General features: G+C 33.8%; 2 long non-coding RNA genes and 1 other non-coding gene across 6 annotated transcripts; 2 read left to right on the top strand and 1 right to left on the bottom strand.

Moving 5' to 3' along the window:
- The first annotated feature begins 8928 nt into the window (after nucleotides 1-8928).
- On the top strand, nucleotides 8929-56252 carry LOC143249963 (uncharacterized). Of its 4 annotated transcripts, none has more exons than XR_013028060.1 (2): nucleotides 8929-9463; nucleotides 56170-56252. It is a non-coding gene; the product is annotated as an uncharacterized LOC143249963 (long non-coding RNA). The 4 variants fall into 4 exon arrangements; XR_013028059.1 differs by lacking the exon at nucleotides 56170-56252 and adding an exon at nucleotides 43484-43719; XR_013028061.1 differs by lacking the exon at nucleotides 56170-56252 and adding an exon at nucleotides 35111-35364.
- LOC143249965 (uncharacterized) lies at nucleotides 18456-22284 on the top strand. Its single transcript, XR_013028062.1, has 2 exons — nucleotides 18456-18585; nucleotides 21956-22284. It is a non-coding gene; the product is annotated as an uncharacterized LOC143249965 (long non-coding RNA).
- On the bottom strand, nucleotides 21632-21703 carry TRNAA-UGC (transfer RNA alanine (anticodon UGC)). Its single transcript has one exon. It is a non-coding gene; the product is annotated as a tRNA-Ala (tRNA).
- Nucleotides 56253-72089: the final 15837 nt, after the last annotated feature.

Here is a 72089-nt window from a genome sequence, read left to right on the forward strand (position 1 = left end):
ACAGCGACGCAGTACCAGGTAATTCCGGTGTTTCTTATAGTGAATCTTAGTACAACCACAAAGCTACGTGCTGAGGCTGAAATTACTGAAACTTGACACAACATCTCCGGACGACCATGATAGCTGTCTTATGATAGCTAAATGTATTGATAATCCTAAATGAATATTCTTATAATGATTTATTTATATAATGTATTGATAATCCTAAATGAATATTCTTATAATGATTTATTTATATTGCATTATGTTTGTATCTTTTGCCCCCTAGTAGCATAATGTCTGCGGACTTACACACTAAAAACCGGGTTTCGATACCCGTGGTGGGCAGAGCATAGATAGCCCATTGTGTAGCTTTGTGCTTAATTCTAAACAAACACTTTGTACCTTTTATATTCATCAAATATTTCTGTAAAAATATCGTTTGTAATTAAAATTGATGAGCAATTTGGAATTCTCTGTTTTCTCTCACGTTATTATGAAGAAACTTATGACATATCAAAATATAACTCACTGCTATTCGAATGCACATTTGTTGTCTTATTAAAACATTTAATGTGATTAATAAAAATTTACACGATGATATTTTTTAATATATTTCATGTGTATGGAAGTACATTATGCTAACATCACAGTAAACGGACAGAAAAGGGTTTGTAATGGAAATTAAGTGTTTTTATTGTTTGGGAACATACTACATGTGTCAGCAGAAGTTTGGTCTGTTTTATTCTTGCTTGTAGAAAACAGGTCAATCTTCTGTTGAAACATTTAGCATAATAAAATAAAATAAAAATAATTTTAAAAATAACTGTTCTTAAATAATATTACTCTCAACAGCGTTTCAGCTCATAATTATCAATGTTTATTTTTTTGCGTGGAAAAAATTATTCCAATAGCTTGGAATTTCTCTCTATATAGGTTATTTTATGCATAAATTATTTCCAGGAAACAGCATGATATGCAAAATAACATTGAGAGAAAAACCTGTGTTCTAATACTAATTAATATACGGCCCGGCATGGCCAGGTGGATTAAGGCGTGTGACACGTAATCTGAGGGTCGCGAATTCGCATCCCCGCCGCACTAAACCTGCTCGCCCTTTCAGCCGTGGGAGCGTTATAATGTGACGGTCAATCCCACTATTCGTTGGTAAAAGAATAGCCCAAGAGTTGGCGGTCAGTGGTGATGACCAGCTGCCTTCCCTCTATTCTTACAATACTAAATTAGGGACAGCTAGCGCAGATAGTCCTCAAGCAGCTTTGCGCGAAATTAAAAAACAAACAATGAAAAAACTAATTAATATAGAGCACGTGGCAGCTAATACCAAATATTTCTTGTTCCGCTTCCAGACCGTGTTTTATTTACGTGTAAATAACAGGTAAATGCACATTACCTGTGTTTGTAATGCACAGGTGAAATCTGTTTAATGCATTTGAATGTATTTTCACTTGAACATGAAACTATTGTAACTTATTTAATTGACTTTCTTGTATATTATTCTCATTGATTCCCTTCAGTTTTATTTTTTCACGAACAGGAAGTTTTATTTCTGAAAATGGTAATTACCTCATTAAATAAGGATGAAACTTTATATTAATAGATATAACAAATGTGACCTATAAAATAGTCATCCATTCTTGTATTGGATAAGTACTTTAATCGCAGGGCTATTTTAAAAACTAGACACTTAACGGACATTTTGAATCGGTGGTGACATATACCGACACGGACCCCACCCAAAGAAAGATGCTTCATAAGTTGTGCATACACTAAACGTACGCATGCACAAACACATAATGGAAATCTTAATAAGCAGGTTATTTTCTGAATTAAAACATTTCGATCGAATAAGGATCATCTTTGTATGCCTTAATATAATAATAATATTATACAAATATAATTGTACCTGTTTATATATATAAACACACACACACCTATAAATGTGCACTTTCCTTCCGCCTTGGAGTCAGACATGGTTTTATTTTTATCGAACTTTGACTGCAAAACCGTTTTTATTTTCTTTTGTTCTTCCTTCGTTGCTGCTAAAATAAAGCGCTATAGACTTAAGAGCTGTGGGTACGCTGTAAAAGTGACAGTTAAATTTCAATATTCGGTCAAACAATAGTCTCCCAGGAATTGATCATTCATGTTGTTAATCAGCTGGCTTCCCTTTAGTCTATCAGGTCAAACTTAGGAGCGGCTACGCAGAGATGGCTTTTGAAATAACCAATAAAACTTTCGTATAATACTGTATGACTCTATATTCGCAGACAGTATATAAATATACATAAACGTTTGACACTCCGTGTTTCAAGAACTTCTCAGTTAAATGAATAAAGGTATGGTTTCATTGGAATTTCGTGCAAAGTTACACGAAGGCTGTCTGCACTAGCTGTCCCTACTTTAACAATGAAACACCACAGCTAGTCTTCACTATCCCCACCGCCAACTGTTGGGGCATCCTTTTACCAATGAATAGTGAGATTTACCATTATATTATAACGCTCTCAAAGCTGAAAAGGATTCGAACCAGCAAGTGATAAGTCAAGCGCCCTAACCACTGAGCTGTGTCAATAAATAAAGATGGTATAACTGATTTAGAACTAAATGATGTTTTACAAATAATAAAATGAGCTTTAAGTTGAAGTTAAATAGAATTAAATGTAATTTCAAAAGTTAAAAATTAATGAACATACCGTTACTGGATTATTCTGTATTCCATGTTTAGTTAAAACGATTAAGTACACTGTCATTAAGTTTCTGTGTTGTTTTTGTATTTAGTTCAAACCGATAAACATAATAATCAGCAACAGAATTTATGTTTTTCTCTGTAGTGGATCAGTAGTAAGTTTAAAAATTTACACACCTAAAATCCAGCATTCGACTTCCCACGGTGGATAAAACGCAGATAGTCTGTTTGTTTTTGAATTTCGCACAAAGCTACTCGAGGGCTCTGTGCTAGCCGTCCCTAATTTAGCAGTGTAAGACTAGACTAGAGGGAAGGCAGCAAGTCATCACCACCCACTGCTGACTCTTGGGCTACTCTTTCACCAACGAATAGTGGGATTGACAGTCACATATAACGCTCCCACAGCTGAAAGGGCGAGCATGTTTGGCTCGACGGGGATGCGAACCCGTGACCCTCAGTTTACGAGTCTAGCTTTGAATTACAACAAACAGATATAGTGATTTCCTCTTCTATATTTAGTTAAATTTTATAAATATTCTTTTAATGATTTAAAGTTTTTTAACGTATTCAGTTGATGAATTTCCATGATCGGAATATGCCTGAAAAATATTCCCTTTCTTTAGATCCTAAATGGGATATATTAACGTATTTACAGAAATCAAACTTATCACAGGTTACTGACGATTTATTTGGCGTTTTCTTCATATTACACTTACAAACATTTTTGGAAAAGGAAATACTTTTTTATGAATGACTGATTTGTCTTTTATAAGTGATACACAAGCCAATTCCAGGTGGGAATTCTCGTGTTTCTGAACAGTCGCATTAAGATGGAAGCCCCGCCTTCCTAAACAGTTGCGTTAGGAGGAAAGACTACATACTTGGGCAATCACGCCGGGACAAAAACCCCACACCCCTTTACAATCGCGTTACGATGGAAAATTCACATTTCTAAACAAATCTGTTAAGACAGAAATCCCATATTCCTGGACGATCGTGTTAGTTTAGATATTCCTAATTTCATAGGCTTAAAAATTAATTCAGACATGTACATCTGATTGTTTGTTTGTTTTTTAATTTCGCGCAAAGCTACACGAGGGCTATCTGCGCTAGCCGTCCCTAATTTTGCAGTGGAAGACTAGAAGGAAGACAGCTAGTCATCAATACCCACCGCCAACTCTTGGGCTACTCTTTTTCCAATGAATAGTAGGAGTGACCGTCACCTTATAACACCCCCACGGCTGAAAGGTGAACATGTTTGGTGCAACGGGGATTCGAACCCGCGGCTCTGAGATTACGATCCGAACGCCTTAATCCATCTGGCCAGGCCAGGCCCTTGTACAACTGAAAAAAAATGTAGTTTACAAGTATGTGTTGAATTACTCTGCGTGGAACCTAATAACTGTTAAAAGTTCGTACAGTAATTTTAAATTTGATAATTATATCGGTGGTGTTTCAAACTTTAATGATCGGACGTTTAGTGACAACTTAGTTGAATTAATCACGGTAAATGTTACGCTCCACCTCCACGAGTGGCACAACGCTAATTAAATATTTGGACGAATAACGCAAGAAGTCGGGTTTCGATTCGATACCCATGGTGGATACAGCACAAATAACTCATTGTGTAGCCTTGGACTTAATCACAAAAAAATCTAAAAATTAAATATAAGTAAATGATTATATTTACACTTCAGTGCAAATATTATTCGAGGGCTTATTCTCAAGTTACGGTATGTGTATTAGATCAAAAAACGAATTTTAAAATGAAAAGTACAATAAACTTAACTACAATGGGCTGAGGCGAAAGAGTTTGGGACTTTGGCCATGTCCTTAGAGAATGATCCTTCTCTTCATCCGGTGAACGCACACAGACATTATTTATTGTGTAAATACCGTTGTAATCCTTAACCCCATTGGATACTCTCGTTTGAAAGAACACTTTACTTACAAGGAAGGAAATGGAGTTTCAGTAACTTGTTTAAAAATACACTTTATTTGAATGGCACATATATTTCCACATTTATACGTAAACGTTCAACCTATGTTTCTTTACCAGACGCATAACTAAAATCTATTACCCGTATATCAACTTATGATTTTTTTTTTATATTGGAAAATAGTCTCTGTGGCATAGACAAAAGTAATAATTTATGCTTTTCTTGAGCAGAAATATACGGTAGCCTAAAAATCTATTGCTATAGCTGCCAAATAGTTAAATAGTGTAAACTGATTCAAGCATTCTATATTTTAATAATTTCGTTTTGAATTTACTTTTTGATCAATCATGTAACGTTAAAATTACAGCTTTTACAAAAAGTAAGATTTGTTATTAGGAAAAGTACAACGTTTTGATTACTGGTTCGATCATTCTCAAATACACAAGTTTTAACGGCAAGAAAACATCAATAATATCATTAGTCCACAAAAAACTTTGGTCGTAAGTAGTTTAGTAAAATGTTATTATAAAATTGATGGAATTATACCCGATCAGTAATTCAATAGTTAGATAATATAGTATATTCATAAATATGTGGATGCTTTATAATAATATTTGTAAAATACAGGTTACAACAACACTTAATGCTTAAATTTTACACCGATACTAAGTGGACCCTCAGGGTGTGCGCGTAGGTATTATTACTTATCTACGTGCTTACGTGCATGAGCGTGCGCATCTTTTTATGTGAAAAAAAAAACATATAGAAAGGAAATGTGATTGCCGTAGCTTTAAGAAGGAAGAATCTAGAAACCTGAAATTTTGCATCCATACATGAAGTAGAGCTAATTACATTTCACCTGGTGAAACAGGGATTGTACAAACTAGTGTAATTTACTACCCATCTTATCAAAAAACTTTACCATTAAAACTTGTGTATTTTAGAATTATCATATCAGTGATCGAAACGTCATATCTATTCTGAAAACAACTGTAAAAGTTGTAACTGTAAACAGTATTCTGGATTCTACTTCCTGTTTCTAGCGGCTCATAGAATAAATTTGAGGTTGTTTTGTTGTTTTTTTCAAGTACAAACTTTTAGCTCATATTTCCATCTCTTGACCGATTTGATATCTAATTACAGTCGCTACTATTGAGAATTCTCTCTTGTTAGATTTACGAATACTAAGAGCTATTAAAACATAATCACAGGCTATTTCTCTATTGTCTATTAGTTCTTTCCCTGTTAGTTAAGTTTCAAATCCGTTAGGTGTGTGTGTTCCTAACTGCATGTCTGGTTAGAAATCCTAATAATTCTTAATCTTATTTCGCATTTTAAATAATCGTTTACGCGTACTCTGGATAAATTACAGAATCGTTTCGCTGCCATATGTTGTTAAGTAACACTGTAATGCATATTTTCTCGAATATTATTTTGAAGCATATACAAAATTATGAACATAATATTTTAACTAACCACTGAATTATTGATGGGGTCACATTTTGCTAAATTATTTGTGACCAAATTGTTTGTAATCCAATGATATTACTGGGACCCTAATAACAAAAGTAACACTAAAGAAAAGGAAATCATAATATCACACGTAATGCAATATTATGATATTGGTATAAGTAGTTTACCCTTTCATAACGAGGATAGAATATATCTTTATTTATATATACACATTTTTGTGCAAGTGTTCTGTCTGTAGGTAGCATTTTTCTGGTAAATCGGATGTATGAAGGTCATAAGCATACGCTAATATTCTACTTAAGTGAACATTACTTAGTACAATGGCGACTTCATAGAAATGAGTTCCTGCTTCAGCGGTTTTGGGTCTGTTTTGTGAAGTAGAGCTAATTACGTTTCACTTGGTCAAACAGAGACTGTACAAACTAGTATAAGCAAGGTTTCCTTACATGTTTATTTGCAAATGACTATCGACACAAGAAAACTAAGGATTATAGAATGCCCCATTAAGATCCTGGTTTAACTTTAAAATACGTCGTTATTCTTGCTTTAATCTTTGCACCATGTAGTTGTGCAAGAACCAGTTTTCTCTTCACCCCAGCAGCCAGCTATAGTCTTATTTCAAGATGTCCTGTTAACTAAAGATATATTGCGTTGTACAAATAGTTTTTATTAATTTGTAAATCTGCATAATTCTACTCCCTTTGTTGTTCTTGTTTGAAATATCACTCTGTACATTATTTCTGGAATGTAGATTTTGCAGATGTTCAAAGACAGTAGATCCCCTTGTTACCACAAAGGTCAATACTACTGTGTGAAATCTTTATTTTTATATGCTTTACATAGAATAACGAGTGGTCTCACACCGGTTGTAACTGATTTACTGTTATGCATTTATGTTAATGTTTATGTTTGTTTCAGTTTGATGCATGTGAATTATATTGTTGTTCTCTAAATTTGTAGAAGATTCTCGAGAGCAAGAATTAACGATATAAGGTTCCCGAAAACACTAGCATGTCATTGGACATTCGATAATAGGTCATCTAAGAACGTCGAAATGTTGTTCTCTGCTTTATTAGTAAAAGTGTTAATACCCATACCAGCCGTCCTGAGATATTTAGATATTGCGAAAGTAAGCACAACTGTATTTGTGAGAAAATGTAATACTCAACAAGCTCTGGTTCGCCTTTTCTCTTTATGATTATCATCAGAAATGGTCCAGTGTGGAAAGTAATCAGAGAATACTGACATAGATGAATAATGTTATGTTATGCACCATCGGATGCAAAGAGCAAGACGAAGATGATAAAATTCTTCAAATTTTGCTGATTGCAATATTTATTTTTTTCTTTTAGAATTTCGCTCTCTGTCATATTTTTACTTTAAATATGGCTCGGCATGGCCAGGTGGGTTAAGGCGTTCGAATCATAATAAGAGGGTCTGATTTTGTTATTTTTTTTCTTCAAATTATGCTGTTTGTGTTATTTTATTTTCATCAAATGTATAAGTATTGTAAAATCGTAAGTTGAGTTTTGGTGTTTAGTTAATAAGCACAAAGCTACACAGAGGGCTATCTGTGCTCTGTCCATCTCGGGTATCGAAACTTGCTTTTTTGCAGTACGAGCCCTCAAATATACCACTGTGCCACTGGAGGATCGTAAATAGAAAGTTACAATGAATTTGAATATTATATATCATATTATATATGTATATATATTATATATGTTTTAATTAATTTTAATTTAAACTTTCAAATGTGTTATGGTTTGATCTTCGAAAAATGGCAAATAAATGTTACAAAATAACTACTTTCTACATATATATCTTTCACGTTCAGTTCTGGACAAATAATATTGTTTACACGACGTTCAAACTTCAATCAAGACGTTCAATCATACTTACACTTCACGTATTTTTTATTACTACATACACATTGGAACGAATTAAGAGAAACATGTCAAAAAAACAACAACAAAAACTTTGAGTTTAATACAGTTGTTGATCTGTAGAATTATAGATAAGTTATAGCTTCAAATTGTTTACAGGTTGTGATGTCATATTTTCGAACTACTTCGTCCAGGGTATATATATACATGTGTACATGCGAGTAATTTAAAATAACTGTGCGAAAGGGCTTTATTTTTTCTTACTTTTACAACTTTATTCTATATTAAGCGAAAAAAGAAATAATCCCTGACGAAGAGAAAAAAAAGGAAATATTTGTACAAGACTGAATGGAAGAATGACCGTTTTTAATATAAAAAATATATAAACAGTTGTGAACTTTGTGACCTTCCTAAATTGATACACACTTCAAATGTTGCTTAATACAACTAAGAACACAAGTACATGATACAAGTATAAAGTTGTATAAAATGACAAAACCAGATTTATTCTATTCCAACCTTTCTCTTCAAGCTATCTTGAAGGTTATCATCCCTTGTTCACTTGAGCGTTCTGATACTTATTCAGCAAAGGGGCAGAATGAACATTCATATTCATCTAACATACTCCATCTTTGTTATTTTGTAAAAATGACATCACAACTGGCCGATTACGATGAATTCGGTACTGTAGGTTAAACCGCTTTCACACAAAGCAGGTTGAGACCTTTTTGAAATCATAGTCAATGCAACACAAGTGATTAAAAATATAAGTTAATGTCATACACTGCAGGGAGGAGCCATGACACAGTGTTCAGATTCAACAGTTAGCGCGTGCTGTTTTATTAAAAGTATGACACAACCCAGAAGTTGTGTCAGGTTTTACCCTTTGATAATTTATAAACACCCAAACTATACTCTTGTCTGTCAATGCCAAGCGTATCAGCGAGGATCAAAAGCAAGGCCGTTGCTATAGAAACACTCCCTGAACCAATGAGGAAGCACAGTTGAATCAGCGTCCGTCAACTGGAAATTTTATCGGCATGCAGCGTAAAGTTTACAACATTTGAGAGTAACGCTCGTAGTGGGGTGTGGGTAAGGGACAATAAAAGGTGAGGTGTTGAATGTACGTCCATAATATTGGTGAAGTTTGTGTATCGGAACCAGAGCGTTTTGCTAAGGTCTGCTTGAAACATCATTTGCATGGTGTTCTCTTTCCACGTGGTTTTTAACTAGTCATTGATCAATACGAACATTTTGTAGACTAAAAGCTCTTTGGCGTTTCACATGTGAGGATGCTAAAGCACGTGCATTTCTCCAGTTCAAGTTTGGTGCCTTATCGTTGTAAGACGCCAACAAGGGACAATGTTAGCCTTAGTTCAGTATTGCGTTTTGGCAGCAGCTTGGGTCCTGAGCTGACGTCGTCTTGGTCTTCAAGCACCTCAAGCCTCCAGGAAATGAGTTTTCCACCAGAACCACCCAAGGTACGATATTAATCGTTTATTAATCAATGTACATACCGCTGACCCATTCCCTTGAGAACGTACAATAAAACTAAAAATATATATATAATTTATCGTGTGTGAAAATAGACAACAAACTTATAACTCCCATCTTATCTAATAAATATCTATGTAATAACCTGATGAAATACTGTAAAAGAGTTACTGTAATCAGTGTAGAGAACTGGTGAATACGGACACTATAGTACATGTTACTTTCAGAATGCTTTGTGCGTTGTTAACACTGATAGCTACCAGGAGATGATTTCAAAATTAACCACTTGTTAAGAATATTAAAGGTCTTGAATGGGTAAGGAAGATAACATTATTACATATTTATGATAATAACAAATATACAGTGTTTCGACAGTAATTTGTTGCCACTGGGTGCTTCGACTATGTTCTAGAAGCGTTGTTCGTTTGTTACCAGTTAGACGTGTAATGAAGTTTTCTTATAATTTATTCAAAGACTCAAGCAGTTTTCAAACTTTATTAGTCTTAACGCGCGGTTCTTTATCTTTAAATTTATTAACATGTTTTGTTTGTTTGTAGTCAACTTTAAGTGTTTAAAAGTTTTACTTTTAGTGTTATAAGCTTGGTACTAAACTACGGTGGGTAGAGGGATAAAACGTAGTTCTTAAAACGTCTGGTAGGTTAGAAATAAATTGAGTCATAATTCAAAAGTTCTATTAAATATATTGGTTATTAACATTAACTTCCTTTGTCTTGCCGTCTGCAGTCTTAAATTAATACTTATATCAGCGTGTTAAACTGATATAAGTATTAAGTTGAGACTGCAGATGGCAATATAAAGGAAGTTAACGAGGTCATCCTGTTTTCTGGAACTTTATCTCACTGCTAAAGTACCTCCTAAACATTTCGTTACAAGCTCATCTTCCTGTTTACTGGAACTTTATCTCACTGCTAAAGTACCTCCTAAACATTTCGTTACAAGCTCATCTTCCTGTTTACTGGAACTTTATCTTACTGCTAAAGTACCTCCTAAACATTTCGTTACAAGCTCATCTTCCTGTTTTCTGGAACTTTATCTCACTGCTAAAGTACCTCCTAAACATTTCGTTACAAGCTCATCTTCCTGTTTTCTGGAACTTTATCTCACTGCTAAAGTACCTCCTAAACATTTCGTTACAAGCTCATCTTCCTGTTTTCTGAACTTTATCTCACTGCTAAAGTACCTCCTAAACATTTCGTTACAAGCTCATCTTCCTGTTTTCTTGAACTTTATCTCACTGCTAAAGTACCTCCTAAACATTTCGTTACAAGCTCATCTTCCTGTTTACTGGAACTTTATCTCACTGCTAAAGTACCTCCTAAACATTTCGTTACAAGCTCATCTTCCTGTTTTCTGGAACTTTATCTCACTGCTAAAGTACCTCCTAAACATTTCGTTACAAGCTCATCTTCCTGTTTTCTGGAACTTTATCTCACTGCTAAAGTACCTCCTAAACATTTCGTTACAAGCTCATCTTCCTGTTTTCTGGAACTTTATCTCACTGCTAAAGTACCTCCTAAACATTTCGTTACAAGCTCATCTTCCTGTTTACTGGAACTTTATCTCACTGCTAAAGTACCTCCTAAACATTTCGTTACAAGCTCATCTTCCTGTTTCTCTGAACTTTATCTCACTGCTAAAGTACCTCCTAAACATTTCGTTACAAGCTCATCTTCCTGTTTTCTGAACTTTATCTCACTGCTAAAGTACCTCCTAAACATTTCGTTACAAGCTCATCTTCCTGTTTACTGGAACTTTATCTCACTGCTAAAGTACCTCCTAAACATTTCGTTACAAGCTCATCTTCCTATTTTCTGGAACTTTATCTCACTGCTAAAGTACCTCCTAAACATTTCGTTACAAGCTCATCTTCCTGTTTTCTTGAACTTTATCTCACTGCTAAAGTACCTCCTAAACATTTCGTTACAAGCTCATCTTCCTGTTTTTTTGGAACTTTATCACACTGATGTATATACCTTCTAGACCTGTAGCTATAAAATCATAGTTCGTTTTAAAAATAATTTATTACAATCTTCTCGATAAAAACTTTCTCAAAGTCTAACCATAAGGTTTGCAAAATGACACAAAATTTGAGGCCTCTTTCTTTCACTGGTCTTCTGATACCGAACTTTGAAGACAGGCTACAAAATATACAATTAACACATATATAACACATGACCATAGTCTTGGGTCTGATGTATCTGCATAAGGTTTATGTAATTGGGAGTGTATTTCTTGAAGATAAAATCCTTACAATTATCAAAATATATAAGTAGTTCCTGTTGCTGCATTTTGGAATAGAACGTGTATTTGTTATGAAGAACACTTGTGACATAAGAACGTTATTTTATCTTCTTTCGTATGTAAATTGATACGACTAGACAATTTTCCAATATTAAACTTAACACGTTCATATAGCTGGAGTAAAACAAATAAACAGTGCTGGGAGAGAAACTGGTTTTAATCAGTGAGTCAGTTTTCTGAACAGTAAGTCGAACTTATGAATTAGTGCACAGGCTTGTGGTATAGGTTTAAAAAACATGGGCCGCCGTAGTGGAGAAGGGAGACAAGTAACGTGGTTGTGCATCTATATGTGAACTTTTGGAAAGCAACCTATTAAAACGACAGTACAGAAACCACTACACTTGGATTGGCTTATAATTTCATGTCGGCCATTGGTTGAAACGTGTGGCTTGTGAGATATGTTAATTTCATTGTTTCACTAGATCAGCGGTTCCAATCCCTTTTAGTCTAAGATCCTCTTGATAGAAAAAAAAGAAAATTTGAGGCCTCCCAACTTATAACTACAGCATGAAGATTAAAAAATAACAATGCTGTGGTAGAAACAACAACATCTCATTTCGACACGCTGTGTCATACAATTAATTTAACGTAATTTTCATGGGCTTTTTGTTTGTCTAAAAGTAAAATTAATTCAGCGTTTTTTATTTCACAGACATCCTTTTACTTTTCTAGCACACTTTGAAAACAAAACATTATATAAATTGTTGGATTATAATCAGATATTTGCTGTCAACAAAAATGTTAACTTCATGTTTGATTTCATGGCTAAGTTCAGTCAATCGTGTTAAAAAGTACGATTTTGATAGCAGTGAAAAAATTATTTACTGAAAAAAGTGACTCATTATCCATTAAACAACAGGAATGTTGAAGATGATCGCTGTTTAAGGGTTAAAAGAAAACAGAGATTCGGTAACATCAGTTCAACATTGAAATTCTTTATTTGAATTAATTATACATCACCAATTTATATAACATTTAAATATTTACTTGTTTTAATTACTAAATTTTGAAATACGAACAAAAATAATCAGTTAAATACTTATAATTAATGTAAATAAAAATGTTGACACAAAAACAAACAAACATGGTATTATGGTTGGAGGTTATATGTTAAAGTAGACCTCCTTGCTGTTTTTAGGGGTACAAGGATTGCCCAGTGGAATCTTCTTTGGTTCTTCTATCAGATACCTACCTTCACCCTTTATCGTCATGAGGTAAGAAACGTATGTCACTACAGAAATGACACACACGAATCCAATTACTGCTTTTATAATCAGAACAAAAAGTTTTTTACGCTTCTAAGCTATCGAAAATGAAGATTCATCTTCGTATTGGTCCGTAATAATGGTTTCATTCTCAAACTCCATATCAGTAGGAATGACTGGATTCACAAATGTTTCTTCTTTAAAAGGTAGCAGATTGTTTATATCTGGTTCTTTACTAACTGACGAAATAACATGTGGGATTCCATTTTCCTTCTTTAAAGAAAAACGACCGTACTGTTTGTTGTGGCCTGAAGATGATGAGTTGGATAATTTACTGGAGGACTTGGTCTTGCTGGTTGATATTTTATTGGAAGAAGTCTTGACTCCTGGATCTTCTGATACAGTTTTTATGACTGAGCGAAAAGTAGTCTCATCATCCCTTCCTCTTTGAGCTGCATAACCGTCATTATAAATCGGATCTTTTATTGTCGCATAATCTGTATAAGTATTCCATCTTTGATTCAGAAGATGTTTCCCAGTATAAAAAACAACTTGTCCAGGCTTACGAATACTAAGAGCATTAACAACTTCAACTAGCGACAACATTGCTTGTGTTATCACAAGTACAGATATGGCTGATGATAGCATACCATTTATCTTTAATAAAATTGACATGTCGTATCGAAAACTTAATAAAACGTAATCACGTATCGTTATTTATGTTCAAGGCGCTGTGTTACTAAGTCTAATGCGTGGTCTCTAAGAATTTTTTAACAATATCGGTTTCTAGGACAATACTGTTTGTTGCATGGTTTCTAAGCGTTTTTAACAATATAACAGTGAATATTCACTTATTTAAAATTCAAAGAAAAATCACCATTGGACGTATAACGTCTGTGATTAAAAATCTGAAATTATGAGAAATTTTCTCTTACAATAAAAAATTTCCAAAAATATATATATATTTTTTTATTTCGCACACAGACACACATGCGCCTTCTACGCTGGCCGTCCCTAATTTAACAGTGTAAGACTAAAAAGAAGACAGTTTGTCATCAACACCATCCGCCAACACTTAGGCTTCTTTTTCACTAGCAAATAGTGGGAGTGTTCGTAATGTTATATCGCTTACCGGAGTTTAATGGCGAGTGTGTTTGGTGTAAAAAGCATTCGAACCCGTGCCCCTCAAATTGCTAGTCAAGCGCTTGAACCCCTTCGCCATACTGTGACATTTATCGTACCAAGCACTTCTTTTTTTAAATATTAAAGTTTTTTTTTTTACTTTTCAAATGTAGTAAGACTTTTATTATATAAGTCACACTTATTAAAGTCAATGAAATGACTTCAAATAAAAAAGAATCATTGAAAATATTGTCAGTCTATTGAATTGAACCAGAATTTGGGTTGAATATGCACATTGCTACATGACAGAAAAGAACTGTCACTTAAACCTATCATACTGTACATTATGTAATGGAAAAACTATTTTTTGTCCTCTTCTAACACGTATACCGAATCTAAAATTGCTCTGTTTTATGATGTCAATGGTTACAAATGGTTTCTACTGGTTGCTATACGTTTGGTTGACATCGTAATAGCGTTTGAGATATGAAATTGGACATGTTTAGATCCTAATTTATAGCTTTAATATAAATGTACGAACTATCTCTATGAAAATATCATTATGAGGAGAGGATAATACAGATGTTTGTTCAGTCTGTAAAATAATTTTCCTCTTGACACCATTGGGGTAAAACATGTTGACTACTAAAAGGTCTTTGATAAAGATAAACTTTACATAAAACACCCATATCTTGAAGGAAGGTTAAAAACTTCTCCCGTTGTCCTTAGAATTTGTTTGTTGTTGTTGAACATCAGGTTGTCCTACTTTTTTTTATCTAAAATATCAAATAATATGAATTATTTTTATTTGTTTATTAAACTTAACTTATGCAGTTGAGCAGAAACAAAATAGACATTTGCTTGATAGAATACAAGGATATATAGTTACAGAAAGTACTGTTTATTTCAGTTGTAGATATTGTAAGCAAAGTGTATAACTTTGCATTTTATACGTTTTGCTTAGTTTGTACACATATTAACTGCTATACGAAGTTTTTCTCCATGTACATATGTTGTTACTTCAATAGAATTTTTTTAAAAATATAATAAGATATACACTTTAGTAGTGAAGGAATTTTTATGAAAATATATACATTAGTACTGAAGTTAGATTGTGAATAAAACATATTAGAAACTCCACATTTGTTCTCAAGGTTGGTTAGGAAGGTCGACTCGCAATCAGAATCTCACGACGTTCGACTCCCCGTTCTACCAAATATGTTTGTTGTTTGTTTTGGAATTTCGCACAAAGCTACTCGAGGGCTATCTGTGCTAGCCGTCCCTAATTTTGCAGTGTAAGACTAGAGGGAAGGTAGCTAGTCATCACCACCCACCGCCAACTCTTGGGCTACTCTTTTACCAACGAATAGTGGGATTGACCGTCACATTATAACGCCCCCACGGCTGAAAGAGCGAGCATGTTTGGCGTGACCGGGATGCGGACCCGCGACCAAATATGCTCGCCCTTTCAGTCGTGAGGGCATTATAACTAACGATCAATTTCACTATTCGTTTGTAAACAATAGCCTAATAGTTGGCGGTAGGTAGTGATGACTAAGTGCTTTTACTGTTTATTTGTGTGAATATATCTAATATTTGTTGTGTTTTTAATCATCATAGTTTTGGAGACGCTTTTTCCGAACGCTCTTTTTCCTTCCGACTAACACCTACGATTGTACATACATATACGTATATATAATAAGGTGTAGATACTGATACGTGATGTTTGATGATGTTTGGATTTTCAAAAGCCAGATTTATTGTTCTTGGTGTATACTTTCATCATATTCTGTTATTTGAAGAACGTCACATGCAACGCTTTGAACACCGTCTGCGTAAGTGTAATGTGTCGTTTAAAACTGTTAATTAGCTCTAAAAATGCTTTTCTGATGATACTAATGTCACTCAGTTCAACTATATAATACATAGACCAGTCTGCTACAGTAAACTGTATAATTAGTATAATTTTACTTTTTAAAAGAAACCTTCTTTTTCAGGCCGAGTTACTACAATTTTTTGATAATTTCTAATTTTTAGTTACGTCGAGTAATATTTGCGTTACTTTGTAATATTTGTAAATCTACATTTCTTTTTGAAATTTAAAATGATGCAAAGAAATGGGTGTAGGAATGTTAAAAAGTTCATGTACACACGTCCTGCTTACTTTGAATCACTAGGCCAGTATGGTGATAACAGCTTTGGTCTAGTCTCGCTACCAGCTGAAAACTGCATATCCTGTTTACGTCACATTATACAGAAGGGAGTATGTCCATGGTTAACTAACAAACATAACTGTTCTTATCATTACAAACAGTTCTAAAAATTCTGTCATTGATTTCCAGTTTTTCAACCTGGTTTAAAATTTTTTTTGACCTTTATTTGTCTTGGTTTAAAGGAACTGTCATCACGAATTGCCTCAACCTTCTCTATAAGAACGTCATAACTGATTACAGATGAATATAATAATTACAATAAGTAATAATTAATCTTGATTATAACTAACAGTCAAACTACAGAACCTTTCTATGACTACTCTGGTGATCAGTTAGTTAACCACACTGTTAATACTATTTCTGGCGTTTGATAGATTGAAAAATTCGTCTGCCAGACTCATGTAATGACATTCTTAGATAACAATCTAGACGGACAAATATAAGTTTGAAATGGTAGGCAGATGGATATAATGATGTTATGTATGATAATATTTCTGTTAGACAAATCTACTCTTGCCATATTAAATATATGATATAACGAATTTCTCTTTCGTAAACGTTCCAGTAGATAATGCTAAGTTTGTTGTGGTGGTCAGGTGGATATAATGATACTGTATATGGTAAGACTTCTGTGGAACAAACCTGCAATTGTATTGTCATTTTCTGACAAATACGAAGGTGTACACATTGACCTTTCTTAGAATATAAATCAGCGTTGAAGCTGTTTATGAAATGATCCACATAAGTAAGTAGCACAAGAATCCACAATAACATTGCCTGAATGAGTTACCCAGATCAGAAGGGTGCTGATGACGTAGACGATTTGTATCTTTCAAAACGAGGGTTTCCTTTAAAAATGTATGATGAAGTCTTATGTTGATGTTGTCTCCCTTTAAAGATGTATAATCTCTAATACTTACATCATCAGTTTTATGTGTGTGTGAATATGAGTAAGTTATTTATAAAACTTTCAGTTTGTAAAGAAAAGTGATTAACTGACACAATTGTCATTTAAAATGAATAACAAGATAAACCATGTTTTGACACTTAATGTACTAAAGTAACATAGAATCATTCCGAAAGGCAGATTAAGTTTACTCTAGTTTTTTTGCATGAAAAAATAAAATAATAGATTCTTGTCCAGATGAAACAAATGTTGGTCTGCATACTTGTCCGTAGAATGAGTATGAAGAACACTACCATAGAGCATGTTTATACATACACGCCCCTTGTTATGTAACTGTTAACAAGTAATTCGTCCACATTCCTGAGACACTAAGTTAGTAACTACTTGAGTTACCAGTCTGGTTGGTGCCTTATCGCTGTCTACTTGAGTAGCGTATAAACTGGTTTACAAAACAAGTTTCGTGTAAAAGTGAATCTACTCGACGACCTTTACAATGAAAATGTGTACGTGCTGAGCCGTGCTGGGATTTCTTTTTATCACGATACCAAACGATTTATGCCGGAGTTTCTTAACAATGTTTCTTGACTCTTTATAATCAGGTATTATTATAATTATTTAAGCACTCTTAACACAAGTTTGGTTTGGTTTGAATTAAGCACAAAGCTACAAGAGAGCTGTCTGCGCCAGTCGTCCCTAATTTAGGAGTGTAAGACTATAGGAAAGGCAGCTAGTCATCACCACCCACCGCCAATGTTGGGCTACTCTTTTACCAACGAATAGTGGGATTGACCATCACATTATAACGCTCTCACGGCTGAAATGACGAGCATGTTTGGTGCGATGGGGGATCGAACCCGTGATATTCGGATTATGAGACAAGTGCTTTAGCCAACTAGCTAAGCCGGGTCATGTTAGGCTAAACACATTGTGAATTGGATGGAAATAAATATTATTATTATTACTATACTTAAGTCAATCTTGACACAAGTCTATTCTTTAACATCTATTAAAATATTTTGTTCAAATAAAATGTTTTCAGTGAAATTTTATTTATTTATCAATTCATTTCGCTGTAAAATAAGCTCACCTTTTACTGAAATATCTAAGTGTTTTACACTGACAGCGAGTAATAGATGGTTTTAGGACATGTAGGTTATAAGTTTTATCATTCGAAATCTAACCTGTATTTGATACTCATTACCAGCTGACTCTTTTGTGATCCCTTTTTGGATTGTGTCTAAGTAACAGGATATCTCCAACACTTTCAAGAGCTGTTTTCACAGATACGATATTTTAACAATTATACGAGCATGTTTGGTGTGACAAGGAAAAAGCAAAAGGTATAGCAATATGAAAACTGTAATTTTTTTTTATATAAACTAATATTGAATATATCAGTTTATATTTTTTTACATGACCTATTTATGAAACCCACTTGTTGAGAAATTTATATGCAAAACGCTCGTTTGGGTTGAGAAAATATTTTACAAAGAAGAGCGAACAACGTTTCGATCTTCTTCGGTCATCGTCAGGTTCACAAAGAAAGAGGTAACTGACCGGAAGCTGACCACATGTTTAAAAGGGTTGTGTAACTGAAAGTTGGAATGTAGAGGGCGGTGGTAGATGTTTGAATATATAATTTTATTTATTTTATTATATTAATATAGGTATAAAGGCGTTCCTTTATATTGGTTTATTTTGGGTTTTAGTTGTTGTATAAGTAAGGCTTCTTTAATTTTGCGTTTGTTTATGTTTGTTTCTTTATTTAGTATTTGAGAGTTTTCTATCGTTATGTTGTGTTTATTTGATTTGCAGTGTTCGAAAACGTGTGAAGGTGACTTTTTATGTTCTTTGAATCTGGTTTCCATTTTTCTACTTGTTTCTCCAATATAGAAGTTGTGGCAGTTATCACATTGTATTTTATAAATAATGTTGGTGTGGTGTTTGTCAGTGTAGTTTTACATAGTATAGACCTCAGTTTTGTGCCTGGTTTTTGAATAAATTTGGTATTAACTGGAATGTCGTATTTTGTTACTAGTTTTGCCAAATGTTGGTTATTTGTTTGCTGATGTCAGGAATATATGGTATACAGCAGTATATGGTTTCGTGATTTTTGATTCGTGAGATGTGTTTACTTTAGTTGGTTGATTTTGCTTTCTGTCTAGGTGTTTGCGTATAATGTTTTCTACGGTTTGTGGAGGAAACTTATTGATGTTGATGAAGTATTGTTTTATTTTGTCTGATTCATCGTTAATTTTATCTGGTGAGCATCGGTTTTTGTTTGTGTTTATTTGGTTTCTTAGTATGCTGAGTTTTTATTTTGTTTCATGTGCTGAGTCCCAAGGAATGTATAGTCCAGTATGGGTGATTTTTCGGTGGATTTCTGTTTTGAATTGTGTGTCGGTTCTTGTAATTTTGAGGTTAAGAAATGATATTTGATTGCTTTCCTCCTGTTCACATGTGAAGTTAATGTTGGGATGTACAGAGTTAATGTGATTGAAAAAATTAAGTATGTGTTCAGTAGATTTGAATCCCGCAACCGTGTCATCTACATATCTGTACCAGTATAGTGGTGGATGTAATGCTGTATTAATTGCTTGTGTTTCAACTTGTGTCATAAAAATATTGGCTAGAACTGGTGATACTGGGTTGTCCATGCTTAGGCCATTTGTTTGTATATAGTTTTGGTTGTTGAACATGAAGTTTGTCTCTATCGTGGTGAATTATATTAGGGTTGCTAACTGGTTACTGGGAATGTCTATGGTTGGGTTAGGGTCTCGGATATAGAGTTCTAAGGCTATCTTGCAGGCTTTAGTGGTTGGAACTTCTGTGAAGAGGGATATAACATCGAAACTGGCCATTAAGGCTTTATGATTAAGTTGATTTAGATTAGACTTGAAATTAAAAGAGTCTTTGATGAATGAGCTGGCTGAGGTTACATATTTGGAGAATGCCCATGCTATGTATTTACCAAGATTGTAATTAAACGATTCATATGTGGACATTATTGGTCGTAATGGACAATCTGGTTTATGAGGTTTGGGGATGCCGTATATTTGTGGTGTGCGTGAGTCAGTTTTACGTAGGTAGGAATAAAGTGTTTGTGAAATTGTGTTGGCTTTTTTCATTTGTAGTAGTAATTTGTTCAGTTGCGTCTCGTGTGTCTTTGTTGGATTTGTGTGTATTGGTTTAAATTTGTTCGTGTCTGATAGGATGTTATTCATTTTTTGGATGTATTCATTCGTGTTCATTATGACTATAGCGTTACCTTTATCTGCTTTTAGAATTTTTATGTTTTGTCTTGTTTTAGGTTTTAATGGAATTAATGTCTCTTTTGTAAGGTTGTTTTTAGTTTTCTGTTTTGTGAAATTATGTTGATGGTTTTGTGAGAAAATTCTTATAAAAATCGTTTAAGATGTTGTTTTTAGGTGTTACTGGAAAATATAAATTTGTAATTTTACCTGGAAAGTTTGGCTGTTGGATGTCAATAAAATTATCTAAGTTGTCTTCTTTCTGTTGGTTGTTTTTGGTTGTTTCCTTGTTGTTGTTCTCTGTAGAAAGTATCACAAGTCTTCTGGCTAGGTCTTCTAAACATGTTTTGATTTCTATGGTTGGAATGTACCTAGGTGCTATTGCGAAGTTGAGTTCTTTGTTAAGTAGATGTATCTCGTCTGTGTTTAATTGTCGGTCGGATCTGTTAATTATGAGGTTAGTCAACGGTTTGTCGTTTTGGTGTCTTTTCTGTTGTTTCCATCGTAGTTTTTTTAGTTTTTTGTTGTGGCAGATCTTTTTGTCTGTGTCTTTCTTAGTATTGATTTGGATTATGTTTCGTTGTATAAGTCCGTAAATCTCTGGTTTAATGCAGCATGCCAGTTGATGGTCTAAGTTCATTTTTTGTTTTTGTAAGTCATGTAGTTCTTTGTATTTTGTGTTCAACATGGCTTTAAGTAGTTTTTTCTGTAAATTTTGGATAATGTTTGTGTATGTATTAAAATTTTTTGAAAGTTTTACCTTTACAAAATTAGGGGTTAGTTGTTCCTTTCTATATTGTTGAATAAAGTAAATGTCATTTCTTCTATTAATAATTCGTTGGTTTAAATTTCTTAACGATCGTGTGAGCGTGTACTATTAATAGTGGTGTACGGTATGCTAGTTCAGACATAATGGTAACAGTTAAGTAAAAATATACAAAAACTTACACTTCTCGTACAATCGCTTACTTACCTGGAGGTGCCGGGAATCGAACCCGGGGCCTTTAAATTTCTTAACGATCGTGTGAGCGTGTACTGTTAATAGTGGTGTACGGTATGCTAGTTCAGACATAATGGTAACAGTTAAGTAAAAATATACAAAAACTTACACTTCTCGTACAATCGCTTACTTACCTGGAGGTGCCGGGAATCGAACCCGGGGCCTTTCGCATGCAAAGCGAACGCTCTACCACTGAGCTACACCCCCATAAGTTTGAGTGTATTTATAATGATGAAGTTCATGTTTATTTACACTCAAACGTCTCAGAGTAACCTGTTGAACCAATGTCAACCAAAATTTGTATTTCAGCGTTATGATCTGACTGATTGAACGTTGTATTGGTTGCTTTCTTCTCTTCAGTTATTTCTTTCTTACTTTTATGTATTCTGATAATGTACTTTGTCATACAGTTTACTTTAAAGTAATACTTATATATATGTGTGTATTTATATATTTGAGAGCCTAAAGCTGATATGACAGTCGTTTGAATATTACCTTACTTCCATATGGAACAAAATAATGAATTAGCCTTGCTATAAGTAACAAAGTGACCCATGGTGGTTATGATGACGATGTCTGGAACGAATGTTTTGTGGTATTCATTTTGTCATCGTCCAGACTAGCTGTACTCCACACATTGGACACATATTTTCATTATAACAGTGAAGGTCAAATCCTAACAGGGTGGCAATATCTGCCTCCACTCTAGTTTGTCTCTTCAGACTTAATGCAGATGGCATTGATGTAGCTTTTTGAGAAATTCAACAAATAAACAACAAGCAAGATGTCATATTTTAAATGTGTTAATTGCTTGTGTTAACAACATGTACCTCAATCACATCTGACAACTTTCTTTTTATACATTTTGTTACATTTGTCATATTTTAAATGTGTTAACAACATGTACCTCAATCACATCTGACAACTTTCTTTTTATACATTTTGTTACATTTGTCATATTTTAAATGTGTTAATTACTTGTGTTAACAACATGTACCTCAATCACATCTGACAACTTTCTTTTTATACATTTTGTAACATTTCATGGTTTTGACTATCAGAAAGGCTAGAAAAGGATCATATAATTTTTTCTTCTGTTTTTCGGGAAATATATTTATGTCTCATATGAAAACAATTCTAGTTCTTCTTTATTTGTAGTTAAGCACAAATCTACATAATGGATTATCTCTGTTATGCCCACCACATGTATCTAAACCCGGATTCTAGCGTTGGAAATTCGCAGTCATATCTTTGTGCCACTAGGAGGCAAGAGAACTTTCTAAAGATATATTGATTTTTGTTAATTTTTAATAGAGAATCCATACCTCGCACCAGAAACACAAAACTGTATGTTGTAAAAAGTTCTCTCCAGGTGTTACTACTGGAAAAGAAGTTTGACGTTTTTATCTCTAAATATTATTTTGTTTCTTTGTTTGGAAATTCTCACAAAGTTACAAAAGGGATATCGGTGTATAGTTGTCCTTAATGTTGAACCTATAGACTCTGGTTTACTTGTTTCTATCGTTACTACTTTAATACATCGATGGTCCGAAAGTGTTACAAGCATTTTCGTAAGAATTCTAGTGAACAAACACACATTTCCGTTTTAAGACCCTGAATATATTTTCTTATAAACCGAAACACAAATAAAACATTTTTTATGCTAAAGCTAAACATAAAAGTACGTTTTTACAGATTAAATCCTGTAATAAACAAATATGTGATACGAGTTAATTACGTCGAATAAAGTCGAAACGTTGTTCGCTCCTCTATTACTGCCTTCTCAACCCATTCCAGCCGTTTTTAAATACATAATTTTCTCTACAAGTGGGTTTTCTCGTCATCACGGTTCATGAGTAACAGTAAATATACTCTTATACGTGTAAAATATTTGGTAACGACGGATGATTTAGGCTAACTGCTCTCACTCTGATCAAGTCTAAAATAGAAACAAACCCTACCGGTGTCTTAACTAGCCTCTGACTTGGCTATTTAACTATATGTAACAAGGAGTCCTTTTTTGAATGTGGATTTCTTTCCGAGGTATATTTGGTTAAATATACATCACATTTTTAAATTTAGACAATCTTTTACTTATTTAAATCTCAATCATAAATGAGTTAAAATGCTGTTTGTTTGTGTATTTCATCCGAACTGCCTCATTAGTCCCATCTCTTGGATAAAACGATTCTATGTATGACATTTTATTATAAAAACATATCTTAATCTTGAAACAAATTCTTCTAATTTCAGATCAACGTTAAGCCGAAGTTCAACAGTAAATGATGCCATTTACTATAAACAGTTTTATAATACTATTGATAAACTATGACGCTGACATTTCTTTCTATGTGGTTTTCGCTAATTTGCATAATAAAAATATTTTCTCACACATTTGCACATCTACGTGGATAAGTAATACCTAGGTGCACACCTTCAGTCTGGGTGCAACATCTCGGTGTCTAGGGTCTTTTCTCTTGGTGTTATGGTGGTTACTCTTCTTTACTTTGTAGTTTCTCACTATATTTCTCATTGAAAAGGTGTGTACACACGTGGATAAGTAATACCTAGGTGCACACCTTCAGTGTGGGTGCAACATCTCGGTGTCTAGGGTCTTTTTTCTTGGTGTTATGGTGGTTACTCTTCTTTACTTTGTAGTTTTTCACTATATTTCTCATTAAAAAGATGTGTACACACGTGGATAAGTAATAATACCCTCATGTAGTATGTGTGCAAAATTTTAAGTTTCTAAGTTCTTTTCTCTTGGAGTTATGTGGGGTCACACACAAACCAAAAGCCTCGGCCTTTTATTATTGTGGGTCAGTTTGTTGCTATATGACAACACTTTAAAATATGTGTTTTACAGTTCACGGATTAAACATTTGATTAATTGATTCATTAAAATCGATAAATATACAACATTCATACATATATTCAGTAAAACAAAATTAACGCAAAGATACAGGGTCTTTTACGCCAAGCGTTTTGATGACATATGTAACTGGACTTGAGAAATCCTGAACAAACTTAGAGGCGCTCAGGTCAGATATTCTTGGCCCAAAACAGCGAGATTAATGAAATTGTAACGTAAGATAAAGAAATCATAGAGTACTTATTAGTACTCATAATTACGATTAATTAATAACAGTTCTACTTTTTATCGGAAACTTTAACAATTGTTCATCAAGAAACAATTGCATAATATATATAAATTTAGAATATCATCACACGTTACATATTATTCCAGAAGTTACCGTACACTGGGAAGGTATAAACGATTTATTTTGTTTTTCATACAAACATACAAGAGGATTATCTGTGCTAGCCGTCCCAAATTTAGCAATGTAAGACTACAGGGAAGAGAGCAAGTTATCACCATCCCACCTCTTGAATTACTCTTTTAACAACGAATATTGGGCTTGACCGTCAAATTAATTGCTTGTAAATATCATGTTACGAACAAAATTAAACAATAATAAAATATTGACTCTCGAAATAAATTACCAACATATGCACTTAACAGCCGTTTATATCATAACATGAGGATTGATGTCAAACGAATTCTAAAATCCATCCAGTTTTTCTCGAAAACAAATTAATACACGAACATGCTGATAAAAGGATATGTTTTCAAAATGATCATCTTATCTATAGATAACAAGAAATTTAATTATTTTACACACAAAAAAGGACCACTGTCCCAAATGGGACCCGACTTTGTAGATTGCTATTTATATTCATACAATGATGTTAAAAAACCAAAATTTGTCCCTCTATGATGATTATAAGTGAGTGAAGTATTTCATAAAATATTACAAGTAGTTTTATTGATTTTACTTGTACTATCGATATCATACAAAATATTATCATTGATAATATTTTTATTTTTTATTAAACGCAAGCTAAATTCTAATTTTTAACTTTATTACATGATAAAAATGCAACCTAAAAATTTAATAAAATGGACCAAACCTAGATACTCATAGAGAAAAGAACTGATAAAGTTATTTTGGAGACATCTATCGATCAGCTCATGGAACATATCATCCCGATTACCACTAAGGCTGGAATCGAAGGGCGGCTTTCTTGGAGTTCACTGGAGGTGACATTAATAATGTCAGTCTTTCTCGGGCAAATGTTTGAAGAATCAAATAAAAAATTATAGTACCTGAAGCTACAGTCATCAGAGAAGACATGTTATTAATCTGAAACTATAGTCATCAGAGAAGACATGTTAATAATCTGAAGCTACAGACATCGGTGAAGACATGTTAAGAATCTGAAACTACAGACATCAGTGAAGACATGTTAATAATCTGAAGCTACAGACATCAGTGAAGACATGTTAAGAATCTGAAGCTACAGACATCAGTGAAGACATGTTAAGAATCTAAAGCTAGAGAATCAGAGAAGACATGTTAATAATCTGAAGCTACAGACATCAGATAAGACATGGTAATAATCTGAAGCTACAGACACCAGATAAGACATGTTAAGAATCTGATGCCACAGACATAAGTGAAGACATGTTAATAATCTGAAGCTACAGACATCAGATAAGACATGGTAATAATCTGAAGCTACAGACACCAGAGAAGACATGTTAAGAATTCGAAGCTACAGTCATCAGATCAGACATGTTAATAATCTGAAACTGCAAATATCAGTGAAGACATGTTAAGAACCTGAAACTACAGTCATCAGTGAAGACATGTTAAGAATCTGAAGCTATAAACATCAGAGAAGACATGTTAATAATCTGAAAATACAGTCATCAGTGAAGACATGTTAATAATCTGAAACTACAGACATCAGTGAAGACATCTTAAGAATCTAAAGCTAGAGACATCAGTGAAGACATGTTAAGAATCTGAAGCTACAGTCATCAGTGAAAACATGTTAAGAATCTAAAGCTAGAGAATCAGATAAGACATGTTAATAATCTAAGCTACAGACATCAGTGAAGACATGTTAAGAATCTGAAGCTACAAACATCAGAGAAGACATGTTAATAATCTCAAACTACAGACATCAGTGAAGACAAGTTAAGAATCTGAAGCTACAGACATCAGTGAAGACATGTTAAGAATCTGAAGCTACAAACATCAGTGAAGACATGTTAAAAACCTGAAGCTACAGACATCAGTGAAGACATGTTAATAATCTGAAGCTACAGACATCAGATAAGACATGTTAATAATCTGAAGCTACAGACATCAGTGAAGGCATGTTTATAATCTGAAGCTACAGACATCAGATAAGACATGTTAATAATCTGAAGCTACAGACACCAGATAAGACATGTTAAGAATTCGAAAATACAGACATCAGTGAAGACATTTTAATAATCTGAAGCTACAGACACCAGATAAGACATGTTAAGAATTCGAAAATACAGACATCAGTGAAGACATTTTAATAATCTGAAGCTACAGACACCAGAGAAGACATGTTAAGAATCTCAAGCTACAGTCATCAGTGAAAACATGTTAAGAATCTAAAGCTAGAGACATCAGAGAAGACATGTTAATAATCTAAGCTACAGACATCAGTGAAGACATGTTAAGAATCTGAAGCTACAAACATCAGAGAAGACATGTTAATAATCTAAAACTACAGACATCAGTGAAGACAAGTTAATAATCTGAAGCTACAGACATCAGTGAAGACATTTTAAGAATCTAAAGCTACAGACATCAGTGAAGACATGTTAAGAATCTGAAGCTACAAACATCAGTGAAGACATGTTAAGAATCTGAAGCTACAGACATCAGTGAAGACAAATTAATAATCTGAAGCTACAGACATCAGTGAAGACATGTTAATAATCTGAAGCTACAGACATCAGATAAGACATGTTAATAATCTTAAGCTACAGCCACCAGATAAGACATGTTAAGAATTCGAAGATACAGACATAAGTGAAGACATTTTAATAATCTTGAGCTACAGACATTAGTGAAGACATGTTAATAATCTGAAGCTACAGACATCAGATAAGACATGTTAATAATCTGAAACTGCAAATATCACTAAAGACAAGTTAATAATCTGAAGCTACAGACATCAGTGAAGTCATGTTAAGAACCTGAAGCTACAGACATCAAAGTAGACATGTTAAGAATCTGAAACTGCAGTCATAAGTGAAGACATGTTAAGAATCTGAAGCTACAGACACCAGAGAAGACATGTTAAAAATTCGAAGCTACAGACGTCAGAGAAGACATGTTAATAATCTGAAGCTACAGTCATCAGAAAAGACATGTTAATAATCTGAAACTGCAAATATCAGTGAAGATAAGTTAATAATCTGAAGCTACAGACATCAGTGAAGACATGTTAAAAACCTGAAGCTACAAACATCAAAGTAGACAAGTTAATAATCTGAAGCTACAGACATCAGAGAAGACATGTTAAGAATCTGAAGCTACAGTTATCAGTGGAGACATATTAAGAATCCGAAGCTACAGACATCAGTGAAGACATGTTAAGAATCTGAAGCTACAGACATCAGTGAAGACATGTTAAGAATCCGAAGCTACGGTCATCAGTGAAGACATGTTAGTAATCTGAAGCTACAGACATCAGTGAAGACATGTTAAGAATCTGAAGCTACAGACATCAGTGAAGACATGTTAAGAACCTGAAACTGCAGTCATAAGTGAAGACATGTTAATAATCTGAAGCTACAGACATCAGTGAAGACATGTTAATAATCTGAAGCTACAGACATCAGAGAAGACATGTTAAGAATCTGATGCTACAGACATAAGTGAAGACATGTTAAGAATCTGAAGCTACAGTCATGAGTGAAGACATGTTAATAATCTGAAGCTACAGTCATCAGTGAAGACATGTTAATAATCTGAAGCTACAGACATCAGAGAAGACATGTTAATAATCTCAAACTACAAACATCAGTGAAGACATGTTAATAATCTGAAGCTACAGACATCAGATAAGACATGTCAAATATTGACCTTTAGTTTATCACAAACATAGTGAGTGAATTGGAGGAGGATAGAAAACTTATAGTTGGTGTTTGTAGTCAGTATTACTATTTCATTCTTAGATTTAGTTGATTTACTTCTAGGAATAATACTTTCTTCAAAAGGTCATGGGTAACCAGTTAGCCTTTACAGTTTGCTTGAATATTATGATATCACAGATCAGGTCATGACAGTTTGTTGTGACACTGCTTTATCTGAAACAGGTCGGAGGCCCGACATGGCCAGGTGAGTTAAGGCTTTCGACTTGTAATCTGAGGGTCGCGGGTTCGAATCCCCGTTTCACCAAACATCTTCGCCCTTTCAACCGCGGGGGTGTTATAATGTTACGGTCAATCCCGCTGTTCGTTAGTTAAAAAGTAGCCCAATAGTTGGCGGTGGGTGGTGATGACTAGCTGCCTTTCCTTTAGTCTTACACTCCTAAATTATTGACGGCTAGCGTAGATGGCCTTCGAGTAGTTTTGTATGTAATTAAAAAATACAAAAACAAAACAAGAAAACAAACTGAAACAGATCAGGACAATAGAGCGATTACCACTCTTGATTAGAATTCTGGAAAACCTTTACTGTGAGCTACACACTTCTCACATGATGGAGGCTTTGACAGAACAAAAGAGTAAAGGTCTAAGGAGGAAAATGTAACAACTTTTGAAATAAATTTAGCCTGAAATGTGCCATGATGCAAATAAGATGAAAAATCTTATTAAGTTTCTTTGTCACTTGATTCAAACTGGTTCTCAGATGTTTGAACTGACACAAAATGTCTGAGAATTTGTAACCATGCGTTCATTTTAGAGAAGAGATTACAAGTATCTATGTCAACCTTCTTGTATACATTGTACCAACTGTGCACTAATACATAAATCTATAGCAACAACATAAATTTCGTATTAAATTATATATAATGATATACATATCAACTTCAGGAATACATTTTATTGAATAAACAAAGAACTGAACCACACACTACATCACACTTGTTTATACTTTGAAGTTTCAACTAAATACCAAATCCATATATATATCAGTATCTCGTGATAACAAATCAACTTACAAGTTATGTGTCCATATATTTATATATGTTAAGTCAAGTAAAGTAAGAGTTTCTTAATGATTGTTTCACTATACAAAACAACAGTGTTTTGTATTGTTTTAATAATTATTTGTTTGATTTTGTTCACAGTGGACTCTTTTTTTATCTAACGGAAGAATTCTTTATCTTGTACACAGTCAGCTTAATGTTTGTTTTAAAGTAATCCTACATGATTTAGATATTGTATATTATTCATTATGAACTAAATAACATTTTTCGTGATTTATCAGGTCATCTCATAAGTGATGTCCGAAATTTCAATACAGAAAGTGCATCATTATTTCTGTCTTTGTAGAAGGCTTCAATGACTTAAATATGTACTAGGACGTGCATAAAAATGCTCAGACAAATAAAAGAAACTGTCCAAACTCCAATTTTCAGATCATTTATCAAATAAACCCTCATGAAGATGGATGTGTCTGAGGAGCACATTAGACATATTTATTTATTTATTTTAGACTTGACAGTAATTTTGGTTTTAAAGATCTTAGGGAGACCCCTAAGGCAAACCAGGGCGCTCAGAAATATTTGTTTCTCTTCAGCCCGACATTAGACATGTAATGCTTTATGAGTTAAAAAAGGCAATAGTGCAGCAGAAACCACAAAAAACATTCAACGTGTTTATGGTACGGATTCTCTCAATGAAAGTAAACGTCGAACGTAGTTTCAGAAGTTTATATCAGGTGACTACAGCTTAAGTTTAATGATGACTTGCTGCTGGCTGCACTTGATGAAGACTGTGCTGTAGCATTTGAAGAACAAGCAGAAGCTTACTTCAACAGTTCACTGTCATCTGCAACAACTTGGAAATGTATCAAAACTTGAAAATGGGTCTCTATGATTTGACAGAAGCCAACCTCAGAGCAAGAATGGACATTTGCACTTCTCTGCACTCGTGTGAACGTAACTCACCTTTTTTGGACAGGTTAGTAACTGGAGATGAAAAATGGATATATTATAAAAATGTTAAGAGCCGCACACAATGACTCAGTTCAGGTAAACTGGCTAAAATACAGCCCATAATGGACCTCCACCCTAGGAAAGTCTTGTTAATATTGCATAACTTCAAGTCATAGTGGGTACTGAACAAATTACTGAAGTTGGGCCACATACTCTAATGGGTCCTTCTACACAGTTTAGCATATCTTCTGTTATTTCCATATAAGTACGTTGATCACTTGACGCTGCAAGATATTGGTTGTTATTTTCTACAATTAGAGCGAATGAATGGCTTAATGCTAATGATTAGGGTATGATTTTATATAATTTAAACATTCTATCGTTTGCTTTCAAAGGTATCTCTATGAACATTCTTTACGTATACTTTACTGCGGCAGTTTTTACATCAGCTTAACTATAATACATGTAAATCTCTTTACTATGTGTAGGAATTACAGATTGTAAGTACGGAGGTAACTCACTTTCAATATCGTCTAATACTTTTTATAATATACTTGGAGCTATAAAGTATGAACTCAACTTTCTGTCTACAGTTACACACAATGCTTGTACTGACTTAGCTAACTCAGTCCCACTATTTTCAACTGAAATTATGAATTCTAGAATTGAAAACTAACATTACAATTCCTGCCTTATGAAGCTCAGTCTGTCTTATTCTAGTATGTATCAAACTGTTAGTAATGTTTACTAATGCTCTAGACACGCTTTTAATTTCCTGTTCATGTAATTCAAGTGTCTGGTTTAATGAATTCATTATAGTCATCTGTTTACCTATTAAATGAATCATTTCTCTGGATACTTGTCTTTGATGTTTTACTTTCTTGTTTAATTCACGTAAATCATCTGTGGTTGTGGTTCCGAACAAAACTTTCAAAACATTTCCACCTGCCTGTATTTTTTGTTTTTGTTGAGTTAAATCTGAAATCTACAAAACGTTATGTTTAATATCCTTTAATCCTAATAACAAATCTTCTATCTCAACAAGATATCGTCTAACTAAGATCTTATACTTCTGAATTAACCCTTGCTGTAAAATCCTTACTAAAATACAACAGTTAAAACAACTTACAGACTCAGTTTGTTTTATAAAACAATTTTTTGCTATGTGGTCAACCTTACCCCACTTAAAACACTGCAAGTCCTTGCACTTATTTTGTCCGTTTCGCCAGTTTACTGTTTCATATTTACTCTTACTTATCCTGCTTATTACAGACAGCTTGTGTTTGTATATCTGTTGCTCTCTTGTTTCCTCGATTAAATCTAATAAGGTTGCTCGTGGGGTATTGGATTCATTAACATCACTCCGAGCTCTATCGCTAAGCGACCTTCGCTCATACTCAGACTTTAGTGTATCTTGGATCATCATATAATTTAAGTTCTACGTAATCTATTACCTTGCTCTTGTAGCTTATGTCCAAACACTCGAACAGACTCGCCTTTTTCTTAATTCATATTTCGTAATTACGCCATGATTATGCTTGGCGTTTCTCGTTTACCATATTCCTCTGTTAATATACGTGTTAAAAACTGAAAAACTACAGTTTTACGCAATGACTCAATGAAATGTTTTGCTTTTCCTGCTGTTCTTAGTCTCAAAATGTCTGATTTCTGTGCATCAGTCCAACCAGATATTCCAACAGCTTCATTTAATGCATCTACAAAACTTTCGACATCCTCGTCGAGCTTACAGTGAAAAAAATGTATCGTGCCGTTAAGTGTGTAGTGCCTCATGAACCTACTTGAGTGAGTGGATCTGGCACAGCTTCCACATTATCATCATACCTTCTGGTAGTAGTAGTGTTTAGTGCCTCACGAACCTACTTGAGAGAGTGGATCTGACACAGCTTCCACATTATCATCAGCCCTTCTGGTAGTAGCAGTGTTTAGTGCCTCACGAACCTACTTGTGTGGGTGGATCTAGCACAGCTTCCACATTATCAGCATACCTTCTGGTAGTACTAGTGCTTAGTGCCTCACGAACCTACTTGAGTGAGGGGATCTGACACAGCTTCCACATTATCATCATACCTTCTGGTAGTAGTAGTGTTTAGTGCCTCACGAACCTACTTGAGTGAGTGTATCTGACACAGCTTCCACATTATCATCATACCTTCTGGTAGTAGTAGTGTTTAGTGACTCACGAACCTACTTGAGTGATTGGATCTGACACAGCTGCCACATTATCATCATCCCTTCTGGTAGTAGTAGTGTTTAGTGCCTCACAAACCTACTTGAATGAGTGGATCTGACACAGCTTCCACATTATCATCATCCCTTCTGGTAGTAGTAGTGTTTAGTGCCTCACAAACCTACTTGAATGAGTGGATCTGACACAGCTTCCAGATTATCATCATCCCTCCTGGTAGTAGTAGTGTTTAGTGCCTCACGAACCTACTTGAGTGAGTGGATCTGGCACAGCTTCACATTATCATCAGCCCTCCTGGTAGTAGTAGTGTCTAGTGCCTTACGAACCTACCTGAGTGAGTGGATCTGACACAGCTTCCACATTATCATCATCCCTTCTGGTAGTAGTAGTGTTTAGTGCCTCACGAACCTACTTGAATGAGTGGATCTGGCACAGCTTCCACATTATCATCAGCCCTTCTGGTAGTAGTGGTGTCTAGTGCCTTGCGAACCTACTTTAGTGAGTGGATCTGGCACAGCTTTCACATATCGTCAACCCTTCTGGTAGTTGTGGTGTCTAGTGCCTTACGAACCTACCAGAGTGGGTGTATCTGGCACAGCTTCACATTATCATCAGCCCTCCTGGTAGTAGTAGTGTCTAGTGCCTTACGAACCTACCTGAGTGGGTGTATCTGACACAGCTTCCACATATCATCAGCCCTCCTGGTTGTAGTAGTGTGTAGTGCCTCACAAACCTACTTGAATGAGTGGATCTGACACAGCTTCCACATTATCATCATCCCTTCTGGTAGTAGTAGTGTTTAGTGCCTCACGAACCTACTTGAGTGAGTGGATCTGGCACAGCTTCACATTATCATCAGCCCTCCTGGTAGTAGTAGTGTCTAGTGCCTTACGAACCTACCTGAGTGAGTGGATCTGACACAGCTTCCACATTATCATCATCCCTTCTGGTAGTAGTAGTGTTTAGTGCCTCACGAACCTACTTGAATGAGTGGATCTGGCACAGCTTCCACATTATCATCAGCCCTTCTGGTAGTAGTGGTGTCTAGTGCCTTGCGAACCTACTTTAGTGAGTGGATCTGGCACAGCTTTCACATATCGTCAACCCTTCTGGTAGTTGTGGTGTCTAGTGCCTTACGAACCTACCTGAGTGGGTGTATCTGACACAGCTTCCACATATCATCAGCCCTCCTGGTTGTAGTAGTGTGTAGTGCCTTACAAACCTACTTGAGTGGGTGTATTAGACACAGCTTCCACATTATCATCAGCCCTTCTGGTAGTAGTGGTGTCTATGCCAGCAGTAGCCACAGTTACTTATTTAATATTATTTTCTACTCACACTACTTATAGAACCTTAAACTAACTTCTCTACCTCAACTTCTTTCTTTACTTTAACCATCCTGTTGTTACGTACTCCAAAAGTATCCTCCAATACTTCACCAATCACGTAACGCTGAGGAGGCAGGCCGAGGGGTTGGTTTAGCTTAGGTGTTGGAACTTCGACTGACAGTACGTGTTGTTACACGACTTATTTATTTTTAAGTGAGGATGTAGATGATACTAACTCGAGACTAATTGTCTTCCCTCTAGTCTTACACTGCAAAATTAGGGACGGGTAGCGCAGATAGCCCACCTTTAGCTTTGCGCGAAATTCAAACCGAACCACGTCGATAGAACAGCAGAATTAGTTATCATAAAATGGTTAATAAAGATAAATTATTGTTCATGAAGAGCTTAAAACCATTGATGTTGAATATAAGTACAGTTTTCAAAGGTATTAAAGATATACCGCTGATGTATTTTCAAGGTAGCTGATGGGTGAATAATCTTCCAAAACTGATATTTCTCAAATACAGTTGACGAACTAACCGATAGATTGGACTCGATATTTATTTTTAGTATTTTAAACGATTTATCTACTGAGTAATTAAGAAAGATAAATTAATAGCGGAAACACTAAATATTTTAAAATCCTGTATGGATATAGGTTGACGTACCATAGCGAGTAGAAGACAACTAAAACACAATTTATAGATACATAACATTGAGGAGAAAGCTGTCCAATGACTTTGTACTTTGTTATCGAATATCCAGTACGTTATCTCAGTAGGTAAACCACTTGACCATTGTACAGGGTATCCAGGGTTCGATACCAACCTTACTAGTAAGTGATGTAGGGGTGAAGTTTGTAGAGCACCTGCATAACGTACGACAGATAATATGACATAAAAATAAAATTACCACACCAAGAAGCTTTATTCCAATGAGAGGACAAGACTTTATTTTAGTAACACACATACTAAAACATATAAAATCTTAAATTCATTTGAAAAATGAAACTTGAATAAAATTCTGTACTTCTTCAGACAGAACAGTGTAAAAATAATACATATAGTGTCTTCTTCACAGAGAATAATAGAATAATCAAGTATGTGTTGATAAACCAGGAAGCTACGGAGGGAAAGAAAAGACAGCAATACATTACTTCTAATTGTACTACAGTTGGTCAGCTACAGAAATGATACACGTAAAGCAATGTTTGTAATATTGTATTTTTATATTGCACTGATTTCTGATTTGAGTAGCAATAAAGATATGGTGAATAATGGGATATTTTTAATTTTATATTATTGGACTAAGTGAGAAATAAAAACCAGTATAAATAAAGAGAGCCAGCACAATCATAATAAACAAATTTTATCATGAACCACAGTAGTATTTCATAAAATGGATCACAACAAAACCGTATAGAATGTGACGACGAAAACACCTTAAATTGTAAATATTCAGTTCAGTTCAAACAACACTTTAAACCCTTTGTTGTTTATTACCAAGGCTATACCTGTATAAAAATATGTAAAAATAAAAGCAGGTCAAAACGACCCATTTAAAATGTTAAATATAAGGTGAAAGAAGAATTATCAGCCCATAACAGATAAATATATTTATATGTAACATATAGATACTAAAATGCTTTCGACATTATATACTCGGTCACCTCTAATGGCACAGTGGTACATCTACGAATTTATAACGCTAGAAACCGAGTTTCGATACCCGTGGTGCCCATGTAATTTTGTGTTTAATTCTAAACAAACGGTGTTTTAAGTAGCCAACCCCTATATTATATATGAAGAGAAGTAGTAAATAAATCAATACACATAATATCAAATTTTATTACACACATGGTAGAATAATTACTTTAAAATACACGAAGAAATATTTATAGTGACATTTTAGTCTTTCATGTTTTATTTGAAATACTGCTGTAGTACTTGTAAAATGTTATACTCACGTAGTGGAAGTTGTGTCTTGTATATAGTTTTACTTTACTATACATACATAATGTCGTTACACGGCAGCTATTAATGTTCACTATATTCTCAAACAAATCTCCATCTGCAGTTTAATATTTTATTTTTCAAACAAATGCGATCAAATAGTCAATAGTACAGTAAATCATCACGAACCGTATCAACTGGGTATTAGTTATGTTTATTATCATTACAATGTATAAAGTTTGTTACCTTACCCAGTAATCCGTTGTTCATAATCCAGTATACAAAATAAGCCAAAAAATAAGATAAGTGAAAACTGAGAATTTAAAAATCTGCAAATAGGCGCCATAAAAGAATTAGGAAAGAAGTTCATTTTGAAAACACCAAATATAATTAAAGGTAAAACGTGGAACCAAAATAAGGGTTTCTAGTTTCAGTAAATAATGTTTACAGTATCTCCAATCCGGTTTCCTTGTTTTGTTTACAATCCATATTTACATATTTTTAAATTCTTATTTTTATATTTATTTTGTCTTAACAAGTACAGCAAACAATATAGTTTATTTGCCACAAAAGACAGTCGTTTTACTGGAGAGTTCTGTTTGAAGTTCTTGTGAATGTGAAGTAAGATTGGCTGTATTGAGATACTCTTCAGTTTGTTACTATTGTGTTCCAGACAGTAAATATCACGTTGTTCAGCCACCTTGATAATGTAAAACTTGTCCATAGTGACTATCACTTCCCATATGTTTATTTATTTGTGGATGTTCAGCCGGTTTTAATTTTGAAGTTAATACACTACAAATGAGGCAGCTTGTTAACATCATCCTCCGTGAACTCTTGGACTACTCTTTACCATGGAATATAAAGATAAAAGTCACAATATAATGTTTAGGGACAACAAGGGACTTGTGCAAAGCACTAAATAAATATAAATTAAACTATTTAAAAGTAGCTTTTGTAAGATAAATATTAATTTTAAAGATAAACATTTGTATATATACACTTTTTGTAAATGTAACCAAGGAAACCGGAACTAGATCGTTTTTGTTCATCCTTTCACAAACCACTGAAAAACCCAACGGAAATGCAGTTTACTTCATGGGAAGAAGTCAAGAAATCAGAGGAAAGGCCTGTAAGAATGTTCTTTTGAAACGTGAACATGCCCAGCATGGCCAAGTGGCAAGGGCGGTCGACTCGTAATCTGAGGGATGCGGGTTCGAGTCTCCGTCGAACCAAACATGGTTGTCCTTTCAGCTGTGGGAGAGTTACAATGTGATGGTCATTCCCACTATTTCTTGGTAAAAGAGTAGCCAATAGTCGGCGGTGGGTGGTGATGATTACCTGCCTTCCCTCTAGTTTTACACTGCTAAATTAGGGACAACTAGCGCAGATAGCCCTCGTGTAGCTTTGCGCGAAATTCAAAACAAACAATAACAATGAAATATATCGAAACAGACATACCGCTGTACTGCTGGGGTCTCACTGACTGGTTAATACATCAGATACCTTTTGTTACATTAACTATATTGCTAGTGTTTGGCGAGAGGCCTCTTTAACGCCTGAGATGACATATGTAATGTGACTAACATATAATATATTCTCGTTTGTTTACAATTATGCATTCTTATAATTACCATAACATGAAAAGTATCTAAATGTTAATATACTAATGGAAATAACCAGTCTCAAGATACAAGAAATTATATGAACTGATTTCCCAGTTTTGTTAAACTGAAATAAGTTTTACAGAACTTAAAATTCATTATTTTAACTTGCTAATTTTATTTTTCATGTAAAATTTTGTTCTATTGTTACTGTGTCCACTACTATATAAACATTGATGTCTAGAGATAAAGGTTGTCAAACAGCATGCTAACAAGTGTTTGTGTGTACGTGTTTATTATATATTTGTATATTAGTTCCAAGAAAACACTATTTTAGTTTCACAAAAGTTAACATTTTACAAAACTATTATAAATGTCTACCATTTTTAAAACAAAATGTATAAACTATTAAACTTTCTATATAAAACCTTATATTTTTATAAATATTTTAATTCCAGTAAACGTTTATTTTGTCGTGTTTCCAACTTTAAGGTAACAGAGTATCTGTTCCCATAAAGATGATACAAGTTGAAATATCCTGCAATAACATAAAATTAATTACTAAACCAATCACGGTTCTTAACTGTCTGTGATTTTTATGATTAGTCAGTAAGAATAACGTTATACAAACAATGTATTTTATTGACTGATTCACTGTGATAGTTACCTGCCCCTAATATTGTTGTATATGTATTTTTTACCATTCAACACAATGGAAACCAAACAATACATGAAGTAAATTATATATGTAAAACAGCTGGTTTGTGTTGAGAAAATATTTATGTATAGGAGCGAACAACTTTTCGACCTTCTTCGGTCATCGTCAGATTGACAAAGAAAGAAAGAGGTAACTGACCAAGAGCTGACCATATGTTCGAAGGGGGTTGTGTAACTGAGAACAGGAATATATAGGGCGTGCTTGATGTTTGATTATATTTATTAATAAACACAACTTGATATGGTGAGTGAAAACATTCACATTAATAAACAATTAACATGAGACTGACATGTATACACTTCCTTCTAGATGCCTTAGACATGTTAAAGAAAGACAGATGACACAAACTAACATTAAGTCTTTTTCCATAATATGATTCGTTTGTTTTTTTTTTGTTTGTTCTTTGGAATTTCGCACAAAGCTACTCGAGGGCTATCTGTGCTAGCCGTCCCTAATTTAGCAGTGTAAGACTAGAGGGAAGGCAGCTAGTCATCACCACCCACCGCCAACTCTTGGGCTACTCTTTTACCAACGAATAGTGGGATTGATCGTCACATTATAACGCCCCACGGCTGGGAGGGCGAGCATGTTTGGCGCGACTTGGGCGCGAACCCGCGACCCTCGGATTGCGAAGCGCACGCCTTAACGCGCTAGGCCATGCCAGGCCCAATATGATTCGTTAGAGACTGATAAAAGACGCGAGAATCTAAGACGTACAGTTAACTCTGAGTTGGTCATCGCTGTTAACAAGATAAAGTGATTTGATAATTTTATAACAAAGAGGAAGAACTGTAAACATGTTTATTTGGTTATAAACCGACAGATTTATATACCAGATTGTTTTATATACCAGTTGAGATGATTGTTTACCATATTTCTTTTCAGAAGTTTTAGATCTGGCTAATAAATAATAATACGTTTCTAAACATTTGAACACAGTGATAAATTAATCGAAATACATTACATTGTACTTGTTTCTCTGACTAATCAGTCTAATTGTATGATTTGATTGAAATAAAGTGTAATATCTAATGTATTTACTAAGTCTCTGTTTGTCTTCCTTTATTTATCAATCAAATTTTAAGACATAAAATGCTCAGCTAAACGGATTTCTTGTATTCGAACTCTACCATTCCTGTTTTGAAGGCGTTAAAAAAGTGACGACCCACTTTAGTCTGTCGCTTCAAGAATTAGGGACGACTGAAGAAGACATCTGTTGAAGAAACTCAGAAAACAAACCACCTGTTTATAACCCATGATGTATTCAGAGTAGAAAATTTGAAAGTTTCTGGTTATGCTTTGCTTTGTTTGATGGATTTAAAGCAAAACAAAAACAAAGGTTCAAAAATGATTCATTGGTAAAAGATTGTTTCGGAATCAATAAACATGTGTTTAATATTATTTTTAACGTACCTCTTCGAGATTAATAAAAGTATAACAGTAACCCCATCTATGTTTTATTATTTAAATTAGAGGTAATGTGACTGTTGTAAGACCACGATGAGAATCAGTGGAACTACGGTTGATTATATTATTTATGCCAGTATAATTGGTGTGAGACGATTTGGGTGTCAGAATGACAGTTGATGAACGATTATATTCGTCAGTGTGACTGATTTGACTATTTTATGGGTGAGAGTGGCTAGTGTGAGACCGTTATGAATGTCAACATTACTGAGACTGTTATAGATGTCACTGTGACTGGCTTGAGTCTATATGTAGGTGTCAGAGTAACGTGTATGAGATCATTATAAAGGTTATGCACGTGACTTCATGCACCTGGTCGGCTTTGTTTATTCCGCTATATTGGACCTAATAACAAAATAATAAAAAAACAGAAACCCTATTTTCAGTTAAATACTTAGAAATGAATCGTGTAATAATACTAGTTGGTTGAAAAAATACAGAGTTGACCTTTGGTTATCTTTGTTGGTGTCTCCATGCAGAATAATGTGGCTGCTGCACGTGAGTAACACCATCATATTCCTGTTATGCACGTGCTACTTACAGTCAAGTCCTGACCCTCTAGTTGAACTACAACCCATACAAACGACTGTAGGACAGTGGTTGTGACTGACGTAGTTACAAACATATTCGTAACGTATTAAAATGTTTTCTTTCGGAGAATGAAATTATCATGAATATTGGGCTATCTCCTGCGTCTACCGAGAGAATCGAACCACTGATTTTAGAGATGTACATCTGAATATGCACCACTGTTTTATCGGAGTACATCACGAATATTAATATTATAATCACAAATGCTTCAAAAACAGACATTTTGTGATACAGACCCAACCAAGCCCAACTAAAACAATACTCTATCCCAACCATAAGTTATGATTACATATATAGGGTAGCATGTGAAATACACCCTTAATATATAAACTTTTGTTCATATGTGAACTTCTGGTAAGTTAATCACCGTGTTGGTCCTAATGTTTTTACTATTTTATTGTCAAACAGGATTAGTAGTTCACCAATATGAAGATAGAACTTTTGTAAGTTTTGAGTCATTTTAACAAATTAATTACACATATATCATCAACACATTATATTATTTCAGAAACTGTAAGTATATTTAGCAGCCTGAAGGTGGTGCTTGTTTTACGCGAAATGTGAATATTTGGATCAAATCACACATTAAAAACTTTACTAGTATATGGTCTGTAAATTAAAAATGTACATGTAGCGTATCGTTACAATACAAGCGTTGTGTAGATAAACAATTAGATCTAGATTCCAGGTCTAACGTCCCGGTATAGCCAGGTGGTTAGGGTACTCGACCTGTAATCTGAAGAAAACGGGTCGAATCCCTGTCACAACAAGCATGCTCGCGTTTTCAGTCGAGGTGGCGTTATAAAATGAGTCAATCCCAGTACTAGTTGATAAAATAGTAGCCCAAGAGTTGGCGGTAGGTGATGATGACCAGCTGCCTTCCTCGTTTCTTAAACTACTCAATTAGGGACGGCTAGCTCAGATAGTCTTTGTGTAGCTTTGCGAGAAATTTCAAAAACAAACAATATAGGTCTAACACAAAAAATGTGGTAAACGTTATCGAACAACCTGACAAACAAGCTGATTCTCTTTAGGTAAAGAAAGATATCACCCATCAGCACACATGAAATACTGCTAAGTAAGTACAGGTGATTATATAGAACACATCTGGGTCCAGTTTAACAATTTTTATACCAGTTCTTTACTTTCGACTACCTCACCAAAATGAACGAGTCTGACACTGTACACCCAGCCTATTAGAAAACATCTAGGTATTCTGTGTCTGGAATGTCCATAACTGTGTCTCTGTGAACGGCAGCTAAGTCTGTGGTTATTGTTGCAAGGTTGAAATAGGAGTTCGTCATAGACATTCCAAATTACTAACATTTTACCTTATGTAAATCATCAGTCAAAACTGTAAACAGAAGGTTTTCCCGTATGTAATAAACGTTACAGAAACTCGTCATATCTACACACAAAATGTCAGATAGTAAAACTAGCTCCGCTTTCAGTTACCTCTACAAGTGTCACTGTGACTTCTGAGACATCAACATGGGTGTCACTGTGACTGAAGCGAAGCTGTTATTGGTGTTAATATCGTAAAAATGGTATTAATAAAGTAGCTTATATTAAACACCCACTTCAACGAAACTATATCAAAATAAAAGTCGAATATATCCCTTACATAATAAATTATATCAGTGATATTGTGTTAATTGGTTTGGTGTAGCTTGAACTTTGTTCAAAGTCACATGAGAGTTATCTCCGCTAGCCGTTCCTAATTTAGCAGTGAAAGGCCGCCAACTCTTCACCTGGTCTTTTAGTCATGAAGACTGAGATTGATCGTCACTTGGCTGAAAGGACAAGCATGTTTGGTGGGACAGGGATTCGAACCCGTCACCCTCACATTGGGACTACTCATCTGGTCATACAGGACTAATATAGTGTTAATGAAGGTATACCAATAATATAGTGTTAGTGAAAGTTGTTGAAAATGTTGATGTATGTTGCCTTGTTTCTTAATTCAAGTTTAAGGATTATCTCCATCTTGAAAAGTCCTTCATGTGAACATATCTTCACAATCCATGTACATGATTATTTTTCATGATCATCACATACATTCCCAAATGTGACAAAGTATTAGTGACATCCAACTACATACTAAATTACAAATAATGTTGTTACTGTACCACTGGAACCTTATATTCAAGATGTTGATTTGGTTATTCAACATTATTTTAATATAACATTCTGAACCCTGTGCATCCTACTAAAAATATAAAATGTATTAAATCATCATACATGAACAATTTTAATATTTCAGTAAATATAGAAATGTTTTCTTGATCAGTTTCTGTTAAATAATAATTTAGTATTGAATGAATCAGGTAGGATCGAACATGTTATGAAGATTTAAAAACTTGTTTGTTAGAATCTTTTAAACAAGCCTATCTAATAATAGTAGAACTATACAAAGATACTATAAAATGTAAATTAGTTAGTACTTTGTATTTTCAGTACGTAGTTGTATTGAAATTAACAAATGTAAAGAAATTCCTCATATTGGTTAAGAACCATTGTAATGAAAATATATCAGACAAACTGTCTGTTCACTGTTTAAATAATTCAGTCTTTAATTGTTGTTTTTTTATAATTTTATTTATACAGCACACCTACAGTTTTGATCAAATCTTATTGCAAAAACATATACATGATTTCAATTATTCGTATCAATAAATAATCTGAACATGTGGATATAGTCTCTTTGAATCTCTTCTCAATAACATGTTTCAACAATATCCTTACCATAATTGATGTTTTGGACTACATAGAATCAGATATTACTGTTATTTCATTTAAATGTGTCATTATATCTGCGATCTGCCTTTACAGGTTAAACACTCTGATAAGTTATGATGGTAAATATTTTGTATAAAGAAAGTCAAATAATTCTACTTTTGAACTTACAAACAGAAGGACCAGAAAATACGTTTATTTATGGTTATTTATATATACACTAGAATACACACATAAAATTTGAATACAGTTTTGGTAATGTCGATTTTTAGCTTTGCTTGACATATGTAGTGTCTATATTTTTTAAAGAAAAAGTTATTGTACGTTGATTGTGAATTTATGAAAACTTAATATTTCTCATACACCGTAAATATATTTCCGATAGATACCACTTCTCATAAGATGGCTTTACTGTTCAGTTTCTGCCGACACTAGTTCCACCTACCCAAGGTTTCAATAGGAACGTGACTACTTCTACTGTCGCAGCCGCTTCCAAGAAAAGAAGTACCAGAAGTGTGAGTCGATATCTTACCTAAACTCACACTGACTTGGTTGAGGAAACAGTGATGAGCACCCTTCGGAAAGTGTCCAAATGCATCTCTATTGGAGTGCAACATCTCAACCTAGAGGAAAACACATGTGGGACAACGCTCATAACCAGATACAGTCTTCGCCCATGTTGACAGTACGTTTCACTAAACTGGGTGTCAAAAAGAGGATGACATCCTTAATTGTAGATATGATGGTTGGTCCACCTTTCCCATGGTAATGTGTGATATCCTAGCCAACACAGTGCATCTAGACCAGTCTGTCTCCTTTCTATACCAGACCACCTGGGAATCAACCTTTTGAAGAAGATATGACAGGGTGTCTTAACCAACTAATACTATTTGGTTGGTCCAGTACTTTTCTAAAACCAGTTTTACCACAAACTAACCAGCAGGAGATTGTACAGTTATAACATTCTCTAGTGTAGTATAGTATAGGAAAAATGATATATAGAAATGAAAAGTAAATAAGCTACATGTACAGTTAATCCAAAAGCCACGTTTGAAACCGGAGAGTGGTGATAGTGGAATGATAATTTGACACCGAGTCTGATGAATGAGTGATATTTAAGGGAAGTACTAAGAGGGGGTATTTTGTGAAGGATAAGGACTGGAAATTAAGTTTGAGCTGGCCATAAATGTGTTATCAAAAGGACAGATGCAGGTGTGGACTGAGTGACGTATAAAACCTTGAGAAGGAAACATATATAAGTAACTTGGTCTAACTAAATAGAATTAATTTACTATCTAAGCAAAACGATGTGGTATTGGAGACCAAAAAGTTATGACTGTTCTTTCTGAGATGGGTGGTAAATGTGTACAGAGGTTGAGTATTTCACTGATTAGATAACTATCAGAACACTTGGGTATTGAAAGAACACACTGTAGGATCTTATAGGTATTGAGTAATGGATACCAGGTTCCATTGATTCTGTTATACTCAGTAACAGATGTGAAAGTGAGTGTGACTCAAAGGCATAAGGACTTCCATTACAGCTATTACCTCCAGTAAAGAAATTACTTCACTAGTAGACAGATTAAGACTGCATCAATCTAAACGAAAAGAAAGAAAATTCAGACCGATTGAGAAATGTGTTGAAAAATATCCCAGGTGAAAAGTGTATGAACAGTAACACGAAATTTAAGATTCGTGTTTAAATGGAGTGAATTTTGAAACTAGTTACTTAATAACTGTACAAAATAAAAAGTAATAAACAGCATGAAAAACGTTAAAGTAAAAACAAGAAGGAAAAATTTTAACACATCATAAAACTATTGTGTCAAATGTAGAGATGAAGATTGGAACCCCCCATTTTATTATCTCCAACTGGTTAGTTCAGAAGACATCTGGTTTTGGAAAAAGTTAACATTTTCTTACATGAAAATGTGTTTCCATTAGACGCTTACCATTTCACACAGAGATTATATCTTCTGTGAACATCTGCCTTGAGTATCTGCGTGACACTAGTTTTTAGGCAACTTCAATCTGAACTCACGTGATTCTTATTAATGAATAATGATGTTATTGTTTAATAGCTCCCTCTATACTGCTCCACTCATGAAATTTCATTATTAAAGAGAAAATAAGTCGTAATTACCCAAATGAACACATACGCATCAGAAAACTTGTGAGTGAAGCGGCTATTTGATAGGCAGATCATGATACAAATGATCTGTTTTCAAATTAATCGCTTCAAATACATGAGAATCTATACAGCAAATCCATTGGATGGATGCCGAATCATGACGGTCGAGTGTTTTAAAAAGGAATTAAAGATCTGATACCTGCTCTATAATTGATGTAAAAAATCACCACGAATTTATCAGAATGGATCATAATCAAACAATTCACTAGCAGTGGTAAGGAATACAAACATGTCCAATGAACAGAACAGAGGTCGGGTACACTGATGTGTAAGAATTGCTTATGCTGGTACATATGTTTAAGATGAGATTGTTGTTCAATGATGTATCACAACCAGTAAACATAACATTTCTGAAGAGGTGTGGGTTTGGTACGATTCAAAGTGAAGGAACCACAAAAGTGGTAATAGATTATCTAGCCACAACGAGTTTCTCGAGCACAGTAGGAAACAGTGAAAATGGTTGGGTCAAGAGGATAAAGTATTGGGTTGGAGTGAGTAAGGATTTGAACATTTTGTCAATTCATCCAAAACGGGTTTCTACCATCAAAGATATAACTGGAGGACTCTTTCCATGAGTATGAAAACAGAAGGCTATCTTGCATGTAATAACGAAACCACAGACCAAGTCAACGGAGATGTAGAGTACACGCTTTGACCACGTGACTGAAATTATAGGAGACAATGTAGTGTTTGAAACAATAAATTATAACATCAGTGGATGAAGAAAAGCAAGCATCTAGAGAACTCTGTGATGGGAATAGGAACAAAGGCGTTTGTAATATAGACCTGAATATGGAATAATGATCCAACGAAGTGAAGAGAACTTTTCTAAATGAAAACTTTGCACAGATTAATAACTAAATCCCTTCGTGTCTTTTAAGGACATCAAGTAAAACCTTGTAAGATGATTGGTAAATTTCTTCACACCTAAAGAAAACAGAATAGATTTCAAAGTGGATGAAATTGAACAGGTTTAGAACTGATCGTTAGAGAGAAAAGAACTGGAGAGAAATCCTATGTGTAAGAATGGTTGTAATCCATCCGTTATTTGACATGTGGGACCAGAGGAAGAAACATTGTATAGAACAAGCCACAGCAGAAAACAGAATGGAACAAGAATCATTCCAAAGGGAACAGCATCTCTATGAAGTACTTCTGACATGAAATGAAGACGTAAAGTGCAAGGAGGCAAACAAAGAAGGTTCAGGAAAAGACAGGGTAATTGTGTACTGGGTAGTTGAACTGAATAAATGGGTCAGCTTTCCAAAAATTCAAAATTTATACCACAGTTTGTGAATCTAGATAGTGCATGTAAAAATAACTATAATTCTTAATCAGTGAATCAGTAAGACTACGAGGACCAGACATATAGTCCTGGAAATGTAGTTGGTGTAAAAAGAAATCAGTATGTATGCAGATGTAAGTAACTGATGAAAAACAAATAATACATCAGGATTAGATTTATACAAACGGGATTGTGAAAGAGGGAAAAAGACCTGGAATGGAATATACATGAGAAATTAAGCCCACATAATGAGAGGATGGTCGAATACTGTCCTCAGTGGGAAGTTCACATAGCCTTAGAAGTAGATGAACGTAAACAAACAAGCTGACCTTCTGCTGAATTTCCTATTGACATCGAAGGGATGAAAGAGTGTCAAATATATGTGAATAAAGTTGCAGGCTACATAATGGTGTTCACTAATATATGAAAAGTGGCTGTCATGTCAAACAGATGTGAATAAAGTTACAGACTACATGATGGTGTTCACTAATATATGAAAAGTGGCTGTCATGTCAAATAGATGTGAATAAAGTTACAGACTACATAATGGTGTTCACTAATATATGAAAAGTGGCTGTCACGTCAAATAGATGTGAATGAACTTACAGACTACATGATGGTATTCACTAATATATGAAAAGTGGCTGTCACGTCATCAATACGTAACTTTCATCTCCTCGCCACTGTTGAAATTTCACTTATGTGTAAACATTCTTCTCTCACAAAGGTTAGAGAAATAGTGATATGGACTTCTACGTTAATAAATAGAAAAAAAATGTAATTCGAGAAACAAAGCAAATCTCTGTTATTAAAAACTAGTAAATCTACAAAACAAATTTTAAATACCACAGAGAGAACGAGAAAATAGGAAGTTAGTGTTTCTAAGATTGTTGGAAGACACATGCTGAACTATGAGAAATCTCATGAGCCAAGATGGCAATTGTCTAAAGAGAAAAATCTCTAAGGCAAACGAACAGAGAAGACATCTTAACTGTGTTAAAAGGTTTATCTTGTTTCAGAATGAGCTGTAGCAGCCAATGAATATACCAGTCGGCCGAGAAACTCCATTCATACCATCTCCTGCAGGCTGGTTCTTTGGAGATCTGGTATGGAAAGGAGGTGGACCAGTTTAGATGTATTGTGTTGGCTAGGATGCCCCCCCACCCAATCATGGGAAAGAGGGTGGACCACTTTAGATGTAATGTTTTAGCTCGGATGTTTCCCACCCTATCATAGGAAAAGAGGTGAACCCGTTTAGATGTATCGCGTTGAGAAGAATGCTCCCCACCCAATCATGGGAAAGAAGGTGGACTAATTTATATGTATTGTGTTTACTAAGATGCTCCCACTCTTACATGGGAAAGAAGGTGGACTAATTTATATGTATTGTGTTTACTAAGATGCTCCCCACTCTACCATGGGAAAGAAGGTGGACTAATTTATATGTATTGTGTTTACTAAGATGCTCCCCACTCTACCATGGGAAAGAAGGTGGACTAATTTATATGTATTGTGTTTACTAAGATGCTCCCCACTCTACCATGGGAAAGAAGGTGGACTAATTTATATGTATTGTGTTTACTAAGATGCTCCCCACTCTACCATGGGAAAGAAGGTGGACTAATTTATATGAATTGTAATATATATGCAAAACGGCTCGTTTGGGTTGAGAAAATATTTTACATAGAAGAGCGAACAACGTTTCGACCTTCTTCTGTCATCGTCAGGTTCATGAAGAAAGAGGTAACTGACCGAAAGCTGACCACATCTTTGAAAGGGTTGTGTAACTGGGTGTCGGAATGTAGTGGGCGGTGTTAGATGTTTGAATATATAATATAATTTTATTTTATTACATTTAATATAGGTATAAAGGCGTTCCTTTATATTGGTTTATTTTGGGTTTACGTTGTTGTATAAGTAAGGCTTCTTTAATTTTGCGTTTGTTTATGTTTGTTTCTTTATTTAGTATTTGTGTGTTTTCTATGGTTATGTTGTGTTTATTTGACTTGCAGTGTTCGAAAACGAGTGAAGGTGACTTTTTATGTTCTTTTAATCTGGTTTCCATTTTTCTAATTGCTTCTCCAATATAGAAGTCGTGGCAGTTATCACATTGTATTTTATAAATAACGTTTTTGTGGTGTTTGTCAGTGTAGTTTTTACATAGTATAGACAGGAAGAACGCAATGAACAGGAAGCAATCAAATATCATTTCTTAACCTCAAAATTACAAGAACCGACACACAATTCAAAACAGAAATCCACCGAAAAATCACCCATACTGGACTATACATTCCTTGGGACTCAGCACATGAAACAAAATAAAAACTCAACATACTAAAAAACCAAATAAACACAGCCAAAAACCGATGCTCACCAGATAAAATTAACGATGAATCAGACAAAATAAAACAATACTTCATCAACATCAATAAGTTTCCTCCACAAACCGTAGAAAACATTATACGCAAACACCTAGACAGAAAGCAAAATCAACCAACTAAAGTAAACACATCTCACGAATCAAAAAATCACGAAACCATATACTGCTGTATACCATATATTCCTGACATCAGCAAACAAATAACCAACATTTGGCAAAAACTAGTAACAAAATACGACATTCCAGTTAATACCAAATTTATTCAAAAACCAGGCACAAAACTGAGGTCTATACTATGTAAAAACTACACTGACAAACACCACACCAACATTATTTATAAAATACAATGTGATAACTGCCACAACTTCTATATTGGAGAAACAAGTAGAAAAATGGAAACCAGATTCAAAGAACATAAAAAGTCACCTTCACACGTTTTCGAACACTGCAAGTCAAATAAACACAACATAACGATAGAAAACACTCAAATACTAAATAAAGAAACAAACATAAACAAACGCAAAATTAAAGAAGCCTTACTTATACAACAACTAAAACCCAAAATAAACCAATATAAAGGAACGCCTTTATACCTATATTAATATAATAAAATAAATAAAATTATATATTCAAACATCTAACACCGCCCTCTACATTCCAACTTTCAGTTACACAACCCCTTTGAAACATGTGGTCAGCTTCCGGTCAGTTACCTCTTTCTTTGTGAACCTGACGATGACCGAAGAAGGTCGAAACGTTGTTTGCTCTTCTATGTAAAATATCTTCTCAACCCAAACGAGCCGTTTTTGCATATATATTTCTCTACAAGTGGGTTTCTCGACAACACTGATTATATGTATTGTGTTTACTGAGATGCTCCCCACTCTACCATGAGAAAGAAGGTGGACTAATTTATATGTATTGTGCTTACTAAGATGCTCACCAGTCTATCATGGGAAAGAAGGTGGACTAATTTATATGTATTGTGTTTACTAAGATGCTCCCCACTCTACCATGGGAAAGAAGGTGGACTAATTTATATGTATTGTGTTTACTAAGATGCTCCCCACTCTACCATGGGAAAGAAGGTGGACTAATTTATATGTATTGTGTTTACTAAGATGCTCCCCACTCTACCATGGGAAAGAAGGTGGACTAATTTATATGTATTGTGTTTACTAAGATGTTCCCCACTCTACCATGGGAAAAAAAGATGGACAACTTTATATGTACTGTATCTGCTAAGATGTCCCTCCCCCAACATGGGAAAGAAGGTGGATCAGCCCGGATATCTACAGTTAAAAATGTCATTTTACACCCAGCGTCGTGACCCGTACTTTCAAGATAGGAAAAAGAGTGTACCTAGTTATTTACACGTTATCCCACAAGTGCGTTCCTCCAAGAAGAGAAGTCACACTCCGAGGGCATCTTGTGGACACTTTCCGAGGACTGCTCATCTAGGTTCCTCCACCAAGTCAATATGAGCTTCTCAATGTGATTCCTGTTATTTTTAGGTAAGATATCGTGTCAAAGTTGATGTTTTCTTACACTGAAAATATATTTCCCATTGATACTTTACTCTCCTCACACTTCTGGTACTTCTTTTCTGTCAACTTTGAAGATTGTGTTCTACAGTAAATAGGAAGCCAGCTTCCAGCTTTGATAGTAGAGTATGTTTCAGTGAAGCGTTGTGCTTGTTTATTTACATGCTACAACGCAGATGAACCATTGTTGAAACGTGCGGTAGATGAGAATTTCAAGGCTAGTGGAACCAAAAATATTTTCGCATATTGAAGGCTGCACTGAACAATAATAGCTGTTATGTGAGAACAAAAAGATATTCTATCGAAAATAGTATGAATATAGATATTTTAGACTATGTACAATAATCTGGTATAATCTTCTATGAGTATATAGTTTTAAATATTTTTCAAAACGATGCCTAAAAAACATTTTGCGAATCTTATTACATTGTCCTTCCAAAATAAAGTTTGTGTCTGCCAATCAAACATTTCTAATACTCTGAATTCAACCAATTAATGTGGCAGACAAACAGAAATATCTTTTCTCCTTCGTTTCTTCTTATAGTTTCCATTAACACTTGAACCAGTAATTTCAAGTTATCTCAGATAATTATGCTGCAGTATATTTGGTAGAATTCTGTAAATCAAAACAAACCATTAACTATGAATACAACTATGTAAACAAAACTCAACATTTTACATGACAAATAATAATGTAATAATATCTGAAATCAATATTTAAATAAAATCACGACTATTAACTTTATATCGAGTACAAAATATCTGAATAAAAATATTAGTAAATAATTTGTTGAAAAATATATTGTGAAATAAACATTTTTCCAAGTATAACATTAAATAAAATTAAATTATATTATGTGTGTGTTATTTCTGTAGTAAAGCCATATCTGGCTATCTGTTAACTGAGAATAATTTAAACCATGATTTTAACGTTGTAACTCTGTACAATAAGTGCTGTACCATATGGGGAATGAATTATATTAAAATATATGAAGCATAGTATTTGTTATATAATGGTAACGAAATGCTAGGATTAAATGTGTTCAAATTATCTGTATGTAACTGGAACCTAAAGTTGGTAAACATCTCAGATAGAATACGAAACAGAATTTTTCAAACAATCCGTTTTAAAGTTCTCTTTATCTCTTTGTGTGTAGTGTTTCAACAAATGACTTTAATGTCCTTAAACATAAAATTAATTGTTCATTAGACAAAATTCTATATTAATTTGAATGATTGGTATATTTTGGTGTTATTAATCAAACTTTCTGAACCTATATTCCTTATACCAACAACTACAAGAAGTAATGATTGAGTATTTCAGTCATGTTAAGAACCACTCAACAATAACATACCGTTACGTCACATGTTGATGTGTGAATCAGTGTTATTAATTCATAACACGTTGGTGTAGCTTTTCATTCTCAACATAAACAGGAGACAGATGAACGGACACCACGGTTCACAGTATGTTGTATAAAACGTAGTAGATAACGTTCTCTGTCCAATCTTTTTTCTTTGTGACTTAACACTCAATGGATGTCACAAAATTATAAATTACAAAGTATTTCTGAGTAAAACTGTTCATACAGACTTAGAATTATTTCTTGCTTACAGTTTAATATTTAATATAAACGTGTGCACTCTACATCTGAAAGTTACTCACAAGTCGTGGTCGTTGTTCAGGTCAAATTCTGTAATATCATAAAAGGTAAGATAAAAAGATTGCAGTAAGTAAACCACTAAGAAAATTGTACGAAAAACAAGACATGAGTAATTAGTATGTGAAGAAATGATAATTAGTTAACAACTACAATCATAGGATTTGGAGTCAAAAATCAATAGGTAGGTTGTCTACTGGAGAAACTCGTTCACATTTAAAGAAACATGAAAGTCTGGATTGGTTTTAATTCTTGACATATACTGAATGAATGATTCATAATTATAAAGTCTAAAGTATTTATGAATAAAACTGTTAGTATACATTTATAATTATGTTTTACTTAAAGTTTAAAATATGATATGTGGGTGTGCACTCAACATGTGAAAGGTGCTTACAAGTTGGTGTTGGATAAAAAAAACAGTTAAGTTAAAAATAGGATAAAAAATACAGATCAATATGGTGATAGGTAACCGCTTTTATAACTCACAAATTATGTTTTAGTTCCAGATTAAGTTTAACCCCATATCATACAGAAGGGAATTCTTCTGACTAAAGACATCCAAATTTATCTTTGTTCAGGGCTTGTCCATATTTTCACCCAAGAAAACTGCATGGCCTGATGTACTGAGAAAGCCGAACGCCATCTAGTAGTAAGAACTAATAAAATACGGGATTGTTCATGAAAACACACAGAAATGTTCGGTGACACATGGTTTTCGTTTATACGCTAACATAGTGAAGAAACAGGACACGAACGATAAAATATAAATATTCTTTGTAGGGATGATACTGATCTGGAATTCATACTTAAAGAAACCATCTACATCAAACAACTTTAACCAACACCAAATATCATGTAGTCTTCATTAAAATCGTTCCATTTAAAATATGAAGATTTTTTTTTAATTTTAGTAATTAACTTTCTATATATTTTAGTTTTGATTAAATAATTGTTATTTCAGCAATGTATTTTAGTTATTTAGGTAGAAATAATGTATTATTTTTGTTTTGCTTTAAATAGTGAATGTGGAATATGTAAGATATTTTACGCTACATATTAACAAATGCAGCATTATATAACATTCAGGATATATATTTTAGGTAAATCCAATATAAACAATTAATTAAGTTATATTTTCTAATCTCACTATTACATAAACGACATGACGTGCATATCTGTGTCTATTTGACTGAAATAATAAATACAGTGTGTCACTATTTATCAAATGTCTCTATTAAGAAAAAACTATAAAAAATTCTCACTTTAGCATTCTAAATTCGGATAATTTTAAAAGTAACTATGATACGAACAACAAGCGTTTGTTTTTCCATAGAAATGAATATTAAGTACTCTTCGTATAACAAGAGCCCTACCTTCACTAGAACTAAACCTGAAGATTTGATTATATCTTTTTTTATTGATATAATTTATAGATACAGTTTTAAGAAATGGAGTTTAAAACTTATTTTTTCAATAAACGGTACCACATTTAACAGATAATAAAATATAGTGTATATTAGAACAGTCCGAAAACCTTTCCCATGCAGTACGTGTCGTAAAAAGATTCTCTCTTTATTTATAGAAAATGTTCAATTTTTCTAAACTTTTCAACACGACGTTATTGAAAACAGACAAGTATTTGCTAACACTAATTACTAGGCTTCTCACTGGTTGTGGAGTAAAGTTAATGTTACTTTTTAATTGTCTAACTTTTGTTTCTTATTTTAAGAATTTAATTCAGATGTATAAAATGTTTCCATGGGAATATACAATTAAAATATTTATAGAAAACTTTATACCTACAAATTGTGCTGGACGAAGTACACATGAACAGCAGTGTTAGAAACTTTCTTCCATAAGATTTTGTTTTTTCTTCGCACAGTTCGGTTCTCATTTTAATATCTTGTCTCCTTAGCTACTATTCGTGGCCGCTCTTTCAACCGTTGAGGTGTCATTATGTGACCTTCAATAACACTATTCGTTAGTAAAGGAGTAGCCCAAGATTTGGCGATGGTTGGTGATGACCAGTTTAGATGTTACACTGAGTTAGTTTGTCGGTAAATAATTTGATTTAAGTTTAAGTAATGATAATTTCCCACTGTTGTTCTTTTAGTTAGTTCAGGAGGCTTAAGAATTATAGCCAGATAGTTGTGGTTATACATACATTGACATATTAGAGAAATGATTAATAAATATTCTGTCAGACAGTTTTCGAACTGTCCCCCCCCTCCGCTGGTACAGCGGTAAGTCTAGGATTTACAACGCTAAATTCAGGGATTCGATTCCCCTCAGCAGACTAGAGGGAAGGCAGCCCGATGTGGCTTTGCTGTAAGAAAACACACACACAAACTTACGAACTGTGTAAGATACAGAAATAATAGTAACTGGACGGACCGTAAGGTTTAATATCCAGCACTGTCAAGGATTTGGAAGCGATGTGAAAATAACAGATTTATGGCCAGTAAGAACCACACCCACATTTTTCTGCTTTCCCCGTTCATATAAAATCAGACTTGAAATACTTACTTGGAGGACTACAACAAGGCGTTAGTTACCATGTACTCCCTCTATAGGTGAGTATCGTCATGAGGACTGATGCAGAAGATAAGTGATTCCGAGTAAACGGAAAAGAAGCGCAGTAGCTTTGATGACTTTCCTATAAAACAGTTATTTATTCTCTTCTGACATTTATTTTCCTTTGGAAAGCTGTTTACATTTCTTTCCAATAAAATCCTAATACGTTTCGTGGACTTTTGTTTCTAGTGATTCTACGACTAATTTTTATTTTATAGATTTTGAAAACTCCGGTAAATCCTTTAAGCTCTATCTATTTATTTTAATATTTAATCTTGTATAACAGTCACAGCCTGATATAAATTTTATTGTAATGAGTTAATGTGTTTTTTAAGAATACACAGTTCTATAAATCACTCAACATCTGGGAATTCTGATGTATAGAAGTACATTAAAAGGTTAAGCTATTGGTTAAAAGAAAACAAAACAAACCTGAAACTGTTTACAGTTTTATTATCAATGTTCAGGTGTGAAATATGTTGAGGAGTGGTAATTGAAGTAATCAATAAAAATCTAAACAATGCCAAACAGGACAAACACCAGAACATTTTTGAATTTCTATGTTACTACTTTTAAAAAGATAGAATTACTTATAAAGTAAAAAATACAACAAATACTTCACTAAATATACTGATATTTTCCCATAGTTTTCTAGATACTCATATGCTTATTTTTCTTCAAATTTTAAAATAGTTTTTACCATCGCTGAGCTTGTTATTAAATCAGACAACCACTAATATCTACCTGACATGCGCAGTTTCTGAGGAATTGTCCATACGTAGCTTCGTCATCAACATTCGTACAACGTTGACTGAGAAGACAGTGTTACCCTAAAAAAACAACCAACAACATTTCTATTTAAATTCCCGTCCGTCTACATCTATGTACATACGTATATATGTGTATATATAAATACAGTTATCATAGTAAATGGAGCGAGAAAGTGTATGAGAACCTACGTAAATTATTTATATATACATCAACTTGTAGTGATTTGAGTCGAGGAACCTAATGGTGATCCATCTTTGTATATGATGAGATATACACCAACAAATGGTACAAAATAGTAGACCAAGACTTGGCGGTTGGTTGCGATGACTACTTGACTTCCATCTGGTCTTTCTGCTACATTATGGCCGACTAGCGCAAATAGCCCTCGTGTAGCAGTGACTAAAGACAAATTGTAAGATTGTGTGATACTCTAGAGTAAGGGTGTTACATGAGTTTTGGTTTTCTATGTTTGTATAGTAAGTGTTCTGCTAAGAACAATTTAACAATAACAAACCGTTATGTCACATTTTACATTCTGATACATAGTGTTATTAATTCATAACAAGTTAGTGTAGAATATCCTGTTTGTTGTTAACATTATTCATACCTGTTCTACTGTTATTTAAAAAGTTAATGTTGTACTTTGACTTCATCCATAGCTTTTCACACTCAACATGAGAAGTGAAGCCGTTATAAACAGGAGACAGATGAACTGATGGACAGACACCACTGTTCACAGTATGTATAAAACAAGTAGTACATAATGTTCTCTGTCCAATCAAATATTGTCTACAGCTGCTTTCAAAGTCGGTCTTCACTGATTGGTGTTGATATCGAATTCTGTAACATCATAAAAGGGTGAGATAAAAAGTCTGTCAAAAGTAAACCTCTAAGAAAATTGTACGAAAAACGAGGCTTGAGTATTTACTATGTCAAGAAATGAGAATTAGATAACAAATACAATAATAGGATTTGGGTTAAAAAAACAATAGGTAAAGAATTGTTAAAAAAAAACAAACAGGTAAATTGTATACTGGGAATCTTGTCAGACTTCACATATAAACAAACATGAAAGTTTCGATTGGTTTCTCACATCTTTGTGACTTACACTAAATCCAAAGAAAATCTGAATCTTACAAAATTATAAAGTCTAAAGTATATCTGAGTAAAATTGTTCGTACAGATTTATAATTATTATTTAAAGTTGTATGTTGTTCAGATGTACCAGTGAAGTAGTCAACTGGACATGTATGTTGTTCAGTTGTACAGGGTAATTTAGTGAACCAGGTATCTATGTTGTTCAGTTGTACAGGGTAATTTAGTGAATCAGGTATCTATGTTGTTCAGTTGTACAGGGTAATTTAGTGAACCAGGTATCTATGTTGTTCAGTTGTACAGGGTAATTCAGTAAACCAGGTATCTATGTTGCTCAGTTGTACAGGGTAATTTAGTGAACCAGGTATCTATGTTGTTCAGTTGTACAGAGTAATTTAGTGAACCAGGTATCTATGTTGTTCAGTTGTACAGGGTAATTTAGTGAACCAGGTATCTATGTTGTTCAGTTGTACAGGGTAATTTAGTGAACCAGGTATCTGTTTTGTTCAGTTGTACAGGGTAATTTAGTGAACCAGGTATCTATGTTGTTCAGTTGTACAGGGTAATTTAGTGAACCAGGATATCTGTGTTGTTCAGTTGTACAGGGTAATTTAGTGAACCAGATATCTATGTTGTTCAGTTGTACAGGGTAATTTAGTGAACCAGACATGTATGTTGTTAAGTGGTATCAGTAAAGTAATCAACACGATATGTATGTTTTACAGATGCTTAAGTACTCAATCAGATGTACCAGGGGGGGAGACCTTCTCTTGGTTTATGACGCTCCCATACACGACACTGCAGATAGCTGTTTACCCTTGTTTTGACAGTAAAATAAGCATGTTTTGTTTCATCAATGGTTGAATAGCTTTCCTTGTCTGTTTCTGTATTTAATTAATTCAAACACTAAATATTAAAAATGTGTTGGTAAAAGAGTAACATACGAGTACTTACCATGAAGAACTCGAGAGGACTGTATCGATACGACTTGTGTATCTGTATGAAATTTGGCAAACTTTCAGTACACATAATATATATTTGTGCTGACATTTAGTGAATCAATAAAGAGGTGCACTGAGTAGAACATGTTGTCTTCATTTGTTTGGTAAACATGTTACCTGCAAAGTAAAACTTACTTTGTATGTAATACTATTAAACAACATAACAAATTAACAATGACAGAATGGACAGACAAATATTACGACAGTGGTTTTGAAGCGTGTGTCGCGGACACCTGTGAACATCGATCAAGCAAGCTCCTTTCGGCTGTGATCTGTCCAGCAGTGTCTTGTAAGTACAAACAATGCATTCCCGATGCTTAGTCACAGGGTTGAGTGCCCCAAGTAAAAATTTCAGTCTGCCCGCGAGGGCAGATCATGGTGTAAATTAGGCTTTTCTGCTAGCTATAGGTTAACTAAAACTTGGGGAAGACCTTATCGTGGTTTATAGGTTGTTTCTATACACGACACTGCAGATAGCAGTTTACCCTTGTTTTGACAGTAAAATAACCATGTTCTATTACACCAATGGTTGAATAACTTTCCATATCTGTTTCTCCCGTATACGTGTTTACTCATCTCGTCCCTAAGACATGTGTCCGACAACGGTCATACTTGCAAACTCTCTCTCAATTCTTTACCTGAGCCATATGACCTAAGAAGGTTAGTACCCATACCAGACATTCTGATATTTGTTAGTACCCATACCTCATTCTGATATACAATACAAGTGTTAGTACCCATACCAGCCATTCTGATATACAATACAAGTGTTAGTACCCATACCAGCCATTCTGATACACAATACAAGTGTTAGTACATTATACCAGCCATTCTGATAAACATTTTTATCTGAAGTGGGTTTCTCGTCATCAAGAGTGGGTTTCTCGTCATTTTTTTTTACTTTAAATACTGAATCTGTAAAATATTGAAAACTTTATCTCTGTTCCCTTCTGTTGTATTATTTCTTCATCTTCAATATAGTTATACTATTAATCATCAACCTTGAAATTTGCTTTCTTTCAGAAACATTCTTCGAAACGTGAATCCAAAGTTTCTACACTTTAAAGAACCAAACCGAAATGTTCAAAAGTCGTTAGATTATCAGATTTGTCTGAAGAGACTATTGCTTTGTTTTACATTGGGCTGAAGCTACACGAGGGCTATCAACGCTAGTCGTCCGAAATTTAGCAGTGAAAGAATAGAGGTACCTAGTCATCACCATCCACTAACCACTCTTTCACAAACGAATATTGAGACTGACCCTAACAATGTTCTCCCTCCCCACACATATCATAAAGGGTGAGCATGTTTTGTGGAGTTGGATCAAGAATTTCAAACAAAGCATCAACAGAACATAAATTTTACTGAAAAGTTCAAAGTGTTCTGTACTAACCTTAGAATCGTTGATACCAGTGTTGATTACACCGATGTACTAAACAAGTGGAACTAATAGAACGAAGACAAATTGTTCAGTGTGAACATGTCCAAAATTTGAGGCTTAATTGACTGACTAACAACATTCATTCCTAGTTTCATCCTGACGACCAGATTGTTAACCTATGTAAATATAACATAAATAATCAGTGTAAATCAGTGCTAGCTAAAGGTCTTCAGTTCTCTCTTCCACCACGTAAACTCTATGTACCTAACATAGTTTACACTTTCAAATCACAATACAGACACCTAAAGGACCTTCTTACGAAAGATAAAATAACTCTTTATCGATTGAGTAACATTTTTATGACGAAAATAAAGAACTCTGCCTTTTCTACTTATGATTTTATCCCTAATGTTCGTCCTTACCGTTTAAGCCCTGAAGAAATATTTTAAAAGAACTGTCGTTAAATAAAATATTTATGTTACATCGTCCGACAATAACATTGTTATTCTTAACTAAAATAATTACTTGATCAAAATGGTGGTTATTCTTTACAACAAAAGCACATTTAAAATCCTTATTAATACCTATTAATTCATTATCGTCGAACGTGACGAAACATTCCAAAGATACCTGAGAGAACTTAGAAAGAAAAATATCGTAGACATTTGACTGATAATGAGACGACACAAGTAAACCATCACAGTATATTAAGTCGCTATTGTGGGTTATATAGATATAATTATCCTAAATTTACTAAAATCACGAACTAAAAGCACAGTTAATTAATAATACAGCAACATGGTATAGGCTATCTATTAACCATTGCAGCATTATCTTATACCCCCACCGGTATTTCTAATCTGCACCATTCGATCGTGGTATACTGGTCAATCCCACTAAACAAAAAAATATATTTTAGTAAATCCAATATAAAGTATTAATTACGTTATATTTTCTAATTTAACTATTATCTAAAGGACATGGCGTGCATATTTGTATCTATGTAACCGAAACAACAAATACATTGTGTCACTATCTACTAAATGGCACCACACAAAAAAATCTATAAAAATTCCCACTTTGGTATTCTAAATTAGACAATTATAAAAATAACTACGATACGTACGACAAACCTTTGTTTATCAAAGAACAGAATTTTAAAGTACTGTCCTCATAACAAGAACCCGACTTTCACTAGAACTAAATCTGAAGGTTTTATTATATCTTTATTGATGTAATATTAAATATAGTTTTAAGGAAAGGAGTTAAAAACTGTTAATTTTTAAATAAACGATAACACAATTAATAGACCAAAAATAATGTTTGCTTCGCGCAATGAGAACAGTTTTCCACTGCATTAATTACTGTAAAAAAATATTTTTTGTCTTAAAAAATGACCCATTTTTATAAATTTTCAGTACGACATTGTCTAAAACAGCCCAGTACTTTCTAACCCTAATTGCTAAGCCTCTCACAGGTTGCAGAGTAAAGTGAATGTTACTTGTCTGACTTTTGCTTCTTATTTCAAGAATTTAATTGAGATTTATAGAACCATCTTATGTAAATATACAATAAAAATATTCATACAAAACTTTAAACCAACAAATTGTACTGGTCGAAATACCCGTGGAATGTGAGGTGGGTAATATTTTGCTATAAAATTTTGTTATTTCTTCTCAAAGTCGGCTTTTATTTTAATGTCTGGTCTCCATAGTTACAATATGCAAATATTCAGTAATATTGTGGTTCAACTTTATTGTTGCCTTTCTTCACAGTTTGTATTGGTTTCAAGTGTAACTATACTCTTGAATCAATTGTTGTTATGAAATGACGTAAGCCAAAGAGAAGGAAATGATAGAAAAATAAAACTGATAAGTGAGGGGTAGCAATGGGAAAACTCAGATATTCAAAGTTGAGTGATGAAAACGAAATGTTATCCTTTAAATTTAATAAAGAAATTGTGACTAGATTATAAATAAAGGGTGTTTTTTTCGCGATCACGTGTATGACGATTTGTCGGTGTGGATCTCAGAACAGCAAGTCTTAAATGTGACAAGTTTTTTTTGTCGTCTGTAGATTTATTTTGTACATACAACTTTAACCTTTTATATATATTTATTTATATTCACTATATGCATGTATTATATAAAATATAAAAATAGAGAGAACCACAAATATTTTAAGATTATATTAAAGTAAACAAATAGATTCTGCTAAGAAACAAGCATTTAAAGTTTAAAGGTATATACACGTTTACTAACAGTGATTAAAACAAACTGTAAGATTGTGTGATACTCGTGGTTTTTTAAACTATACTTCATGGAGCCCTTGAAATTAACGTATTTCTCATTTACTTTCTATGTTTTAAGAAATACAACTAAAATGTAAACATTAATAAATAAATAGTAAAATGCATGTGTACATTATACAGTAACGTACGGTAGCCGAAATAGTGTAGTTTTGTAGGCAAATACGTAGTTAGGCCTACTGCATTTGTGTTATTGTCTAAACTAAGGTAAATTTAACACCACATTCACAAAACTTGACAACTTTAAAACAAGAGAACAGTAAATTTTATGAGCAAGTGCACATATAACACCTTCATACACATATGCTGCGAAATTCGACAGACATAAAATGGATGAGCAGTAGCACTGAACACCTGCGATCTCAGATCCTACAGCAGTGGTTCCCAACCTTTTTTTATGGCCCGCACCTCTAAAAAAATTTTAATATGTTCTCGCACACCTCACAGTAATTATTTAAGAATAAAGGTGAAGGTGGTCAAAACAAATTTTATAATTAGTTTTAATGATATATAAACAAAAACGAAACATTTGGAAAAGAAAAAATATTACAACAAACTAAAATTTGCATAAACCGGTTTCTACATGGCCAACAAAAAAAATATGTTATTTGGTTGGGAACCACTGTCCTACAGTGTTTACTGAACCGGCGAAACTTTGAACCATATAATAAATATTTTTACACATTTTAATTACAATTTTATTACCTTTGGAAATTTTGTTTGTAAATGTTGTAGGAAACATAAGCCGCTGAGTTCAATATTCGACCTTTCACCGTGACTGAACCTGAAAATGTGATTATATTTTTAATGGTGTAATTTATATAGTTTTAATAAATGGAGTTTTTCTTAAAAAAAAATATTTTAAACAAATGATATCACATTTAATTGATAAAAAATACAGTCTATATCAGTACAATCTGAACACTTTTCGCCCGTAGTACTTGCTGTAAAATAGAATCTTTTTTCTTATAAAATATTCACTTTCACTTTTGTTTTCAGTATGACATAATCTAAACCAGCCCAAAGTTTGCTAACCCTAATTGCTTAGCTTCGCACAGGTTATATAGTGATGTAAATGTTACTTACTAGTTGTCTAACTTTTGTTTCTTACTTCAAGAATTTAATTCAGATTTATACAAAGAACGTATGTGAATATACAATTAAAATATTTATACAAAACTTTATACCTACAAATTGTACTGGTCAAAGTACCCATGAAATGCAAGGTGAGAAACTTTTGACTATAAAATTTAGTTCTTTCTTCGCACAGTTCGATTCTTACTTTAAGATTTCGTCTCCTTAGTTACTATATGCAAATATTCAATAATATTATGCTTACATTTTATTGTTGTCTTTCTCAGTTTGTATTGGTTAGAAATCAAGCAATATATCATGCTTGAAGTACCTGGCTGCCAGATGTTCACAATGAATAATACAGTGAACAAGGAGAAACTCTGTAAAGCTGGGATCACTTTTCATAAGTGCAATTAATCCTTCATTTTTCCCCACCATTGCAGGTGCTACATCTGTTGCACACTGACGAGTTTACCCAGTGGAATATCAGTATTTGTTCTGTCAAACTCATATTTAATGTCAACACTACGTTTTTTTGGTGCCAGAAAGTCCAACATTTCTTTCACAGTTACATCAGAGGAAACATAACGAATAAATACCGCCAGTTGTGAGTTGTCTTGTATGTCTGTAGATTCGTCAAGGGCTAAGCTGAATGCAAGAGAATTCTTTAAATCATTTTGCGTGCGACTTCAGTACTGATCTGGGAGATACGTCTCTCTTTAGTGTGGCGTGAAGCTACTGGTTGTGCTGTTAATCACTGAAGTTTTGTGTTATTTGAAAGTGACACTGCAGTAACTTCAGCTGTATTCTTGTTAACAAATTCACCATCAGAATATGGGCGTTTAGTACGAGAAATATTCCATGATATAACAGAACTAGCTTCAGTCGTTGTATCAACTTCCTCACTGAACATTGTAAACAGTGTCTGCTGGCTATTTATTGATGATTTTAACACAGTTAACTTCTTTTATCTGTAATTATGATTTAGGTGGATAATCAGACGATACGTTTTGTGATTTGTTTCATAGTGGCGTTTCAAGTTACTGGCTTTGCAATGACTGAGTAACACGTTGCAGGTAATATTTAAAGATTTACCTCCTTTAACGGTGAATGTAAAATATTCCGCCCACTCTGGCTTAAAATTTCTGTTTTCATCTACACACAAATAAGAAATTTGTTTGCTTTTTTGAATTTCGCACAAAGTTACTCGAGGGCTATCTGTGCTAGCCGTCCCTAATTTAGCAGTGTAAGACTAGAGGGAAGGCAACTAGTCATCACCACCCACCGCCAACTCTTGGGCTACTTTTACCAACGAATAGTGGGATTGATCGTACTTATAATGCCCCACGGCTGGGAGAGCGAGCATGTTTGGCGCGAACCCGCGACCCTCAGATTACAAGTCGCACGCCTTAACGCGCTAGGCCATAATAAGATTGACCTAAGAATAACTTAATGTGTGATCTTTTAACATGTATTTAAGGAATGTTACACAAGCTGGCCACTACGCACTAGTTGTTGTTATTTTGAATTAAGCACAAAGCTACACAATGAGCTATCTGTGCTCTGCCCACCACGGGTATCGAAACCCGGATTTTAGCGTGTAAGTCCGCAGACATACCGCTGAGCCACTGGGGGGCCTACGCACAAGACACTTAATTATTGTTTTCCATTATTGTTTCATAATTTTCTTTTATAATTCTCTTATATTTTTATTATATTAATTTATTTTATTTTATTGTTACGACTAATAGTAGTATCGTTTTCTCTATGGAGAAAAGTAACATATAAAAAAAAATACAAACAATATAATGAAATGAAAATCAAACAAAAAATAAAAGAAAAAATATTTTCTTTTCTGTGTCCTGAAGCGGGTCCGAGTACGGTGTTACACTCTATCGGCCTAGCCCAAAGTTATAACAACTAACAAACCCTGAACGTCATCAACGTTCGGGAAAGAGGAAGAGGCACCTGACCTTTCTGGGTATTTCACATCAATACCCACTTAGAGCGAACGAACGAATGTAGTAATTGAAAGCTTAGTAACAAGGTTTATTTGTAAGTGTAGTCATTGAAATTTGTAATTAGCGTTAATCATTTGATTCTTGTTAATTAAATTTTTTTTTATAAATCACCACAATAATATATTATTAAGCTGCTATTATTAGAATATCTTCATTATGCGGACATATTTAACACTTAAACTTTGAAGAAAATATAGATTATAACTCAGAATCCGATTCGAACTGAATGAAATTGGATGTCTTATTCGATTTCGAGCCAAATTTAGCTATCTGGAAACTGAAGTGACACACCAACTTGTTATGTATATGTAGGCCTCTTGTAACCAGGCTTAGATTTAATTATAATTTTAAGTTGTGAATGTACATATTGTAAGTTATTAGTAATAATGCGCGAAGGAAGTTGTAATAATGTGATAAAAAATGTAGTAATCATTAAGAGTTTGTTTGTTTTGAATTTCGCGCTAAGCTACTGAGGGCTATGCGCTCGTCGTCCCCTACTTTTGCAGTGTAAGACTAGAGGGAAGGCAACTAGTGATCACCACCACCGCCAACTCTTGGGCTTATCTTTCACCAACGAATAGTGAGATTGACTGTAACCTCATAACGCCCCCACGGCTCAAAGGGCGAGAATGTTTGGTGCTACGGGGATTCGAACCCACGACCCTCAGATTATGCGGGCCTTAACCCATCTGGCCATGCAGGGCCACTAAGTAAGAGTAAGACTTAAGATAATTTGAATTAGGTTGGTTAAGAATCCCAGTGGTAGTGATACTACATTAACAATAATCTGAGTAAATGAATAACATATATTGTCTATAATACTTACAGAACCATTTTTCTAAAGTTTTATTATTTTAATTTTGTTAGTTTAATACTTGTAATTAAACCATGAATTATGATGTTCTTGCTTCATGGTTGAGGTCTAACAAATAACTTAATATTTAGTATTAAATATTTGTACTGACAGTACAATAATGTTTGATACTTAGGAGTTTTTACAATATTAATAAAATGTTTATTTTCTTACTAATATTCAAATATAATAAACCAAAATCTGTTTGTTTCAAGTTCTGTTCTTCATCTAAGAGAAGATTTTCCTGAAAGAAACAAAACAAACTGATTCAGTACTTCTGTCTATATGTGTGAAATTATTAATATCTTGTTAACAGTATATCACAAAATGAACACTGCGGAAATATGTTTTGATACATGAAAAATTACATGTACACATAATATGGACTGCACAAGGTGAAAGTTAATGTGTGTATAGGTAACTCTAAAAAGATAATCTGAAAACAGTCAAGGAATCTCATTAAAACAACATTATAATCTAAACTTGTAACTTTTAATATATATTGATATAAGATTATTGTTCCATGGTAAATGTTTCATAATGGCAACTTCTAATATATTAAGTGTATATTCACACAACTTGGTAGATTTTTACTAAACATTACAAGACTGTTGCACACTAAAAGTCATAATTTTTAATAGATAATTTTTTTATTAATATTTGTTCATTTGCATTTTAACCTGGAGGTTAACTCTCAGTCTTCTACTTTGAGTTATCATTATTATCACAACATCACAAAAAAGATGTCTTTCAAAAATAAACCTCCCATGGACTTTGTGGACTACTTTCATAAGAGATTTTGTAATACTGGATCAACTAATTCATTTTTTAGCCTTTCTGCAATAAAATATATCAAATACAAAACCTTAAAAACTTTAATACACAAACAACATTAGACTCGGCATGGCCAAGCGTGTTAAGGCATGCGACTCGTAATCTGAGGATCGCGGGTTCGCATCCCCGTTGCGCCAAACATGCTCACCCTTTCAGCCATGGGGGCGTTATAATGTAACGATCAATCCCACTATTCGTTGGTAAAAAGAGTAGCCCAAGAGTTGGCGGTGAGTGATGACGACTAGCTGCCTTCCCTCTAGTCTTACACTGCAAAATTAGGGACGGCTAGCACAGATAGCCCTCGGTAGCTTTGTGCGAAATTCTAAAACAAACAAAGAAACATCATTACAATTTATGATAATGGTTGTTACAAATAAATGATTTATTTATATAAATTTTACAAACTCACAAATAATTTAGTCTCTCTTTGGTTCAGAATTGAATATTGTATCGATGATACAGGTCCACCATTAGCGAATTAATTCTGACTTGATGTTGTTATACCTTGCTCAAGTTAACTTGCCCTTTATTCTTAGCTGTCCTTGCACCACTTACAAGGTAACTTTTACCGACGAAGATATTTAATGTCCTCTAAGAAATACTAACGTCATAAGTTAATTCACTTATGTTAAATGGATTGTAATGTTCGAAATCTATAAATATTCCTGGTACAATTCTGTGGTTTTATAACGTTGATCACATTACAGCTTACGAAGCTTATAGTGTATTGACTCTAGCGACCAAACAACATACTATTTTTTCCCGCGTTTTTGCGATAGCTTTTATAGCTCATAGTTTCTACAAAGTTAACGTACATTAGACCAACAATAGAATATGCATCACCTGCCTGGATTAACATAGCACCCACACATGTACAGACACTTCAACGTATACAAAATTCTGTACTACCTTCAGCATATAAAGTACCACGTAGCACCTCAACCACATTCATGCACAAGTATGCAAACATAGATACAATAGCTGAAAGACTCTTGCATAATTCTCTGAAATATTTCAATAAGAATTGGCATAAATGAATTAATGTGTGATCTCGACAGATATCACGTACATGATGTAAATGGTCCTAAATACCCTTTTTAACATATATTTAAGAAATGTAACACAAGCTGGCCACTATGCACTAGACACTTAGTCCTTGTTTCTTTTTATTATTATAATTATTATTTTCTTTTTTAATCATTTTTTTAGAATTGTTATTCAAGTATTGAATAATAATAATTATTATTACTTTCTTTTGTGTGTGTGTGTTACTACAAGTAGTAGTAGCATTCTCTCAATCGAGAAAAAGGAGAAAAATACAAAAAAAATATATAAAAAAATTAAATGAAGAAAAAAAACTTCTTGTTCGTCCATGCATGGACTGAGCCCTGAAATGGACCTGAGTATGATGTTATACTTTTACTCTGGCCCAAAGCTTAAAAACAAGACAAACCCTTAAGACAGACGCTATAATCGTTCGGGAGGAAGAAGGTCAAATGTACCTGACCCTCCTGGGTATTTAACACCATCAATACAAATACCCACACAGTGAAACTTCTACAAAGTTCGGTAGACAACAATTGTTGATTTATGCTCCACCAATCAACATACTATTTTTTCCCGCGTTTTTGCGATAGCTTTTTATAGCTCATAGTTTCCAGAAAGTTCGGTAGACAACAATACTGTCAATCACTGATTCTTCTAAATATTTAGAAACAGTTGGGACATGCGCAATACACATTTACAAATGTACGTTACGTTTATTAAACTTAAATAAATGTATAATAGTAAATCCGTAACGTGATGGATAAATTTTAATGTCAGAGAAAAGGAGAGCTGGTGAGTTAAAGTGGCTCACAGAATTGTTATTGCAGTGGTTCTCAACCTTTTTGTATGTTTCAAGAAATCATTCTCTTTAAGGTCGATTCTTGACAGTGTTTCGAACTCTTTGGCTGACATGTTGTAGATAACTAGTTTTTTTCTTCGTGGTCAATGTAGCCCAAGACGTGGAAATGGCTTGTGTCCATAAAAACTTTAAACACAATACAATAATACTACGAAATACTTCTTAACAACTATAGTTACGTAATAAACGGTAAGATTAATCTTCACTGAATATCAAAATCAATATCTCATGAATAAACTAACTTTCATTTAAACAAACTATTTCTTAAGTAAATTTGTCCCGACGAAAGTTTCGAAATTATTCAACTGAAACTCCAGGTTTAAAGTTGAAAATATGCTCTTTTAGAGTAAATTGGTAGACATCACGAAAACCATGAGGTTTTAAAAGTCTCGTTGTAAAAAAGGGTTTCATATGCTCAATAATTACAGTGGTCAACACATTCAACAAACATTGATATTTTTTTGTCACAGAATTCATTTGACTGACGTACAATAACGTTCTCCATTTTAAACTGTTTTGACCACTTTTGTATTTACATGTTTTAACTCTGGTGTAGTATTTATTTATTATTTACAAATGAAAATGTTGTTCTAAATGTCTGTTCATAGATCCTACACAGTCTCCTGTGTATATATGTTTCTACTTAACAACAAACAAATCAACTAACTACTCACAGGACCAATGGTTAACAATTTTGTTGGAAGAAAGTCTTCTTTATGAGCTAGAAACATCAAACAAGACCAGCACCAATGAAAATAGGTATAACAGATGAAAGATAAAGACCACTATCGACACATAGTTGTGCTGCGTATTGACACTGCTAGAACCCTGGTTTTGATACCTGTGGTGAGCAGAGCACACATATAGATCTTTATGCTTAAATATAAAACAAAAGATAAAAGTGAAACGCAATTGAATCCATTCTGAAATTTTGCTTCAGTTCATATTAAACAGTCAACGTACCAACAAAGTTTTGAATTCTCAAAATCTATTATAAATAGGTAACCAGGAACAGGGCTCATAAACCGTGGAAGATAACGATATTTACTTTCTGATCTTATATTTCTCAGACAGCTCATAATCTAGAACTCTCAACTATTTTACATCAACATAGAATGAGGAATAGCAGGATAACATTGACGTAACTTTCAAAATAATAATAATTTTTTAAAGTAAATGTTTCTGTGAATATAAACCTAAAATTTGTGTCAGAAAGAATTTACCTAAAATAGTTATTGTTTATTTAAATACAAGGGTTTTATTTCCATAGTGTGCTTCGACTTTGGAAGCAGTATTTTAACATAAGAAAACAGAGTACCTGCTAACATTTCATGGCTTTAACGTTTCACTTAACTAAAACTAGAATCTCCAATCGTCTCTTAAATAACACTTTGACTTTATATTTGTATTTGATATGGCTGTTTAGTAGGCATTTAAATGTGCTATGCTGATAAAAAGAAAATAATGTGTACATTCCATACGACAGAAAAGTAATTTCTAACGCCAAGAATAACTAAGAAATAATTTAAATAAACGTAACCCACTAAACTGTGGTGTTTCCATGTAAGATCGTTACTATTACTATTTGTAAAGCGATACTGTAGATCAAATGAAAAGAAATAATCTGTGTAAGTTTCAATGTGTATTATTGTACTTATTATAAATTATAGTTTCACAATCTAAAACTGAATCATCTATGAAAACATACCTTTTCAGTACGTCACAATATTACTGAAAAAGACAAGGGTCGATTCCTGGGTGGGCTCAGCAGATAGCCGATGTGGCTTTACTATAAGAAACACACACACGTGTGTTTTTCAAAAGAATCTTTATTTGAGCTACAGATACAAAAAAGACATTACACCAACATAGAATGAGGAATAGCAGAATTACGTAACTGTTTCTTTATTTAAATTTCACATAATTTTGTTTTTAAACGTTTATTCAATTAGTGATTTTAACATCAAAATAAATTTTCCACACAAAGCTATGAACTTCAAGGAAGTAGTCATGGAAATTGTACTGTTCTCAAATAACATGAGCAAAAACTATTAATTTGGTTAATATTAGTACACATAAAGTTGAAAGTAGTAACTACTAAGTCTAATTCAAATAAAAAAATATACTTTATGTTTTCCAAAATTTCAATCTCTTTATGATACGATGAACTGCATTTTTTATTGTAGTCATGTTTGGCCTTGGTTGTTCTTCCCGGATGATGCGTTGTTTGTGAAGTAACCATTGGGTAGTGAGATTTTCAGTTGATTTATTGCGCCACTCAGAAGAACACGTGATGGTGTATCCTAGTTTTGACACAGATTGAAACAGAAGGCAATTATATATTGTCTTTACAAACTTATACTTTTTAAAATACGTGGATACCTTCCATCCAAGATGTTTAAAGTGTTTGTCAGCCTTTGGTTTCACTTGTGGTAAAGTTTCCATCAAACTTTTCTTTGAGCCGTGAATCGTCATTAAATATCCACGATCAGTAAATTCCGTCTGAAACACTAATGTTTTATCAATGCAGCTGATGAAATCATCCTCACGCTCTTTTTTGATCTTGAAGAAGCTTTGGTGATAAAAGAACTTCTGCTGGTTCAGTTTCACAACATGTAATTCCTTGTATGAATGTATCAATACTCTGATCGTCTTCAGGAATAATTAAATGTCTTTATATAATGAATAAAGAAAGGGAATATGGTCCCACATCCTTGAAACTGATATTTCTTATCTTCAGGAAGATACCAATGTTGTTCACGTGCTGGAGTGGTAAGTGAACTGCCTAGTTTACATTTGGAGAGCGTTTCAACTGGAATCCTGTGTCTGATTCCACCAATACTCAAACGTATAGTCTTTATTCCTTCAGGAAACATGGAAAAATATCAAGCTCTACTTATTTTACCTGAGATTTTTATTTCTCAAAATCTCATTATTTTACTTGGTATCGTTCATTAACTTGTCATTTAGTAACTATATTTCATAAATGTCTACATATTTTCATATCTAAGAATTACTTTTTAATTATTGCTACGTAATACATTGTTTTATCAATAAACGACAATAATTTTTTTTCCACGTTTCCTCATTTCGTAACCAATCAACAAAATACTTGACAGAGTGACGTACGTTGGCTTGAGGGGTGAGTTGGAACCTTCATCTTCTATTTAAATAAACGTCACTATACGTGTGCATCTGTTCATTAAACGTTTCCACATTTATTGATAAAAGAGCACCAAACTTGACATAGTGATTCAGTAAGACATGGGCTTCTCTTTTACCAACGAACGGTGAGATTGACCGTTACCTTATAACGCCCCCACGGCTAAATGGGCGAGCATGTTAGGTGCGACGAGGATTCGATACCGCGACCCTCAGATTACGAGTCGAAATGCCTAAACCCACCTGGCCATGCAAAGTCACCAAGACTTAAGATAATTTGAATTAGGTTGGTGAAGAATCCCAGTGGTGGTGATACTATATTAACAATAATATGAGTAAATGAATAACGTTAATACGTAATATTAATAGTAATTCAGTGGCATGGTGATTTGACGAGCTGTGAAGTGTGATAGATACAAATACAATTAATTGGATACTTTATCATGATAGTAGTTTCATACTTTTGACTCAGAAGTTCCAAACTTATAAAAGGCAATTGTGCAAAGTCAAGTAACAAAATCTTTCATTATAACACCCATTTAATGTTGTGGAATTGTTTGGTATCCTAATAACTTTAAGTTTCAAGCAAAGTAGTTTAACTGTATAGTACTGATAATAGTGTCTCACAAATAATCAGTTAATATTAGATTCACACAAAACAATTTATGGAATAAATATACCCTCCAAGACCAACATATATTGTCTATAATATTTACAGAGCCATTTTTCTATAGTTTTATAATTTGAATTTTGTTAGTTTAGTACTTGTAATTAAACCATGAATTATGATGTTCTTGCTTCATGCCTGAGGTCTAACAAATAGCTTAATATTTAGTATTAAATATTTATACTGTTGATGTTCATCATTTTAATATTTTTGTATCATTGTGCATAAAACTTAATTATTGTATTAGTTTTTGTAGTATTAGTTGGAAGAGTTCCAG

The sequence above is a fragment of the Tachypleus tridentatus genome, chromosome 4, assembly GCF_004210375.1.
Source record: "Tachypleus tridentatus isolate NWPU-2018 chromosome 4, ASM421037v1, whole genome shotgun sequence".
Classification (NCBI taxonomy): Eukaryota; Metazoa; Arthropoda; class Merostomata; order Xiphosura; family Limulidae; genus Tachypleus; species Tachypleus tridentatus.